This window comes from Hevea brasiliensis, chromosome 18 (genome assembly GCF_030052815.1).
Source record: "Hevea brasiliensis isolate MT/VB/25A 57/8 chromosome 18, ASM3005281v1, whole genome shotgun sequence".
In the NCBI taxonomy this organism is placed as follows: domain Eukaryota; kingdom Viridiplantae; phylum Streptophyta; class Magnoliopsida; order Malpighiales; family Euphorbiaceae; genus Hevea; species Hevea brasiliensis.
In genome coordinates, this window is record NC_079510.1 from 2,685,612 (window position 1) to 2,743,379 (window position 57,768).

The 57,768-nt window shown below is 32.8% G+C and overlaps 1 protein-coding gene across 2 annotated transcripts; it reads right to left on the bottom strand.

Moving 5' to 3' along the window:
• Positions 1–1,817: 1,817 nt before the first annotated feature.
• LOC110667217 (zinc finger protein GIS2) lies at positions 1,818–13,444 on the bottom strand. 2 transcript variants are annotated; one of them, XM_021828000.2, is made up of 5 exons: positions 13,298–13,444; positions 13,134–13,216; positions 6,108–6,327; positions 5,080–5,172; positions 1,818–2,641 (listed from the first exon to the last, which is right to left on the bottom strand). In XM_021828000.2, the coding sequence occupies exons 3-5, from the start codon at positions 6,236–6,238 to the stop codon at positions 2,116–2,118; spliced, it is 750 nt and encodes a 249-aa protein (XP_021683692.1). In that variant the 5' UTR covers positions 6,239–6,327; positions 13,134–13,216; positions 13,298–13,444; the 3' UTR covers positions 1,818–2,115. The 2 variants fall into 2 exon arrangements, with proteins under 2 accessions (XP_021683692.1, XP_021683691.1); XM_021827999.2 differs by having other exon boundaries at positions 6,108–6,629.
• Positions 13,445–57,768: the final 44,324 nt, after the last annotated feature.

Sequence of the window (57,768 nt, forward strand, 5' to 3'; positions counted from 1 at the left end):
AATATCAAAGAAAATGAGAAAAATATGCAAAATTATAACAACGTAATCAAAGTGAGCAAGTGAGTACACTCTATGAATAATAATGTGTGAACAATACTCAGTGAAAATATATAATTCTACTCTTAAACTTAAATAGGAGAGGAGAGAGTATATCTAGATCTCAACTTGCATTTTGAAGCACCAATGAGTTATGACTCAATCTCCTGCCAAAAAGGCTTTCTCTTACTTTCTAAGCTCTAGATTTACTCCTTAAAGGTAAGACAAAACTAATCCATAGAAAAAAAAAAAAAAAAAGAAAACCTAACAAAAACCTCACAAAGGAGAATAAAAAAAGCTCTGATAAAACTTAGATATATGTTAAAAAAAATTGAATGTCTTAAAAGAAAAGGAAGGAGAGGAGATGGTTAATGTCTAAAGACCATCCCCTCAAACTAAGGAAATATTGGAATGAGAAGAAGTTGTAGAGAGGAGAATAAAAAATAAGAAATAGAAAATAGTGTTATGGAGTATTGTCTTTTTTTTTTTTGTCATGTTACAGGATTGCACTTAGTGTTTTGTGTTACAAAATATTGAAATAGAATCCCACATTAGTGTGAGATAGAAAAAAAAAAAAGCTTATAAACTACAGACTCAGTAAGTCAAAATAGCTGAGGCCAATTTGATAACAAGTTAGAGCCCATCATTCAAGCCTATTAAGAGAGTCCCAATCCACACTCTAGCCCATATGGAATCCTAACATGATATCAGAGCTCTCATGGCCTAACAGCTCAAAAAAATCTGGAGAGCCCATAGGGAGGAAATTGCTTGCACTAAAACGCCCAACTTGTATAAAAAAAATAATAAAAAAATAGAAAAAAGGCTAAAATTGAAATGGAGATCCAGTTAAGCTGAAAAGCCTATGGTGCATTGCAAATGACAAGTCCAACCCAATAATACTAATGGATTGGCATTTGAGGAGGAGTATTGGAAATAGAATCCCATAGATAAAAGAAATGAGGCGTTTATAAAATAAAGGGCCAATAAGTCAAAATACCTTAGATCTTTTGACAAGAAGTTGGAATCCGATTATTAAGCACATTAGAATTCAAAACTACACCCTAACCCATATAAAATTCTAACACAGAATCCATCACTTGGATCAAATAGGATTAATGAAATTTTGTCTATGCTTTTGAAGAGCCTTCTTGGGTGCATCCTAGTTTTCTTTTAATGAGTCATTTTCCTAGTGTTTCCATGACACTGATTTTATAGGTAAAATAATTAATTTATAAGATGTAGAATTTACATATAAATCATTGGAACTTCATCACTTTGCGTGTTTTACGTATAGCCTCAATAGTGAATTGTAGCATTATTCATTATTGGATTTAAGATAGGTGTAGTATTGATCAATGATGCAGGAAAATCCAATCAAATATTGAACTATTTTTCTTTTCTAGCCTGAGTTCCTGCATGTCGTTTCATTCTTAAGTAGGCTATCACTGTGTGCAAAAAATTGAAACAACATACTCCGCCATGAATGGAGCTCGACCTTTAGGACTTAATAATGGACTATAATAATATCACTGATGTAAGCTCTATACTTGAATCATCTCAAATAATCTCGAGTCTCAGATCCTAGTCAAATGAAAAATAAATAAATAAATAAGATTGGATGTGACTTAGATTCTTTGTCTTCCAAATTCCAAAAATCCAATCATTAACTCTCCCATAAAGCTTCCAGGACTCATCAATAAAGAAAATCGGCACATATATTTTCCCAAACTTGGCGAAGCTTCTTCAAAAGAATACATAATGCAACTGTGAAAAAGTAAATCTTAAAAAAACACCAAATTTTGCTGAAGAAATCAAGATATAGGCCATGCAAATCTAGCAACATTATAAGCATCCTACTTAATAAGTAGTTTATTCCAAACACAGCCCCTACAAATCCAAATTATTAAGTCCTGTTGCAATATAAATTGCTTCACATCCTTGCCTATCATATAGATCTTACAAAATGACTCCTCAAAAATCTATTAAGTTTCAACATCCAACCAAATCTCAGTAAAACTGAAACACATACTACCACCACATAATTCATCGTACTACCACTACATAACTCATCGTCATATATCAGTAAAACCTCCGAGGATAGCGATCCATCAACCTTCCAGAAGGACACTCAACTGCTCGATGTCCTCGTCCCCCACAGTTGTGACAGATCATTAATGGGCCCATGCAATCCCTGCTCATGTGTCCATATTGGTGGCAGTTCCTGCACACGATGTCTTGGTAACTGCTGCCGCGACGATCTCCAACCACATTGGCTTTTGGGCAGTGTCTAGCCACATGCCCAGATACGTTGCATAGGTTACAAATAGGATCATTTTGACAGTCACGTGCCAAGTGACCTGTCTTCCTACAGTTGTTACATGCCTTGTCATTTGTACAATCAGCTGCAATATGGCCCTGCTTATAGCAGTTGTTGCACAACCTCAAGTCTCCCGGTGGCAGTGGTGGAGCTGTACACTCCCTAGCACGATGTCCGGCCTTGCCACAGGTGTGACAGATGCCCTCATTTGGACAATGGCTGGCCATGTGCCCAGGTTCCCGACAGTTCCAACAGAGTGATTTTGTGGTGCATTCTGAAGCAATATGCCTGCCAGATTTTTTCTGATCCAGTCAGCTTCAATAGAAAGCATAGGCTATGAAAATACCCATGGCACACTTGCATTGCATGACCAGAATATAGTAAATACAAATAAAAGCTGTAAATAAGCCTGTCAACACTAATTTATATAAATTTTCTGACTGCAAGCATACCAGACATCCATGATAGATTAGATATTGGCCAAACTTGATGCTGACTTTCCTGATGTGAAAGTATACTTAGTGATCAAAGCATATGTACTACGTGGCATAAATTTGAATATCACATGCATTTAGCCAATATTAATCATTCTTCCAGGGTCTGCAGACTCAATATTGGCATAAAACAAGCAGACCAATGAGTATGTACCATATGCCCATACTAGTATTGAATGTAATGTTGAAAACAAAACAAATCAAGTGCGGTCCCTAACCTAATTGCCAAAAAGAATGTAGGTGAAGGCCGTGTTTGGAGGCAGAAAAGATGAGATTGGGATGAATTAGATGGTACAATGGCCAAAACTCCTAATATTAACACAAACAGTTGGTTGTGGCATTTGTATACAGTAATGGAGTTGGTTGAGGACAAAGATAATGCAAGATCAGGACAAATGTTTGGGCAAAATCACCTAGGAGATTGCTGAAAATTGTGTTTATGAAAGTGAGCAGGAACTCAACCATAATGATCTCATAAAATGAATATATATTATATACAAGACAAAGAAGAACAGTATGCTTGAATGCTTAGGGCAGAGATTAATGCATCACAAGTCCCGACAACAATGTGAGACGGCAACTGAGCAGTAGAGGAGACAGTAATATCAGTTAGCAATGAATAAATTGCTAGGAATGGCATGATCATGTTGAGAACAGCTGCTGTAACAAGGTTGAATCCAAAAATTTCAGAGGTAAGATTAAAATAGAAGTTCTAAAGACCCTATATTTTAATAACTCCAACTCTTTTGCAATGCACCTTCCCTCATCATTTCATAGCAAAAGAAATAATAGCTTCAACAATCTGTTTTAGAACAACTGTCATTTTAGCTAGCATTAACCATGGCGTATTGGTTAATTACCATTAGTTGAATCATTAATCTTGCAACAAATATAAGATCTAGGAGGCACATCTCAAAAGAACATTAGTTCAAAACAAAACAGTAAGTCAAAAGACTGGAATTTTATGATGAAAGTAAACTACAAGGACAAGCTTCCTCAGGAATTAGGAAGAGTAAATTAATCCTCCACAGCAGCATCTGAGACAGTAAATTCTACAGGCTAACACAAAATTTGTTTAGCTCCAAACATTCTGTACAAGCTTGGTATGAGTTCAGGCTGAGCTATCTAATGAAATGCCAGATTAAATTTAAGCTCATGTTTGGGCTTGAATAATTTAAGTGTGCCTGCAAGGCCCAAACTGAATGCAACATTAATTATCATAATTTATTCTTCATCATATTTTACAGCAAATATGATATATTAGGTAAAAGAGACATATTTAACTTCTACTTCTTAAAATATCATTCTCCTTGGTAGTTATGTTAAGTGGACTCTCAAAAAGGGAAAAGGAAAACAGTAATTTGTAGTGCTTGCAAAATCTTCTAATTATTTTTTAGTAAGTGAACTTGTTTTGTTGAGACACAGATACATCTATTTTGCAGCCACCTATAGCTGCATGGAGTACAAATTCTTGTTGTGGCATAAACAATGTGGTAGTAATATACATAGTGTACATGACAACTCGAATTTATATGGTATTTTATTGATAACTTCAAGGTGGAGTTTATTATTATTGCTCTACAACGTCACATTGTTTACTTAAACTAAGTAGGTGTGTGTATATATATATATATGTGTGTTTTCACTATACTTTCTCCATGTCTATCAATCAGGATGGAGGACATGGAGTTTATTTTTCTGTGACTTGGTTATTGGAGGCTTTTACTGCTAAACTTGGTGGCAATTATTATGCTATTTGTAAATATAAAATAAGAGTGATACTACATTATTTGCGTATTGCTTCTATAGATAGTGGAATAGGAACCATAGTTCAATTTGCCATTTTAATAGCAAAAAATAATGACTAAATAAAAAAATTAATAGGCCTATGAAACTTATAGAAGCAGGTTCTAAGCAGAGAAAAGTGAAGAGGGAAGAAGCCTCATAAATCATGTATCCGAGCTCTTCTCATCATTCTGAAAATCAATTGTGCCAAACTTCCTTTTAGCCTCGTGCATTAACATTCCTAGTGGCATTCAGAGGTTGCCAACATTTTGCTCCACAAATAAGGTACGCAGAGAAAATTTCAAAATCCAACAAGCAAACTACTTAAACTAAGTAGGGTGCCCTAATTTGTTTAGTGAATAACTATAGCAGCATAAAATTTGTAAATGGGGTGATGATAAACATATATGCTTCAAGTTACACCAAATGTAGAAAGAGAATCCATACCCAGGAAGGCCACAATTATGGCATATTGCCACATTAGGGCACTCTCTAGCAAAATGTCCAGGTCGTTTGCAGTTCTTGCACAGATTGCTTTGGCTGGTAAGAAGAGCAAGGCAATCTCAATATTGAGCATAATAATAATAATAATAATAATAATAATAATAATAATAAAAACACACACACACACACACTAGAGCATTGAATTGATAGATCTTTCTGAAAATAAATAATTTTCAAATCAACATTGAACAAGGGGTGGGAAGAAGAATCTATAGATAGATGGTGGAATATTCCCCTCCCCCCCAACCCCGTGCCCCTCTTCCTTCCTTTCTGTCAGCATGTGCATGTGCCTGTGCCTTGTGTGTGTGATAAAGAGAGAGAAAAATAAAATTAAAAAATAGAAAAAAAAAAAATTATTCTTCACATTATAATCCTTCAATTGACATTGCTCAAATCATCCTTCTTCCACACAACAAAAAATTGCACTAAAAAGATATCTTTTTCTTTTGGTGTTGCTGATACCATAGAAAAAAAACCGAAACTGGCTAACCCACTAACCCATATATTAACAAACCAAGAAAATTACTGATTAGAAAACAAAGCAGATCACCTTCCCATTCATAAATAAAAACAAACCTTCATCCACATTCCAAAAGCAGCACAAGGTCTAATTCAGTGTTCCGGAACAGATACTATCAAAATTTTTTTGAAGCAATAACCCCAATGACCCTCCTGATACAACTTACCATCCATGATAAATCTATATGACTAAAATTCAATGATTCTATGGAATTGCCCTGCCTTCATTTAGCACAAGATTGATTATCCAGATTCACATGTCTTAAGAAATTTTAAAAAACAAAAAATTATAATAAAAAAATTAAAAAAAAAAAAAAACTCTGCGAACAAGACAATTATCAATCACAGCAAAAATCCCTAAAAGCAAATTCCAATACTTTTCTTTCATCCTGTAGGCCACTTGTATGGCACAGAGAAAGGAAAATATACTAAGTGATCGAAGATCAAAAAACCTGAAACCTCGACGAGACTCTCGTCTGTAAGGTGCACCACGGTAGGAAAAGCGGTCAGAGCGGATCTTACGATCCATCGGGCTCCTGCTCCTGCTCCTGCTCCTGCTCTGGCTCCTGCTATCAGAACTCATGTTCAAAAATATTCTTACTAATAACTACCTCCACTGATCAGCACAAACACCAAACCACCACCAATCCCAAACCAGCCGCTGCCTCCTGCCTGTCCACATTACAACCACACACTCATAATCATCCATTAGCTCAAACCCAAACCCCTTACCATTCCCTCCAAAACAAAACACCAAATCCCAGTAGTAAACAACATTATAATTTCAGCAATCAGTCCATCCAAGATCAATTACATCAGTGATATAACTTCATAACCCAATTCCTCAACCACATCCTTAGTATGAAAATCAAACATCTCTAAACAATCATTTTCCCCAGCACAACATCAAGCTTGAAGAATTACAAATTACTTGACATAAAATCCATCTCCTCAACCAACATTTCAAATCAGGCCTGCAACAATGAAAAGAGACAAAACAAGGATAATAGGCCATAGGTATGGCAATGGGCAGGGTAACCGTGAGATTCAAACTACCCAAACCCAAATCCATTTAATACTCCTACTGCCTAAACCCATTTATTTATTTTTTACATTTTTTGCTGGAAATTTAATCAACAAATTGTAAACAAGGTTGGGGTAATCCGAAACAATCTTAAAAAAAAAAAAAAAATCTGTTCCAGCCAAGAAAATTCAGAACTCTGTAACATCAAATAAATAAATTATAGCTACAATAAAACAAACACTATTCTCATGGAAGACATTCATACAACCCATCATTTCTAATCAGGGACAGACAAAGAATTAAATATAGAGAAAGCCAAATTTTAAATAGTTAAAAATGTATAAACTACACTTTTATCAAACAATAATTAACATTCATTGTTTTTTTGATAACTCATATATTTTATTAATTTTAAATAACCAGAAAATCCCTAACAAAAGGAGTTCATAATACACCAGGTTGGCAAACTCGCCCCATATGCAAACACAACCAATTCTTCAAGATTTAGCAGGATGATTATCAAAAGTCAAAGGATTAGTGTGTGTATATATATATATATATATATGGAAAAACCATCTACAATTGATGCTTTTTTCATAATGAAAAATGTTGAAAACATCAAATTCTACTGATATATATATATATATGCAAATGCAACCAATTAAAATAAGCAATATGAGTTTCAACAAATATATTTAAGCAATATAAATTTAACATTATTCATATTAATGGACCATCACCAAGCCTTCCAGAGCCACTACTTTGACTCACTGGTGCACATACCTTAAATTAAGAAGATTTTGCAATATAACCATTTCAATATTAGACTAATTATATTTTATCGACCAAGAACCTACTATATATTTCAAAAAAGTACTGTTAATTAATCACTTATAAATTGAAGCATATAAAGTCATAAATTCATTGAGGCATTTCATCAAACCTGTTGAAGATGAAAGTAAGAAGGAAAAATCAGATTTTTTTTAAGAAACTAATTTGGTATTAAAATAATAACAACAATACCTTCTATGAAAGGATCAACAACTAAAATTATGAAATATTTGAATCCCGATTAAAATAATTGAATTATTTTCTAGTTACTCTAAATAGACATTCATACTTTATAATATTTAATTATTAATATTTTGTTCACTTATAGAATTTTTGTTACCATAATAAAATCTCAACTCCATAATTTATTATCATTATTATTATTATTATTATTTTAAAGTTAATGTGTTATAATTATAATATATCCTATTCTTTTAAAAAAAAATTGAGGCCAGGGGTACGCATTAAATTTAGAGTAAAAGTGTGACAGTTATTACGTATCTTACTTTTTAAAAAGAAGAGGGAGAGGGGGCACTTCAATGCTCAGTCTGCCTCTGTTTCTAAATCAAAAGTCTCAAAAGTTCACAAATTAAATCAAGAAAACAAATTTAATGTAAAAATATACACAGCAAATAGAGCAAGGAGTTGCAATAAAAAGAAAAAGAGTAAATCACAGCAAAGAAATTGATTCAACAAAGAAATAGTGGTGCAGCTAAGGCTGCACTGTTGCACTCGCTTGTGCAGGGGCTGCCCCAGTATAGTCAAAAGCGCTTGCTAAAGCACAAAAGCACAACAACAAATAGGAAAGCACTTCTACATATGCAAAGAGAAGCACATTTGAAGCAAGGGCTTTTTTGTACTTAAAGCGCAAAGAGCCTCAACTTCAAGGCCAACATTGGAAGATGTTGAGATTAATTTAGATGAAAAATTTGATGGAAATGGATCTTATTTTGGAAATGGGGATTAAAGTGTTGAGAACTTGGATGGGAAATCTAGTGATAATCTCTAGATTATGACTATGAAATTGGATGCTAAAAACTTTTGGATATTTGATGATTACTTAGGGTTTAAATTTTATATGGAAGATTGTATTTTTGATATGAATAATGTAGAAGGAAGAAATGAGCCCAGACTTCGAAGCTTATGGGTTACATTAGATGGTAGTTTAGAAGAGCAAGAGTGGAGGAAGGCCCAATGGTCACAGAAGTTTCCAGAGAAGAGAGTAGAAGTTTGTAGAAAAAGGAGAGCATAGCTGGCATAGATGGGCTGTTACAAAGTAGCATGTTAGGGGAATCTATATATAGAGAATAAAAGGTAGAAGGAGGGCATGTACAGATCATTTTTGTTGAAAGGTAGCTATGGGCTAGCTTAGCTAGGATGGGAATTGGGTTCATGGGGCTTGCTTGCTAGCCATTTTATCTTTTTCTCTGTTTTGTTTATTTCAATAGTATTATCACCATCAGAGTATTGTTGAGAGAGAGAGTGCGTCATTATAATTGAAATACTTCTTTGTAATCAACAATTCTGCCATTTCTTTTTAATACAAGCTCACATACAACTTAACTCAACTCAACTAAACCTTTATCACAAAAATTTGGGGTAGGCTATATGGATTCGCTTGCTCCACTTTGAACGATTTTGGGTTAAATCCTCATAAATGTGTAATGCTTCTAGGTCATGTTGTACTACTCTCCTCCAAATCAATTTAGGTCTACCCCTTTTTTTCTTTCTATCCTCTAATCTAATGTGCTCTACTTGTCTAACTGGAGCCTCCGTATGTCTACGCTTCAACGACCAAACCACCTCAATCTCCATTCTCTCAACTTATCTTCAATTGGCATCACTCCTACCTTTCTCTAATACTCTCATTACGGACTTTATCTAGTCTAGTATGGCCACTCATCCACCTTAACATTCTCATCTCTGCAACTCTTATCTTAGATGCATACGACTTTTTCAGTGCTCAACACTCACTACCATATAACATAGCCGGTCGTATGGCTGTACGGTAAAATTTTACTTTCAATTTATTGGGAATCTTACGATCACATAAAACTCCCGTGACACGTCTCCACTTCAACCATCCGGCTTTAATCCTATGACTAACATCCTCCTCACATCCCCCATCTACTTGAAAGACTGAGCTTAGATATTTAAAGTGATTACTTTGGGACAGTACCACTCCATTCAAACTAACTCCTTCCCTATCACCAGTTTGGCCTTCACTGAACTTGCAATGCATGTATTCTGTCTTCGTTCTACTTAACTTAAAACCCATTGACTCTAGAGTACTTCTCCAAAGTTCTAGCTTTCTATTGACTCCTTCTCGTGTCTCATCTATCAGAACAATATCATCCGCAAACATCATACACCAAGGAATACTCTCTTGTATATGTTTCGTCAGTTCATCTAAAACTAATGTAAAAAGGTAAGGGCTTATGGCTGATCTTTGGTGTAATCAAATTGAGATCGGAAAATCTCTTGTGTCCCCTCCCACTGTGCACACAATAGTAGTTGCTTCTTTAATACTTGTATGTACCTAATAGATACCCTCTTTTGTTCTAACACAATCCATAAGACCTCTCTTGGAACACTATCATAAGCCTTCTCCAAATCAATAAAAACCATGTGTAGATCTTTATTCACATCTCTATATTTCTCCAGCAAGCTTCTAATGAGAAAGATCGCTTCCATAGTTGAACGACCGGGCATGAAACCAAATTGATTGAGAGAGATAGAAGTATCATGACGTAGTCAATGCTCCACAACTCTCTCCCACAACTTCATAGAATGGCTCATGAGTTTAATTCCCATATAGTTTGAGCAACTCTGTATGCCTCCCTTATTTTTAAAAATAGGTACTAAAATACTCTTCCTCCATTCATCAGGCATTTTCTTTGAGTTTAGAATCTTATTAAATAATTTAGTTAACCATGCCACTCCCATATCTCCTAAATACTTCCACACTTCAATTGGTATTTCATCGGGTCCACAGGCTTTACCCACTTTCATTCTCTTAAGTGCTTCCTTTACTTCTAAAGATCTAATCCTTCTAGTATAATTCACATTCTTTTCTATTGTTCTATAATCTATATTCACGCTATTATCATTTTAACTATTATTAAAGAGATCATTTCCTTTAATACAAGCTCACATATTCTTTCATAATCAATCGCTTTGCATTTACTTTTTTTCCTAAATCTATTAAAATGGAATGGACTGCTGTTTAGAGGCCCAATTAACACAAAACCAGTTTGGATACCTTGGTGAGAGCTAGCCTCAACCCAAATGGAATAATTCTCAGCCCAAGCCCATACACCATCTTCTTCTTCCCCACTGCATACCCAAAGAAGAAATGTAAAATTTCTTGGCTCCCGTTTCTGTATTCACATTGTATTTTTCTTTCCACCTTCCTTGCTGCCGCTTGTTGAAACTTGCAGTCAATCTCTTCGGTTAAATTTTCTGGTTGATATCCCTCTGTATTATTATGCAACCTGACCTGCCCCTTTTATGTCTTCCTGCAATTCCCTAACAGAATAACCCAAACAGTAGGCGTGGGATAGTTCAGGTATCGGTGCTATCTTTTAGTTGAACCCGTCAACATACTCCATTATTGAGCCTAGTGGATGAACATTGACAAGATTTTCACCGGATTTTTAGGCACTGGTTTCACCAAATTGCTTTAATAATTTGGCTCTTAACTAGGACCAAGTTAGTAGTGGATGTCGTCCTCGAAGCTCGCGATACCAGTGGAGAGCAGCACCCTTCAAGCCAATCCAACCGAAAGAAACCTTCATTTCAACATGAGTGCCATAGAATTCGAAATAATGCTCTAAATGAGTAATCCAGTCTTGAGGGATCCCCTCCACAGAAGCTTAGAAACTCAACTTTGTTAACTACCAGATCAAGCTTGTTTAGTACCATCTCCTCGATAAGTTCTTGACTGTTGAAACTTGGGGGCTCAGCCTTGTTTGCTGTGTTTTGTGAATTGTTGATAAATGGGTTGTGGATGTTGGGTGTTGGGATGAGATGGTTACCCCCTCCTTCCCTGTCTGTGAGCTGCCTAACTTTCCCTTCAATCCTCTCTGATTGCTGCAATATCTTGTCTCCCATGGGTGGTTTTTTTTTTCCTCAACCAAGTTCCTCTCTATCCTCACTATGTGATTCTCTCTTCTGACTTTTGGATCCAGCAGATCAGACTAATTTGATAGGGTTAAGAACATAAGAAATGTAAAGCGATTGATTATGAAAGAATATATGAGCTTGTATTAAAAAGAAATGGCAAAATTTTCGATTACAAAGAACTATATCAGTTACAATGACACTCTCTTACTCAACAATTCTCTAATGGTAACAACACTATTAAAATAAACAAAACAACGAAGAAGATAAAATGGTTGGCAAGCAACCCCAAGAACCCAATTCCGTGCGAGCTTAACTTATAGCTTCAATTCAACAAAAAGGATCTCTACATGCCCTTCTTCTACCATTTACCCTCTATATATAGATGCCCCTACACATGCTATTCTGCTATAACCAATCTGTGCCAGCTATGCTTCCTTTTTTCTACAACCTTCTACTCTTTTCTCTAGAAACTCCTGTGACCATTGGGCCTTCCTCTACTCCTGCTCTTATAAATTACCATTTGATGTAACCCTCAAGGTTCCAAGTCCAGACCATTTCTTCCTTTTGCATTATTCATATCAATTGTCTTTGCATATTATATTATTAGTTAATTTTTTAATAATTTTGAGCTTCCTTCAGTGAAGAAAGCTTTTTTTTTTTTTGGTACTTTGCACTTTAAGCAATGGAGTGATGCATCGCTTTGAATGCAGCTTTACACTTTTAACTACCTTGGGCTGCACACTACTGCAACTAGAATTGAAGCAGGGATGCACATGGATGACTAAAAATTTTAAACTCTAAGCAAACTGAAATCCGCATTATAAATAAGGAAACGCAAAAATACTACATATACCAGTTTTTTTATCTGTATTTGTATGAGAAGGGGTGTATATTATTACTTGCAATAAAGATGGATAGTATATGAATTATAAAATCTCCTGCACAGAGGAAATACATAGAAAGAAGAAAGCCAAAACCAAGCACAGAGAGGCTACAATGCAGCATTATGTGGGTGTTAATGTTGGGCTAAACAAAACTTCACCCAACACGACCTAGCTGGCTGAAATCTAGTAAATATATAGAATAACAAGGAACAAGATAAAGGCAAGATATTGCCATCTGACAGCCAGTAATGACCTTATATTTATTTTGTTCTGTTTCCTTAGCAGATAAAGAGAGCCCAACACATAAATATTTATAACATTACTGGAAGAAGCTAATTCATCTCAAATAGGGTGTTCATCTCTGATCAAGATTCCCAATTTCTGTCCTTCACATATATGCAGTTTGCAGACATATGCATTAAGCTGAATAATTGGCTACAATCTAATTCTTTTTTTTAGCTTATTCTTAAAAATCAAATTCACTTGTTCCTTAAACATAAAAAAAAAAAGCCCAAAAGATTGTGGCATCAAATGAGAAATGTGAAAATCTTTCTCCTCCAGGCATAGCTAAGTCATATCAAATCAAAACTCAAGGGACAAATTTTAACACTCACCTCAAGTAAAAGTAAATGGCAAAGCGATTTGGATGAGAGGGAAGGGTATGCAGCTATTTAGGGTTCAGTTCAATTACAGCAGCCTGCATCGATAGTGGTTTCGATCGACAGCGTCAGATACAGTAATGGTAACAACAGCAACGACGAGGTGAGTGAGAACATACCAGGTCGACTGAAATGGCCTCACAGTATAGAAGAAGGAACGCGACGGCGAAGACGAAAAACGGCGGCTTCGGCTTGAGGTGCAGCAACTGAATAGGGTTTGTACGAGGAGATGGGGAAATTGATTTAGGTATTATCTGCTTGATTGAACCATTAGTATATAAAAACGACATAGCATCGGCAAATCGATTCATCTAACTCTCTCCAGCGAAACGACGTAGTATTAATGTTAAACTGTTTGATTGAACCATTAGTCCGTAAAAACGACATAGCATCGGCAAATAGATTCAGCAGACTCTTTCCCGTCCAACGGCGTAGTATTGATGTTAAACAGCCCAGTATTAAGAGCCTATTTGATTTAACTATCCAATACAGTTGATAATTGTTAGTTAATAATTATTAATTAATAGTTGATAACTAATAATAGTTAATTTATATTAAGTGTTTGATAAAATTATATTTAATCGTTACTGTTGATATATACAATGATAAATAAGTGTATGTATTATATAATTTATTTATTTTATTAATAAAAAAATATTTTAAAAAGTTATAATGTGCAAATTAAGATGTTGAAATTATAAATAAAAAAGATAAAAGTATTAATAATATTAATTTTTTAGTTAAATGAAAAGAAATAATATGGTCTAAATAAAAAATAAAATAAAATCAATAATCAACTGATGAGAAACAGCTTTAAAAATAGAGCTGATACAAACTGCAGCTGATAAGTATCATATCAGTTATCCAACAGTTATCAGTTTTAATTCTTGTACTATACTAGAATTAATATTTAAGGCTCTGTTTATTTTATAGAAAATAATTTGTATATAAAAGATATTTTCATAAAAAATATTTTCTAAAATTTTTTTTTTCGTTATTTGGTTGCAATGTTAAATTAATGGTATGTGTTTATGTCATGTATTTTTAATTATTTTTATATTTTAATAAGATTATTAAAGTTTATAAAATGGAAAATGGCTTTCTCTTTTGAAAAAAAAATCATTTTTCTTAAAAAATAACTTAGTTTTCACTTTGACTTATAAAATATTTTTTGGACCTATTTTTCTGAGTGTCTCAAATGTTAGAAAATGAGAAAAACATTTTTCAGGAAAATATTTTTCGTGAAAAAAATGAAAACTAAGTTTTTATATTTTAAAAATAAATAATAATGTCTCTCAATTTTAATTTTGTTATGCACTTTCATCTTTCCATTTATTTTCTTAATTTTTACTATTAATATGGAGTGAAAAATACCTAAATACCCCTCAAGATAAATTATTAATTTATCTTTAAATTTTAGTATCATGCATACTTTCATCCTTAAATTTTTATCATTATTAATGCTTTTGTTCCTTATATTGATTTGATATATGCATTTCATATAGTCATTAGGTTGAATTTCATAGTCATTTTATTTATTTAGTCATTTTTAATTAATTTTATTGGTTATTTAGTTAATTTTTCATAATTGTCTATTTTTAGATTAATTTGTAATTTTATTTTTGTTTTATAGATTAAATAGTATTCTTGAGAGATTACAAGGTAATTGTGTAAGTGAGGAATAAATTTCAGGTCCAAAAGTATAAAAAATAAAACTTGAAAATTTTATGTTTTAAAATCTACCGAAATCTGCACAGCTTGTGCGGTTGGTACACAACCTATGCAGTTTGCGTACATAAATTATAATAAATTTTGAGACTTACCGAAAGTTGCACAGAGTAGTGCACAGCCTCTGCACCTGCCTATGCGAGAACTTGGAAAAATAGCTGAGAATTGCCGAAAGTTGCATAGGATGTTATACAGCCTATGCACCTTCACGGGAGAAAGCCTAAACTTGTTGAAACCTGCACAACCTATACAACTGCCTGTGCAATATCACGAAAAATCTTTGAAGCTTGCCAAAATCTGCATAGGGACATACATGGCTATGCAAAACCGTTCTCACTCATCTTTTTCAGACCTGACTTTGCATAGGCACTGTTCAAGCTGTGTACTTCCTCATTAATTGGCTAGAGGATAAAATATTATCACATGTGTAGTGACCTCATACACACCATTTTTAGATCATTATAGGATTTTTGTCCGAGGGTATTTAAGTATCCTTACATCACTTTTTGCAAAAGAAAAAGAAGAAGGAGAAGGAAGAAAGAATTTAAAGAAAGAAAGAGACAAAAAGAGGAAGAACGCTATTTTTCATGCACCAGCTGGGATTTTGGCTCTTCTTCACTAGTTTCTTTATATCAAATATTGGGTTTTTCAATTTTAAATTTACTTTTCATGTTTTATTTTTTTTTTCTACACAAAATCTCTTGTAATGAGCATAGATTGTGAGTAGTTTTTATTTTATTTTATTTTAGAGTTATGGATATAATATTTAAATTATTTTTGTGGATTTGATCTGGGTTACTCCCAATTTAATGAAATTTATAAGATTTAATCTATTTCTTGTGTGCTTATTTACATGCTTAGTGAAAGACCCCATTAAGTTATGTTCTTAATCATTGATTAAATGACCAAAAGGAGAAGACCAAGTAATAGATAATCAATAAATTTGACTTAATTAGTTTAGATTTAGAAATAGGCTAAATATTAAGATGGCTTAATAGATTGATTAAAGAACCTAATTGGTCTTGGTTAATTTTAAACTATGTGAAAGTAGGATTTAATTAATCAAGGCACTATTTGATTCACTTGAAAGAGATTTCAAAAGATTTTAGAATTAGTCTCCTTTAAACCCATAAATTTCATAGATTGGGCTAGCTAGTAAACTCCCAAATTGATTTGAATATGAATTCTTAACTCCATAATTATTTTTTATCAATTGTTGCTTAAAATTTTACTTTTGAGTGCTTAGTTTAATCTCATTTTATCAATTTTTATTATTAATATTGTCAATTTCTTTATTTAACCAATTATTAAATTAATTATTGTTTGAATTGAGTTTTGCATTTTTGTCCCTTAAACTTCAAATTCTTAATTTTTTTTTTATTTGTTTGATTAAAATACAATTTTAACACAGTTTATTTCACATCAAAAATTTAATTAAAAACATAACTCTTCGTAAGAACAATATATTTTCTATACTACTTAAACGACCCGTACACTTATAGTTGTCCACATTATGATCACATTTTCTTTCTTTGACTAAAGATTAAATTGACAAAAATAGATGAAGGGATGACGGTGTATGAAAAACTTAGAGACATTTTCATCTACCTTTTAAAATGCAGAAATCCAATGGTAATTATAACATAATACACGATTAAAAAACAATAATCTACCTTTTTATAAACTTAGAATATAAAGGAAGTTGTAAGCAATTTTGTTTGTTAGAATAAATATTCTTTTGTCAATAACTATTATTAAATAAGTTTTTAAAATTTAATTTAATGGTGAAATAAATAAATTAAAGACAAAGTAATTAAAAAATAGAGTGACCATTGTAAAAGAAATATCAATTTTAAGTTACTACAAGAAATTTAGGAATTAGAGATTAAATAATTAGTTACGTTTTGAAAAAATGCCTCTAAATATTAATTTTTTAGGATGTTTTTATAAAATCGTCACTTAAAATTAAAAAAAAAAACTTACTCCATTTTTCATCAAAGATTTTGAGATAAAAAAGTATATTAAAAGACAATTTTAAAATGTTTCTAAAAAATTTTAATTAGCTACAATTAAAAAACATCTCTAATTATATATTTCATTTAAGGATATTTTATAAAAGCGTCTCTAAAAGGATCTCCATCCCGCCTTTTTCTCCAATTGGCGCGAAGAAAATATTTAAATCATTTTGAGTCAAAATATTAACGTCGCTAATAGTCTTTAGAAATAAAAAAAAAAAAAAATATCATTTTCTGAACAAAGAAATAACCTAAACTCTTGGTCCACATAACCCTTTCCTCAAATTTTCTCTCATATTAAAGAAGAACAAAGGCAGATGGCCAGTGTAATCGAGTAGCTTCAAGTGCAAGACAAGTCTGCAATTGTTTCCTTTCATTTCCTTTCATCTTATTTCATGTTTTTTCTTTGTCTATTCTTCTAATCAATTTGCTTTAATTCTTTGGATATTAAAGCAGTAGAAATGTCCCACCTCTTTTGTTTTCCCTTTTAAAATATTGAAATCCCTAGGCTTGTTAGCTATGGAGTGGGGATCCAACACTGTAATAGAGCTTTAACTTCTTTATGTATTTAGGGTTTTATAAAATTAATAAAAAAAATTAGAGCCTTATTTACATTGATGAAAGTGGAAATAGGGATTTTGCTATAGCTCAAAGAATGTTCTTGTTCTGTTCACCAATTGAACCAAATATCTGCTTTAAAGGGTTGTTTTTTTTTTTTTTTTTTTAAACAATTGAACCAAATATTTGCTTTACCAATTCCTTCCTTGTTTTTGTGTTTGTCCTTTTTGGATTTGATGAAAAGGAAAAATAGAGCAACATGGAAACTGTAAAAAGAACTTTATTTCTCTCAAATTCAATTTAAATGCTTGCAAAACCTGTTTATAGAGCTCTTAGCTTTTTTTTTTTTTGAATTCATATATTATTTTGGATGCCATTCATGTCTTTGTACATGAAAAGATGCTTGACTTATATGCATATATATGCATTTTTCTGTCTTCAAAATTGCTGCTCTTATTTTGGTGATTTGGCTTTCTATTATCTGATTTTTTTTAGGTTGGTGGGGTTTTTGCAATGCCAATTGAAACTAGCTTGTGTGGTGAAATTGTCATTATCCCCTCTATATATTTGCATTACAGTAATTGAGAGAATCCTCATCTTCATGAAGAAATAGAGAAGGTTAGTTGCTTAGTGCTTGCATATTTTATTATACTATTTAAGGTGCTTAGTGCTTGCATGTAATTATAATATTATTAAGCTATTTGAGATAATGGCATGTAAACAAATAAGTTATTCATAAATAAATTAAAAATAATATGTCTAGTGTTGCATTATAAAATAGATAAATAAGGGATGTAATTTTTTTTTTAATAAAATGATTGAGAGGATGTAATTCATTTGGTATTTAATGGACTTTTACCTTGATTGGCATATGGTTCTTGAACATGTTTTCCAACTAATATAAATTTATTTTAGCCATCACTCATCACAGTGTGTCCTTGGCATAAAATAGAATAGGGTCTATCCAATATGGTGCTACAATATATAGGGGTTGGACTCATCAAAGATTAAAAAAAAAAAAAATCAAGTTCTATTGAAAAGCATAATAATAATAATAATAATAATAATAATAATAATAATAATTGCAATCATGTGGCTGCACACTTGGAGTGACTAGACCCACCAATTTAATTCTAATACACAAATTATGTGCCAATGAATTTTCATACACTGATTTTAGTTTTTTTTTTGTCAATTTAATTATTTCTTCAGAAGTAGAATTTGCTTATTAATTTTAATTTTATTTAATTTCAAACTAAAATAAACTTAATACTCAGCTCCCAAAAATTTAAAATTAAGGCAATGTTTGAATTATTCATAGAATTTAATAAGATCAATTTTAAAAATTTTAAATTTTAATTACATGGATTTATATCATTTTCATTTTTTGATAGAGCTGTTGAAATTTATATATGGATTTGATGAGGGGCATTTTATAATAAAATAATTATTTTAAAAATTCTTCATTCATTAAAATAAGGAGGCATTTGTTAGTCCAAACTCAGAATCTATCGAAGAAAATGATTAAAAAAATTTAAATTCTAGCCATTTGTATAAACATATGATATTTATATAAAATTCAATACATATTTTTATGGGTTTTAATTACCTCTATTTTTTCAAGTAGATATTTCTTATCTCAATGTGTGAAAAGTTACTTTATCATGAAAAGTTAAAGGTTACTTCAGTGTATGAAAAGTCAATTTATCATGAATGTAAAAGGTTACTTATGCCGAATTGATTTTAGCTTCTCAGCTTTTTTGGATAAGACTTGATTGTTTCCTATTCACTTATATAGACATGGATAAGAGTTGGATGAATGCTAAGAAATGGTTAGAGAAATACATAGAAGGAGTCAAGTCATTTGCGAATTTTATAGAAGATCATATGGGCTCCGAATGTGATATTAGATGCCCATGTGTTGATTGTTTGAACATAAGCATCTATAGTCAAGCACTTGTGTATGATCATCTTCTAATTCGAGGCATAAACACATTTTATACTCATTGGATTTATCATGGAGAATGTGGTGAGGATAATTTTTGTCAGGGTATGAATGGTGGTGATGGTGATAATTTGCCTAACTATGATGTGTTAAGTAATAATGAAAATGGAAATGATGGAGTGCATGATATGCTCAATTACTTTTTTGAGTGTTATGATACTACTACTAATAATAATGATGCATCCATTGCCACTCAAGTCACACGAGAGAGCTTTGAGAAGTTATTAAGAGAAGCGCAACATGAGTTATATCCTGGTTGCTCGAAGTTTTCAACATTGTCTTTCACTATAAAGTTGCTTCACTTGAAAGTATATAATAAGTGGAGCAATAGATCTTTTGATATGTTGTTGAAATTATTAAGGGATGCATTACCTGAGGGTCAAACACTTCCTATGTCCCATTGTGAGCAACCATATCGTTAAGGGATTTGGGATTAGGTTACAATTCAATTCATGCATGTAAGTATGATTGTGTGCTTTTCTGGAAAGATTTTGAAAATCATGAGATGTGTCCCATATGTGGTACATCAAGGTGGAAAAATTAATCAGAGAAAAGGGAAGAAAATTCCACATAAGATATTGCGCCATTTCCCTCTTAAACCACAATTACAAAGGTTGTTCATGTCAAGAAAAATTGCTTTGGATATGAGGTGGCATAAGAAGAAGTGCATCGATGAAGAAAATGTAATACGACATCCTACTGACTCAAAGGCTTGGAAACATTTTAACAATGAGTTTCCATGATTTTCAAAGGATTATCGTAATGTTTGCCTTGGTATGGCTACTGATGGATTCAATCCATTTGGTCATATGAGCAATTCCTATAGTATGTGGCCAGTAATCCTTATGCCATATAACCTACCACCATGGAAATGCATGAAAGAGTCATTTTTTATATTGTCTCTACTCATTCCTGGTTGTAACGCACCTAGAAAGGACATTGATTTATACATGCAACCTTTAATAGATGAATTGAAATAACTTTGGGAGTATGGTGTGCAAATTTATGATGCTTCTTGCGGAGAAACTTTTAATATGCATGCAGCCATTTTATGGACCATAAATGACTTTCTAGCCTATGGTAATTTGTCAAGATGGAGTACTAAGCTATACATGGCTTGTCCAATTTGTAATGAAGAGACAAGTTCTTTAAGGTTGAGAAATAAAATATGTTATATGGGACATCGTCAATACTTTCCTTGTGACCATAAATAATGAAAAAGTAAAAAATTTGATGGTCGAATAGATAGTGGACCACCACCAGTAGAGTTATCAGGGATTGATTTGTTAGCACAATTGACACACATCATAGATGATATACTTGGAAAGCATCCAGATAATTGAAAAAAAAAAAGTGTACCCCTTTGGAATTGAATTGGATCAATAGAAGTATTTTGTGGGATTTGCCTTATTGGAAACACTTATTATTGAGGCACAACTTAGATGTCATGCATATTGGAAAAAATATATATGAAAACATCGTGGGAAAGCAGTAAGGGATTTTTTGTCGGCAAGTAGATAGCAGTCCTTACATCAATCCTTAAGGTACGTGAGATGTCATTCATCTCAAGAAAATTGATTTTAGGAAAAAAAACACCAAAACGCTCCTAGAGAGAATTCCTATCTCTGCGAAGATACTTTGAAATTCTAAATCCAAATAATAATGAAATGGTGTGAAGATCAGTTTATTGTTTAAGAAAATGCTGAAAAGTACAAGAAATAGAACACTAAGAAATATGGCTTAACACTAAATATTTCTACTTCTAACATTTTTGGAATAGCAGTAAGGTTGTAATTGCAGCTCTAAAGCTCCTCATATCCTATTTGCTTTATAACCAACATTTCTTCTACATTAAAGAAAATGGAGAAAATAAACATATATATATATATATATATATATATATATATATATATATATATATATAGATATAGATGATAGAATTAAGAAACTACATTCACTAGTGTTGGATATCAATAAATGTTGATAAGTGCCATGGGCACTTAAAATCTACTGTACAGAGGAGAGATGATGGGTCTCATAGTGTACCATTTGCTTGTTACACAATATCCAAGAAAGAGAGACAAGAGTTTTGTGAATTCTTGAAATTGGTGAAGTTTTTAGATGGTTATGCTTCTAACATTTCTCATTGTGTGAATGTTAATGATGGAAAAATTTTCTAGACCAAAGAGTCATGATTGTCATATTCTTTTATAAAGATTACTCCCGATTGGCATTCGTGGGTGTATGCAAAAAGATATAGTTATTGCCATTGCTAAATTAGGAGGTTTGTTCAGAAAGTTATGCTGCAAGACATTAAAGGTGGATGAAATTAGAAAAATGGAAAAAGGACATAATGTTAATATTATGCAAGTTTGAAATGATCTTTCCTCTAGCATTTTTTAATGTGATGGTTCATTTAGAAATTCATTTGCCTAGTGAAGCTAAACTTTGTGGTCTAGTTCAATTTCGTTGGATGTTTCCAATAGAAAGGTAATGTTATATTTTGTTTTTAGACATGCTTAATAATGTTATTTTTGCAATAATGCTAACTAACCTTCACATCTTCCATTAAATCATAGATTCTTAGGCTCGCTTAAACAGTTCATGCAAAATAGAGCATAACCTGAAGGTTCAATTGCTGAGGCATATGTTGCTAAGGAATACTTGACCTTTTGTTTAATGTACCTCAATGGTATTGAGACTCGATTTAATAGAGAAGAGCAAAACTTTGATATAGCCAATGAAGGGGGACTATTAGTTTTTTCGCAAAAGTTTAGATCAATTGGGGCATCAAAATATGTTGAGTTGGCTAAAGAAGAATTTGACACAGCTAATTGGTTTATTTTTAATAATTATGAGGAAGTGGAACCTTTTATGGAGTACGTACCTTGTCTTGTTATTATTTTCTATTTCTATTTTGAATGTCTTTTCTCACTAATAGTTAGTTAAAAGAATAAATCTAATTTTAATGTATTATTCCTTTATAAAGAGCATAAAATTGAGCTCAGAAATGAAAGTGAGCTTGATATTGAGCAAAGGCACAAAGATAAATTTCCTTTGTAGTTTAAACAACGTGTAAGTTAAAAATTTCATTACCTTATTTATTAAACAACTTTTTATACTTACCCTTAATAAATTATAACTACTTTGGATGTTATGATATTTTTGTAGGTGATTCAATTATACAATTGTAAAGCTCCTGGGGCAACTGAGGCATTATATGCTTTAGCATGTGGACCTCATATATGTGTTAAGAAATACACTGGCTGCATTATTAATGGAGCCTGATTTCATACACATTCTTGTGAGAGTCGTCTTAGGAGCCAAAATAGTGTAGTTGTGGAAGGAAATCATAAAAAGGAGTTTATTGATTTTTATAGTGTTCTTAATGATATTATTGCATTGGACTACATTAACGAAAGAAAAGTTTTGCTCTTCAAATGTAAATGGTTTAATGTGGGTGATAAAAAAAGAGGCATTCATAAGGATGGCTTGAACACTAGCATCAATATTAGTACATTTTGGTATGAGAGTGATCCTTTTGTCCTGGCGTGTCAAGCAAAACAAGTATTTTATCTTAATGACACAATATTGGGAAACAATTGGAGGGTTGTCCAATAATTTCAACATAGGCACATTTTTATGTGCAAGAGGCAGAAAGGGAGTTCTTTGACGAAGATGCTCATGAAGCTACAAATGTTGACCAAGTTGTCAAGAAATTGAGCCTCATGCCTCGAGTTCGGCTTTTACTGAAGTTGAGGAGCAAGAAATTACATCTTTATATCAGAATGATGTAGAACCAAATATTGTTGACAATGTTGAGGTGCAACACATGAGGGATTTGGAAGAAGATGATTTTGTGGGAGATGAGGTTAAAGAAGATGACAATTTGGCTGAATATAATACCGATGAGGATAATATAGACTTATGCCGCTAGCAATAAATAAATATACATTTGCAAATCTCTAAATCTTTATGAACCTAATTGGCAATGGTATGTAAAAGTACATATTATTATTATTATTATTATATGTGTTAAGAATTTGTTTCCTATTAATTTTTCTTGTCATGAGTTTCAAATCGCTTAATGTTTACATATTTTTTGATTATCAAGCTTGCTCACAATGGTCCTAGGTCGTAAAGTAGCAAGTGCAAGTTGTCGTTTATCAAACAATGTGCGTATTAATTCATCAAAGCATTTAGCTATGCAATCAAGGAATCAGCGTGCTCCATCATTGATTCGAACAACTCCTTCCATTGGCATTATAAAAGATACTGGTTAGTTTAATAGAAAAAAATATTAATTTTCCCATTACATAACTAGTTTCATTTTATTAAATTCATCTTTTATTCAATATGTATATTGTGATTTGAATGACACTGATTGGAAACATGAAAGTATTGCTTCTAACGTTTGTTTGGAAAACTATGTGATACTTTCTAAATTCATAGGTTCTACCTCCACGGAAAAAGGTAGAGGACCAACTAGGGGAAAAGAGTTCCAAAGGATAAATGATGCAAATAACAAGAGGATGGAAGTATGTATTGATCCTGTTCAAGGTAGACCATTTGATAAGGTGCAATCTGTTAAGTTGTCTAGTGAAATTGGGATTGTGTCCAGAGAGTTCATGACATGTCCTATATCTTGTACAAAACTAACAAATGATGACCATAATAGTGCCTATGATCAAATCAAGGTAACTTATGCCTTTAAAATTGTGATATGGATGATTGTTGTCATTCTTTTATATTCTATGTCCATTGAAATGTAATATTTTTTTTTAAAAAAACTATAAAATGTTAAGTGATATTTTTCTTGATTTATTATTGCATATGAGATTGAATATTCTAGGATTGCAAACTAATGCAAGAGTTACTAAAACTATGAAGGGTCTTCTTGATGCTCGACTAAGAAATCGTAGATATGTTTTACATAAATATTATAAAAGTTTTGAATTCGATGAGCAGGCTTGCCAACATCCACCAGCAAAACTTGTTCAAAGAAATTGGGATACTATTTGTGATTATTAGTCTAATCCAGACACACAAATATGAATAAATTGATTTTAATATGCATTTATTTGACTAGCAATCATGTATTTATTTATGATTTAATGATTAAAGGAGAAGTAGAAGAAAGCTATAGAAAATTGAGCAAAGATGAAGACTCCTTATACTCAAGGAACATGAGCATTTGTTGTTGTGCGACACGAACTTGTAAGTAGTATAGATTTGGTTATGATTTCTATTTCTTTTCTCACTCAAAATTAAGCATTCCACTGTCTTAAATAGAGTAAGAAGGAAAAAAAATGGAGAAGAGTGTGATCGCATTACTTTTTACAAACATACACACACATTCTAAGAAGCAAAGGGTTGGACATCTCCAGAGGCTGAAACAAACTATGTGAGCAATGAAGTTAACTTGCATTTGAAGCTTACAAGGTTATTACATTTTATATTAATTATATGTTTTCCTTTAATTATTTTACTTGCTAGATATCTTAGTTTTTTTGGTTCATATATTGTTTACTGTTTATACAGAAAAAAATGCAAGAACTCTTGGTAAAATCAACTGAAGATGGTGCTCCATTAAGTGCTGCTATGATATGTGATCAAGTGCTTGGAACTTGATCTAATTGCATCAAAGGTTTAGGATATGGTTCAAAACCAGTCCCATCTAAAGGAGTGGAGGCGTGATTATTGGACATTAGAACCTTGAATTTCAAAATTATTTCTAAGGTTACATGCACCATACCAAGTTTCTTATGAACCTAATCAATTTCCAATGCCCAATTGCATACCAAAACATGTTTTAGCATGTATTAAAATTTCATTTGCTATTAAAGATTATGAATTAACATTTAATTCAATCAAACCCTAACTAAAAGAGGGATTTTTAGATACTTACCTGTTGATGCATAATTGATGCAATCTTAGATACACTTAGGACCCCAAATATTGTCCCTCTAGCTTGTCCACCATAAGCATACCAAGAAGCAACTATGGCAGCCCCAAATATTGCCTCTCAAGCTTTGCCAACCACTTGAAGATGGGGTTTAGTGCTTTAGTGAAGGTTAATGGGTATTTAGGACACTAGAAACCTTTTCTAGCAATTTTAATTCAAAGAAATCAAGTGAGAAAAGAAGAGAGGAGATGAACTCTCCAAAAATGCCGTCCACTTTGAAGAGAGGAAGAAGAATATTTTGTTTCTTCTTTCTTTTCTTTTTATACTTAGGTTAAAATCTCATTAACCTTCTTACCACATGTCACTACTAGATTTAATCTTCCTTTTGTTGACTTAATCTCATCAAGCCAAGTGTCAAAGGTAGATTGAATCTTGACTTTTATCATCTTGCATGATTGGAAGACAAATGACAAGCTCATTTGGTGCCATGTGTCACCATCTCATGGTGCTACATGTCACCATGTGAAATGACTAATTTACTCTTACTTTTAATTTGAGTTCTCAACCCAAAATTATAGTTTCTCATCTTTAAATTAATTCATATCAAATATAAATTAATTAATTAATTAATCTCCATTAATTAATTTCTCATAATTAAATTCATATTTAATCAAATTAAATATAAATTTAATTTATACTATATATCCAATAACCCAGATTTAGTTTCAAGTCATGCTAGGGACTTTGCAATTTTATTACAAACCAAACCCCTTTAATTAATTAATTAAACTCTTTAATTAATCAATTAAATCACATTTTAAATGGTGATTAGCTTGTGTAGATATGTGACTTACTAGGCACATTACTTATTGGCAATGAGAAATGATCTTAATTCTTGATATCATTAGAACTTTTTTTTACCGTAAATTATTTCTCTAAATCATTTCAGGCATCTCATAGACTATGGTTGACACCTAACATAGTATGTCATGGCCACCTAATCAATAATAAGGAATACATTAAATGAATCTTTAATCATATGTTACCATGCACTAGAATCTCTTTGTTACAAAATCTCAATTCGAGCTGGAGTCATGGTTAATGTCAAACCCCATTTGCTATGAACATTATGTTCTCTTTTAATTCCAGTTCTTGATTAATTAGATTTTCTTGTCAGAAATTCTTTTCTGACTAAATCTGTCTGTCCTGGCCAGGAACTTAAAACATCAAGAACAATTAAATGAATATAGGATTTTATCCCTATTTACTTAGGGTAACGGATTCCATCTTGATCAACACCTATCTTCATATATAACTAGTAGGAGCCAACACATGCCCATATATCTATACACAGTACAAGTATGAAAGCAGTATCAAACTCAAACCACTTATATACAAGATAACTGTGTTATCTCAGGTCTAAAGATTATATACACTGATATGATATATGACAATGCATTGACAAGAGTAAACTCTATGTGCTTGTCATAAACGTCACTGGTTCGGTCTATTTATCATGTATAAATGCCTATCATGTTTGTTATGTGGCATGAGACTCACCACTCCATCTTATTTATATCTCATATAAATACCTTGGGAACAAACATGATTACAATATTTCTGAATAAGTCATGTCCTTTGTGAAATATTCTCGATTGTGAACCAATTTATGATATTTTGTACTAGAAATACTATCACTCATATTCTTAACAACTTAAGAATAGAATTTCTAACAAAATATCAATGGACCTTTTCTATTACACATAAATATATTATATAAACGAAAAAGTGAAATTGCCTTTTATTAATAAAATATGTACAAGATACAACAAAATGATAGGCTTTAGGGCATACTACTAACAATCTCCCACTAGCACTAGAGCCATTCATTATAATATCTTAGACCCATCTTCTTAAGATGTCGGTCTAACTGAGTTTGTGACATAGGCTTTGTGAATGGATCAGCTGGATTTTCAGCTGATGCTATTTTCTGCATGGCTACATCGCCTCGCCCAACTATCTCTCTGATAATGTGGTAGCGCCTTTCTATGTGTTTGGATTTCTGGTGAGACCGGGGTTCCTTGGTGTGTATGACCGCTCCATTGTTGTCACAGTAGAGAGAAACTGCTGACTCAATGGAAGGAACTATTGCAAGTTTTGTCACAAACTTCTTTATCCAAACAGCCTCTTTTGCAGCATCTGACGCAGCAATATACTTAACCTCTGTAGTAGAATCAATAGTCGTACTCTATTTGGAACTCTTCCAACTGATTGCACCTCCATTACAAATGAACACAAACCCAAAGGTAGACTTTCTATCATTGATATCTGATTGAAAATCAGAATCAGTATAACTGTCCAATTACAAGTCACCACCTCCATAAATCAAGAATAAATTCTTAGTTCTTCTCAAGTACTTAAGGATATTCTTGATAGCTATCCAGTGTTCCAAACCTGGATTGGATTGAAACCTGCTAGTCAAATTAACAGCATATGCGATATCCGGCCTAGTACACATCATTGCATACATTAAACTTCCAATAGCCGAAGCATATGGAATCCTGGCCATTTTATCTCTTTTTTCTGGTGTCTTTGGAGACATCTCTTTAGAAAGGTGGATACCATGTCTCACTGGTAAAAATACTCTCTTGGAATCAAGCATGTTAAACCTCTTTAACACCTTTTTCAAGTATAGACTTTGGAATAAACCAATTATTATTTTCGCTTTATCTCTATAGATGCAAATTCCAAGAATATAGGTTACCTCTCTTAAGTCTTTCATGGAGAATGTATTTGATAATCATACCTTGACAATTGTCAACATACCTATGTCATTACCTATCAACAGAATGTTATCTACATATAAAACAAGGAAAGTGACAGCACTCTCACTAACCTTCTTATATACACATGGCTCGTTATATTTTTGATAAAACCAAATTATTTAATGACTTCATCAAAATGGATGTTCTAACTCCTCGAAGCTTGTTTCAACCCATAAATAGATCGTTTTAGCTTGCATACCTTTGAACCATCTTGGGATTCAAAATCCCTAAGTTGTTCCATAAAAATGTTTTCATCAATATTTCCGTTGAGAAAAGCTGTTTTGATATCCATTTGTCAAATCTCATAATCATAGGATGCAGCTATTGCTAATAGAATCCTAATTGATTTAAGCATGGCAACGGGCAAGAAAGTCTCCTCATAGTCAATTCCTTGCCTTTGGCGAAACCCTTTCGTAACTAGCGTTGCTTTATAGGTCTCTACTTTTCCATCAGAACCAATTTTCTTGTTGAAAACCCATTTATTCCTTATAGGTACAATACCTTCAGGTGGGTCAACAAGGTCCCAAACTTTGTTCTTTTGCATGGAATCAATTTCGGATTTCATAGCTTCAATCCATTTTGAAGAGTCTATATCTGATATAGCTTCTTCATAGGTAAAAAGATCATCTCTATGATCTATTTCTTCATGAGTAAACAACTCTTGTTCATCTTCATGAAGAAAACCATACCTCACTGGTGGGTGAGATATCCTGGTAGATCTGCGAGCAAATACTATAGATGTTTCATCAATAATTGTAAGTTGACTAGATGGATCTATATCCATTTGATCTGTTAGTTGGTCAGAATTCTCCAATTCTAACTCTATTTGCCTTTTTTTTGTCACCTTCTTGAATAAAATGTTGTTCAAGAAATATGGCATCTCTGCTCACCACAACCTTTTGTGATGTAGGCAAATAAAAATAATATCCAAAACTTTCTTTTGGATATCCAACAAATTGACCTTTTTCTCATTTGGTTTCCAATTTATCAGTGTTCAGCTTTTTAATATAAGCTGGATAACCCCAAATCTTAACATGCTTAAGACTCGGTTTTCTTCCATGCTATATCTCATAAGGTGTGGAAGAAACTGATTTTGATGGAATCCTATTCAGAATATGGAAAGTTGATTCTAATGCAAATCCCCAAAAGGAGACTAGCTTATCAGTATAGCTCATCATACTGCGTACCATATCTAATAGGGTACGATTTCTCCTTTCAGATACACCATTTATTAGTGGCATTCCTGGAGGAGTCAATTGGGAAACAATGCCATACTCTTTCAAGTATTCATCAAATTCAGTACTTAAGTATTCACCTCCACAATCTGATCGAAGAGTTTTAATACTTTTTCCTGTTTGATTTTCTACTTCACATTTAAATTCTTTGAATTTTTCAAAGGATTCATATTTGTATTTCATCAAATACAAATACCCAAATCTTGTTTTATCATCAATAAAGGTAATAAAGTAATGAAAACCGCCTCTAGCCATTTCCTTAAATGGACCGCATACATCACTATGTATCAATTTCAAAATATTTTTAGCTCTTAACCCTTGTCCAATAAAAGGTGATCTAGTCATTTTGCCTTGAAGGTAGGATTCACAAGTTGGAGTAGGTTCAGAACCCAATGAGGATAAAATCTCCATTTTCTCTAGCTTTGCAATCCTATCTTCTGCAACATGACCTGATATTAAGTGCCAAATATATTTTGAACTTGAGTTGATTTTCATCATGGCATTATATTCATTTAGATTGCTTGCATTAGATTTGTATTTAACATTATTAACTAAATAATAAAGTCCATCATGCATATAACCCGAGCCAACATATTTATTTCCAAAATAAATATTGTAAACATTATTTGTAAACTGAAATTCATAACCATTTCTAGTCAAACTAGATATAGAAATGATGTTCTTAAAAGCATCAGGTACATGCAAAATATTATTTAAATACAAAACATATCCACATATATATAAAGATTTAGATCCTATGGCTAAAGCTTCAACAGTTGAGCTATTGCCAACCCGGAGTCTAATATCTCGTGACTGCAAGTTGCTACTATTTGCTAGTTCTTGCATATCATAAGTAATGTGAAAACTAGCACCAGTATCTAAAACTCAAGCTGTAGATGAACTATGAGTATCATCAGAATCTAAATAACAAGATACAGACATACCTTCTGAAGATCTATCCTTCTTGTCCTTCAGAGAAGCACGATACTCTGGGCAGTCCTTTTCTAGTGCCCATCCTTCTGGTAGTGGAAACACTTTCCTTTACCTTTGTCAGCTTTTGTCTTGCCCTTCTGTTCGGCTATCTTTTTGGAAGGTCCAGGAATTTGAGGTTTCTTATTCTTATTGCCCTTCTTCTTTTTGGACTTTCCAGCAGACGAAGAAGATACAATCAAAGCCACCTCTTTTCCTTTATTGCCCAACATATTCTTTTGGACAATAACTAGCATGTTAAGCAACCCAGCCAAAGTATACTCTTGCTTTGTCATATGAAAATTTGTCACAAAATTCTCAAATGACTCAGGCAAGGACTGAAGGATCAGATCCATATGTAGTTAGAAATCCATGTGAAAATAAGATGTTCTAGCTGCTCAATAAGCCGAATAATCTTGTGGACATGATCTCCTATATTCTGTCTCTCAGACATCCTCATGCAGAATAGTTGTCTAGATATCTCATACCTAGCATTTCTGCTGTGCTCACCATACAACTCTTGCAGGTGAAGGAGGATCTCACTTGCATTTTACATATTTTCATGCTGCTTCTGTAACTCATTACTCATAGAAGCAAGCATGTAACATTTGGCTCTCATATCATGCTCCTTCCACTTGTCCAAAGTATATAGTTTCTCTTGAATGGCCTCTGGAGGTAAGGGACCAGGAACCTTTGAGTCTAAAATATATCCAATACGTTCCAGGTTCAGAACAAGTTTTAAATTTCTTAGCCAATCAGAAAGATTAGGTCCCATTAACCTATTGTGATCAAGTATGCTCACAAGGATATTGGATGGTGGTGGTTGTTGTGTGCTCATTATTATCAGAAAATTAACTGCAGAAAATAACTAGATTAATTAGTAAATGTATCAAGCAATTAACCAAAATAATTATGGTCTTTTAATCAAATTGGTCCTCCCACTAACTTGGCGAATCTTACACTTTCAAAGTAGGAAATGGAAATCCTAGTTGGATGGATTTCTAGTGGGTGATTGAATTCTTATAGTCTTATTGATCATCCTCAGGCATATCCATTATTGGAATTACAATAAACTATAAGTGAGTAACTCCTTGCCCATCACATCTCATGTGAAGTTCAATCATTTATTTAGCCCCTAATGCTCAAAATCTCAGGCACATCAATTATTAATTTATCTTGCATTAGTTAAGTTGATCCCATTGAGCCAATAAACATGCAAATAATTTCAATGTCCTTAGGCACATCCATTATTGGCCATCAACTATTTACATATTTACAACATCTCATGCTTAACAATTATTCTTAAGAAAATCTCTTAAATTAAATGCATCACATGCAATTATTTAAAATTTCTTAAAATAATTGCCTCAATGGAGGGCCATGATATAATTACTTTAATTATACCATTTTCAACTTAATAATTTGTTTAGAAGATTTAGTGGTTGGCTTAATTACTATTATGGTCTCACTTTGCACATTATCCAATTGGTATGCATATATCATATATTTGCATACATTCCCATACATCTCATGCATACATGGATAAACAAATAATATGGTATGATCATGGACTTTCTAAATGATTCAATTCTGAGCCACCAAGAATTGAATCAGGGCATTCCTATGTGTATTTTATTCATTTATTTTACAAGAGTTGCTGAAGGAGTACATAATCAACACTTGATCTTGATTTCCTCCCACTGGTCCCACCAATGCTCTTGACCTCCTTGATCTTCTTACAATCCAATTACATTGTAATCTTTGGCATACCAAGGCAAATTTACAAGAATATGGACTTTAAAGTCCTCAAATTATTACAACATTTATAATACATGCTACTAAAATAAAATTAATTATTTTACAACTCAAAGAAAAATAAAAGAAATAAATCCAATCATATTAGTCTTTTATTGTGCATGATCATCCATCATGCATATTAAAATTTAACAATTAAATGAAATATACATACTAAAAAATTAAATTGAATATCACATATTCAACCAAAAAATTCAGATTTGAATCTCATTTAAATAAATTTAAATTTAGAAACCCTTTTCAAATTTAATACCTTGAAAATATTTTTCAAAAATTAATTGTGTGATTAAAATTCCTAATTAAACAATTTAATTAGGTATGTGCCTAATTATGAGCCTTAAGATATATAACAGTTGCATAAAGAAGCCCAAAACCAAAACGCACCCTTGGGGTGTGCATCTCAACCATGTCGCCACCTATGAGCACCATTACATTCATGTCGCCACACATGAACACTCAAACAGCTTTAGATCAATCCAAATTTGATCCAATCATACAATTAAACCTCATATTCAATCCTAATGGCAAATATAGTAGCTCTGATACTAATTGAAGGAGTAGAAGCGTGATTATTGGATATTAGAACCTTGAATTTTAAAAATTATTTCTAAGGTTACATGCACCATACCAAGTTTCTTATGAACCTAATCAATTTCCAATGCCCAATTGCATACCAAAATATATTTTAGCATGCATTAAAATTTCATTTGCCATTAAAGATTATGAATTAACACTTAATTCAATTAAACCCTAACTAAAAGAGAGATTATTAGATACTAACCTGTTGATGCACAATTGATGCAATCTCTGGATACACTTAGGACCCCAAATGTTGTCCCTCTAACTTGTCCACCACAAGCACACCAAGAAGCAACTGTGGCAGCCCCAAATATTGCCTTTCAAGCTTTGCCAACCACTTGAAGATGGGGTCTTTAGTGAAGGTTAATGGGTATTTAGGACATTAGAAACCTTTTCTAGCAATTTTAATTCAAAGAAACCAAGGGATTTTTCTTTGAATCAAGAGAGAAAAAAAAAGAGGAGATGGACTCTCCAAAAATGCCGTCCACTTTGAAGAGAGGAAGAAGAATATTTTGTTTCTTCTTTCTTTTCCTTTTATACTTAGGTTAAAATCTCATTAACCCTCTTGCCACATGTCACTACTAGATTTAATCTTACTTTTGTTGACTTAATCTCATCAAGCCAAGTGTCAAAGGTAGATTGAATCTTGACTTTTATCATCTTGCATGATTGGAAGACAAATGGCAAGCTCATTTGGTGCCATGCGTCACCATCTTATGGTGCCATATGTCACAATGTGAAATGACCAATTTACCCTTACTTTTAATTTGAGTTCTCAACCCAAAATTATAGTTTCTCCTCTTCAAATTAATTTATATCAAATATAAATTAATTAATTAATTAATCTCCATTAATTAATTTCTCATAATTAAATTCATATTTAATCAAATTAAATATAAATTTAATTTATACTATATATCCAATAACCTAGATTTGGTTTCAAGTTATGCTAGGGACTTTGCAATCTTATTGCAAACCAAACCTCTTTAATTAATTAATTAAACTCTTTAATCAATCAATTAAATTACATTTTAAATGGTAATTAGCTTGTGTAGATGTGTGACTTACTAGGCTCATTACTTATTGGCAATGAGAAATGATCTTAACTCTTAATATCATTAGAACTCTTTCTTACTGTAAATGATTTCTCTAAATCATTTCAGGCATCTCATAGACCATGGTTGATACCTAGTATAGTATGCCATGGCCACCAAATCAGTAATAAGGAATACCTTAAATGAACCTTTAATCATATGTTACCATGCACTAGAATCTCTCCGTTACAAAATCCCAATTCGAGCTGGAGTCATGGTTAATGTCAAACCCCATTTGCTATGAACATTATGTTCTCTTTTAATTTCAATTCCTGATTAATTAGATTTTCTTGTCAGAAACTCCTTTCTGACTAAATCTATCTGTCCTGGCCAGGAACTTGAAACATCAAGAACAATTAAATGAATATAGGATTTTATCCCTATTTACTTAGGGTAACGGATTCCATCTTGATCAACACCTATCTCCATATATAACTAGTAGGAGCCAACAGATGCCCGTATACCTATACACAGTACAAGTATGAAAGCAGTATCAAACTCAAACTACCTATATACAAGATAACTGTGTTATCTCAGGTCTAATAATTATATGCATTGATATGATATATGGCAATGCATTGACAAGAGTAAACTCTATGTGCTTATCATAAGTGTCACTGGTTCGACCTACTTATCATGTATAAGCGGCTATTATGTTTGTTATGTGGCATGAGACTCACCACTCCATCTTATTTATATCTCATATAAATACCTTGGGAATAAACATGATTACAATCTTTCTGGATAAGTCATCTCCTTTGTGAAGTATCCTCGATTGTGAACCAATTTATGATACTTTGTGCTAGAAATACTGTCACTCATATTCTTAACAACTTAATAATAGAATTTCTAATAAAATATCAATGAACTTTTTCTATTACACATAAATATATTATGTAAACGGAAAAGTGAAATTGCCTTTTATTAATAAAATATAGACAAGATACATACAAAATGATATGCTCTAGGGCATACTACTAACACCATCTTCCATAAGTGCCATCATTCAAGATCTTCAGGAGATGCTTAACCAATCTCAAGCCGAAAATAGCAAATTGGAAGATAGATTAGATGATGTGATAAAAAAGGCAGAGAGGAGGGAGGCAATTATAGCAAAACATGAGCGATTCTTTCATAAGATGTTTGGGTTTGAGTGTGATGATATTGTTAATGATGAGAAGGAAAGGTAATTATTAATGAATTTTAATATTATTGATTACACTATATATGAGCTAATAATATGTTGGTTATGAAATGTAGGGGAATGGATTTTGTAGATGAATGATATAAGCACCAAAGTAACAACAAATATTTTTGATTGGGCGAGTTATAATTTGGCTTATCATAGATTACTTAATTTAAATGATTAAAATTAATTTTCTAGAGTAATGAAAAATTTTTAGTATAATATTTCTAAAAATTATTTGAATTTTAGTTCTAATTTTATCTAAATGTTTGATGATGTGACAGGTTAACAAGTCAAGAAGGATCATGAAGGTGTTAACAATGCTAGTCCAGTTTTTGATGGCTAAGACTTTACTAATTTTTTGTGAATAGCCATTTTAGTACTTATATACTAAGTTAGAGGCATCCTTGGTATATAATGGCCTCTTTTACTGTGAAGTTGTTTAGTTTAAAAAGAATTTATATATTTTGGTGCTCTCACACTCTTTGTTACGGTGACAATGATATTACTTCATATTTTGATGGCTAAACTTTACTTAACTTTAGTGAGTTGCCAGATGTAATGTGTTGCTATGCATAGAGTGCTTTTGCATGAGTTATATATTTATTTTGTATATTTTAACAGGGAAAATATTCTATTTATTGGGGAGATTTTGTCAAAAACAAAAATTTTGAAATTTTTTTGTAATTCTTAATAGAAAATAAAATATGGGACAAATAGGAAAAAACCATAAAAATGAAAAAAAATTAACAATCACATTTTTGGACGAAATTAAGAAAATGCCACTAATTGTTGAATAAATATCTTAGACAAAAATGAAAATACGTCACTGTTTAGGATGAAAAGGAAAAATATCACTAATGAATGAACACAAATCATGGACGAAAATTAAAAATCATCACTAATTGGTCTAAAATAATTAGAAACACTTTACTAAATGTCTCTAAAAAAAAAACATTAGAGATGGTTTTTTTATTCCAAAAATAATTTTTAATAATTAAAGTATGTGTCCATTAAGGACATTTTGTTTCATCGCGAAATGGTCATATTATGAGATGAAATTATAATTAATCCCAAAGAAACTATTTGAGATGTGGATATAGCGATGTTTCATACAATGTTATTTTTTCATCCTTAATAGGTTTTTGGGACATTTTACTTACATTTTAGGACATTTTTGGTACATATCTAATTTTCATTTTTCTTGTAGTGAGTTATTTGATACCTTAATTGGAAAAAAAAAACAAAAGAAAAAAATTAATACAATATGATAAATGAATTTTTATTTCTATTTAAATTTAAATAGCGTAAGAAATGGAGATGCCACAACAAAACTGAAACCGTGAAGTAATGAATTGGTCTTGGAATTTAATTCGTTAATTTTTCTATTTTTAGGTATATAACTTAGTTTTTTTTTATATAAATTTGATAGTTGATTAAGAAGAATAATAAGATGAGCATAGTTTAATATTCTCATAAGAGAAAAAAAATACAAATATAGATAATTAAAATATTCTATTCAAAGATTATCCGAATTGATTAGAAGAACCTTCCGAATAGTAATAGGTCCTTTTTTATTTTGGATAACCATAGAAGTCTTCTGTAATGCTGACCTTTCGGGAGCATGTTATCTCTATGACCAACAGAAGATACTAAACCACCAAATGTCAATGGAGGAATAGACCACACTACCAAGCTCCAATGATGGAAGATCATCACCCATACCTGAGTCTCCGACAAAAAAAAAATCAATGATCCACGTTGTATTCTGAATTGCTAAATAGTCCATTCAAATATTAAAATAAATAAATAAAATCCCACTAAAGGGAGAAAAAACAAAACCTCAATAATGGGAAGAAAATAGGACCCCAATAATAAGAAGAAAATAGGAACCTAATACGGGGGAGAGAACCTCAGATCAGTTTCTAAATAATACAAATTTGAGGAGAGAAACTTATATTTATTTCAAATGGACATAAATATGAGAGTTTATAAAAAAAAAAAACTAACAAAATCAATAAAAGGAAAAGGAAATTGATATAGGGGTAGCTAACAGTGAGAAAACTCACCAATGGCTGCCCAAAAAAAAGATATGAAAGAGAAAAGAAGCAAAAAAGAGGAGAAGTATGTCTATAGGGAGGGATTTTAATTGAATTGAAGGGTATGAATTTTTAATAGTTCTGTTTTTTAATGGGCTTATAGGAGTGCATGTTATGAGACTATGAAAAGCATTTCATTGATGAATTGAGTAATTAATACAAATTGAGATACATGTCAACTAGACTTGGTTACGGTTCGGTTTGATCATAAATCGGATTGGAATTGGTTTGGGTCAAATTTGGGACCGGACCGAGTAGACGATTTTGGTCCTTAACCCAGACTGAGACTGTGGGAGGGGTGAGCCAGTTATGGTTTGCTCTCCTGTGAACTAGAATCGGAACCGGCAAGTTCGAACTGGCGGTTTGGTTTGGTTTCAAATTGATTTAAAATTTTTCAAAGTTTCTTTCTTTTATATTTTTCCTAGGTTATTTTGAACATTTTTAATTCTTGGACCATTCTCAAAAAGGTTACACATTAATTTATATGATTTTTTTATTTAATTTTCTTATTTTAGATTTTTAGGTTTAATTTAAAATTTTTAAAATTTTTTTTAACATTTTTCCTAGATTATGTATATAATTGTGAGCATTTTTAATTCTTAGACTATTCTCAAATAAGTTACACAATAATTTTTAAGAATTGTTTAAGTTAAATAACATATTTAGATTTTTAGGTTCAATTTATAATTTTTAAATTATAAGCATTTTTAATTCTCGGACAATTCTCAAATAAGGTACACAATAATTTCTATGAATTTTTGAAATTAATCAGCATATTTTAGATTTTTAGTTTTTTTAAAGTTTAATGAATTAAAAAATATACTCTTGTGTGCTTAATGTGTAGGGATATCGAAAAAGGATTTTTTTTTAATTGATGAATTATTATTATTATTATTATTATTATTATTATTATTATTATTATTATTATTATTATTATTATTATTTGAGAAAATAATTTATATAAGAATGAGTTTTTTTTCCTTAAAGAAAATAAGTTTATTATTTGTTAAAATTCTATATTGATGCATGCATATTATGTAAGATATGTTGGTGTGAGAATTGAAATTTTTCTAGATTTTTTAAATTATTTACGAGAAATTATTTGTATTTTAAATTAAACAAAATTGGGGATTGAGATGAAAGAATATTAAAATTGAATGAGAGATTTTTTTTTTGGTTTTTGATTTAAAATGGATAGTTTTAGATATTTATTGCAATATAATTAATGTGAATTGAGATATTAAAAAAGATTTGTTAAATTTTTTGTAAATGAAATTATTTTATGGACCATGATTTGGACTAATTAATAGATGGTTAGTTTAATCATTTATTAAAGGTCCAAATATTATATTATTTAATTAAAAATGAATATTGATATTTTATTTGTAATTTTATTGAATTTAATTTTTGAAAAATGTTGATGTAAAATTCATACTAAACCGAAATCGGAATCGAAATCGAAAATGAAGCCGGACCCAAATTATCTTGACCGTAATTGGAATCGTATCCATAAAAAATTTAAATTAGAATCACTTTAAAACCGGACCGAAATCAGCCCATAACCAGTTCAAATCATCTGAATTTGAGCCGGTTCTGATTCAAGCCTTCAAGGATCAAGGAATCCACGCTCCAACCCAGAACTGGCCCTTGGCCAAGTCTAATGTCAACTACAACAACTGGAAGATAAGATACAAAAGTTTAGGAGAATAACATTAGTTGCATGTGTACAATAAAACTCTATCGCCCACCTCAATTTGAGGCAGGAGATGCCCGAATTGCTAGCCTGTCATACAGCAGTGCTGGGGGTTCCATGGTAATGGCTTGGTTAGGATGTCCGCAAGCTGATCCGGGACGAAGTTTAGGGCACATAGAGTTCCCCTTTGGCTACTTTATCCCTCAAAAAATGATAGTCCGCCTTGATGTGCTTAGTACGTGTATGAAATATGTGATTGAACTAAGGTAAGTAGCTCATATGTTATCACACCATAGAATAGGTGCTTCTGTAGTAGCTGTTCCTACAGCGCGGTATTCCGCTTCGGTTGAAGACCTTTGCCACCGTGCGTTGTTTCCTAAAGCATATCTGAGTGTTGATTTGCGATCACAAAGGTTGCTTGCCTAGTCAACGTCCGAGTAGACATGCAGCTAATTAATGTTGGACTTGGTGAGATGAAGGCCATATGTACGAGTGGCCTGTAGGCAGTGGAGTATCCGTTTAACAGCTGTGGGTCATATATTTATATTATATATTTGAAAAATTGATAGTTTGATGGGGCCAAAGGGAAGATTTTTGGGCAGATTCTCTTCCTCTCTACCAAGAAAACTTTCAATTTTTACTCTTCATTTTCTTTCCTCCACTCCCAAGCATGATGCAAGCTTATGGCTGTGTAGTTGACGAAGTGACCAACCAAATGCAGCAGAGGAGAGGCTAGGAGAGGAGAGGAGCATTATATTATTGGCAAGTCAACATTGGAAGCTGACGGGTATATCGAGTTCATTCATCTAATAATTCATATATAGTTTCATACCTCTATCAATAACAAAATTGGTCAATGAGGTATTATTCTTCATATTAATATATACAACTCACTGTTATTATTTCTTTTTCTATAATTTAAAAATGGAAAAAGATCAGATAATATGAAATAAAATAAGTTTAAAATCAAGTTTTAAGCAAAATAAGGATACAACTTTCTAATTAAAGTAAAATAGACCCACTTTTTTGTAAAAAAAAAAGTAAAATATTATTTTATATGATTTTTAATAATAAAATATAAAAAATAAAAATTTTAATCTTAAATTTTTTGTTCATCGTGTTCTTAAATTTTATTTTTTAAAATTTTATTTTAATTAAAATAATAAACAATTTTTAATATTTAAAAATAAAAAATAATATTTTATTAAATAATGACTTATTTGATCTTAATTAGAAAGTAATAAGTTCAATAGGCCCAAAACTTAATTTTGATTTATTTAGCCCTTAATTAAAAGTATAAAAGCTTATTTGGCCTTCTTTGCGTATAAAATTACTTGTAATTATCTCATATTAATATATTATATTTATGCAAATTTAGTGCCTAATAAAATTGAATAAAATAAAATCATGAATATTTTGTTTCTATTAGTTTCTTTATTTTATTTAGATTAAAGAAAAATAAAAAAAAATAGAAATAAAAATCAAGTTATTTTTCTTATTTGCAAAAGGTTGAAAACAAAGAGAAAAGTGATGAATTTATAATTTTATCTTACATATTATAAAAAAATAACTTAAATGAAATGGGTAATTTTCTTCATATATATTTTTTTAAATTTCTCCCAAAATAAGAAAGAAAAATAACATTTTTACTTAATTTTTTTTTATTTTTCTCTCTTTCCCAAATAAGAAAAATTGTCTATCCCTCATTTTCTTCAAATTATTTTCCCTTCCCTTGATTTCCATACATTTAAACAAGGTAAAATTGACAGACTAAAAATTTATATTTTAAAAGAATATTATTTTAAATGCTGTAAAAAAATTAATTATTTTAAAATTTTATAACTGAATATATCAAATTCAATTTTATATTAATTTTTAATATAATTTAACAAACATATTAAAAGTGATTTTTTTTCTCAATAAGTTTTAACTCAGGGTATTGAGGTCTCAAATTCGAGTTATAATCCAAAACAACTACACAAAAATCAAAAAATTAAGGTCTAGCTTATTTTATCTAAACTTTTTAATTTTATATAATTAAACCAAATCATATTTGGAGATTTTAACTTTTATCATTTGAAATGTCGGATAGAATTTGGAGATTTTAGCTCAGTGATACTAGAGTTATCTATATGCTTAGATATCTCGAGTTTTAATCCAAACCAACTAATAATAATAATAATAATAACAATAATAAAACCTAATTCATTTTATCTGAACCTTTTAATTTTAGACAATTAAATCAAATGTTTTAAAATTAAAAAAAAAATCCAACAATCAAATTAGAATTTGAAGATTTTAACTTTTGACATATAGAATGTCGAATAAAATGACATGTAACAATTTTATTTTTTTTTAATCTATCTTATAACTAAGCTAAATCCATGATTAATAAACCAATGGATAAACAATTCAAAACCTTAAAAATTGGAATACATTTTCCCCTTTCAATTTTTGCATACAACCATCTAAGTATATATAAAAAAAAAATAAAAATTAGCATTAACTAGTTAATATAGTAAAAGCAAAGGGTAAAAACTTGATATATTTATCACGGGATGATTATGTTAAAAACTGTGTGCGAGTAGTTACATAAAAATTGCAGAGAATAGAGAAGGACAAGCAACAGAAGCCATTAGATTCATGACAAAGTTTGATGAATAGTCTTGAAAGAGAAAAGAGTATAGCTTTTGTCCTCTGAGGCTTGAATACGACAAAAAGCAGCTGGGGATCACAATTGTTTTTAAGCTTATTGGTTTTGTTCTAATTTTGATATCGTGCGGGGATAGGGATAAGGAAAGGGAAGGTCTACGCGGCACGCATATTAGTATATTATTATTTTTATTAAAAATTAATTTGTTTATATATATTTATGTATTTAAATATTTTAATTTTAAACGATATAGATATATTATTAAAATAGGTTTAAATCTTATATTTGTAATTTATAATTTTTTTAATAAATAATTTTATATTATATAATAATAAATTCAAATGAAAAAATATATATATATATATATAAAACAAAGGTTCACTTGAGGAAACAGCCTTGCTTCTCGGCTGCAAAGTCTTTCGCTTTAACTCCAAACTCCTGTGAGGTAGGGATGAGGGAGCAATCTCCACTACCAACTTGCTCTATTGCTGTTCTTAAAAGCAGTAAGAGAGAGAATTAGAAAGACTGAGTTTTGTTGTGAAAATTATTGCAAGTGACAAGGAGAGTAGATAATGTATTCAACTTTGGCACCTTATATAAGAGAGAGGCATTGAATTATTACGTGTCATCCCACTTAGTATTTTAGGTTACAAAAGTTAAAATATTATCCAAAATTAAAAGGTTTGGATAAAATGAATAACAAATGAAAATATTTAGATTTATTTAGTCAATAATTTTTTTTTAATAACAACTCTAATAATTTTTTATTTTCATAAGCAACAACTCTAATAATTGTTAAGGGATAATATTGTATTCAAATTATAACAAACATTTCTTATCTTTATATGTAACACTATATAACTCATCATAGTCAATGAAAGATAAGCCATTTTTGCATATCAATTATTCTACTAGTTTAATTTCTTTATAACAATAATATCAAATAAGTAAGGAAGCATGCAACCTCAAAAGCATTTTGCACGGTGAAAAGCACTTTCAAACAAGTGCATATGTTCGTTAATAGAGGATGCATATGTAAGCATGCAACCTCAAAAGGCATGTTGCATAGTGACGAGCACTTCCCATAAGTGCTTATCTACGGTTAGTATACATGAAGCCCTTGCCATTTCCCAGGTAATAGGAGGCTCAAAATATGGCTACAAACTTTGTCATAACAATCATAATGCTTACTTTTGAACTTTGCGAGCAAGGTGTTTCAACCGTTCATTATTATTTTTTTATTTAATAATAGAAATTATCTCTTATTTTTAAAAGGCAAAAGAAACATATTTTTCCCTTAATTTTTTTTATTGATTCCTTTAATATTTACTAATTTCTTTTAATGTACAATACATGTGTTTATATTCATTACTTATGATTTAATTATTTTCATGTAATTTTCTCTTAATTTTTTATATATAATATAATATTATTATGATACATTTATTTTCATAACTTATTAAATTTAATAATTTATTATCATAATAACAAATGACCATAGGGGCGGATGCACATATAGTTTGAGGGTGCCCTGCCCCCTCCTTACTGCCATGTATACATATGAGTTGTTATTGTTTGTTGAATCTAGGGTTCTTAATCCATATTTTGATAATAATAAGTAATTAGTATGCTATTAATCTAAATTGAAAGTGTTTGTGTTGAGATTGTACATCCTAAATTCGAAACTATAAAATTACTTCAAATCAAGGTTAAAAGAGAATAAGAAAATGAAGCAAAATATCTTGGGATTCTACAATGTAATAGTTATTTATTTTTATACCATATAAATCTCATTTAATTATTTATGATGACTCAAGTCTAGGCATTTATAAAAATTTCTTAGTGTCTTGTTTTTGCCTATTTCTTGACTAAGGGGGACTTAAATTAATTTTTCACTTTTGAGTGATGCAAAATTGGTTTTTGAAAATGTTTTTGTTCAAAAATCTATTATAGCTTTTCAATGCTTCAAACAAATTAAAAATTCGACTTCGGGGGCAAAAGTTACGCTCTTCTTAAGCCTTTTTGAGTTTTAATCTAGAATGGACTTCGATAGCCGAGGTAGGGAAATTCAACAGCCAAAGTCAAGTTTTCAAATTTGATATTTTAGCAGTCTAACTTTTGACAGCTGAAGTAAGAGATTTCAACAGCCGAACCTAGGCTTTTAAAACTTGAAATAATGAGGTTTAAGTAGTTGAATGGCTATTTTTACATTTAATACACTTCCAACGATCATTTTCTTATCAAAACTATAAATAGAGACCATTTATGACTGAAGAACAGTTACAACAATCTTCTATTTAAGAATTTATTATGTTCTTAAGCTTTTCTTCACTTTCTCTCTCTAGAACTTGAGCTTTTACAATTAATTTCTTGAAAGCTTATTGTTGAGCTGTAATTGTTGTGTTCTGAGAGTAAGATTAAGGTTGTTGAGAGTATTTATTGTATTAAAAGTGTTTTAGGAAATTAAGTTGCTCTTATATGAAAAAGGAATTATAAAAAAGCAATGATTTGCTTTTGTAGTTTTGTAAAGGTTCGATCTTCATCCAAAGAAGATTTTTAGTAAAGTTAATTCTGAAGGGGAGCCTTAAGGAGAGGACGTAGGCTTGGGATGGCTAAACCTCTACAAATCCTTGTGTCCATCATTCTTTTTCCCCCCTCATTTGTGTTTATTTTTCGATTAGCCTTTAAAATTTTTAATTGGTACCCAATTCACCCCCCTCCCCTCTTGGATTGCTGTAAGGTATAATAAGTGGTATTAGAGCTAGTCTCTATCCTACAAAGATTTAACCATCTTTGAGCAAAGTTCAAATGGAAACCCTCAATCACATGAAGGCTAATCAGTGGTAAGACCCCCTTTCTTTGATGGAAATGATTTTCTCTATTAGAAGAATAGGATGTATTATTTCCTCAAATCAAAGGGACTAGACTTGTGGGATGTTGTTGAGAATGTCCATTCACTCCAACCAAAGTTGTAAATGGTGAACATGTGGAGAAACCAAAGGCTGAATGGAGTGAGCAAGAAAAGAGAAAGGTGGCTCTAAATGACAAAGAAATCCATGTTTTTTTTTGTGCTTTTAGTAGAAGTGAGTATAACAAAGTGTGTATGAAGTCTACCACAAAGGAGATTTGGGATGCTTTAGTAATTACTCATAAGGGCACAAGTCAAGTGAAGGAGAACAAGATGGATTCCTTATTCTATCAATATGAGCTATTCAATATGAAATCGAATGAGACGATTAGTCAAATGTATGATAGATTTGTGAAAATCATTGGTGGAATCAAATCCCTTGGGAAGACATTCACTAATAAAGAGCTAGTAAAGAAGATACTAAAGAGTATTCCTAAGGAGTGGCTACTAAAGATGACTTCACTCTAGGATGCCAAGGATTTGAGCAAAATACAACTTGATGAACTATTGGGAAATTTCATTGACTATGAGATGACACTAAAAAGAAACCAAGTGGAGGAACCAAGCAAAGCTAAGAAGAACATTGCTTTTAAGGTATTTTCTAAAAACTCAAGTGATGAAGATAAAGAGTTTGATGAGGAAGAGTTGGCCTTGGTAACTAGAAGAATAAGGAAGATGCTCTTCCAAAACAAGAAATTCATTTCAAAAAGGAACTTCAAGAAGGATAAGGGTAAGAGTAGCAAGAAGGATCTTATCATATGCTACGAATGCAACAAGGCGGGTCACATTAGAACAGAGTGTCCCAAGTTAAAGAAACCTTCCAAGAAGTTTAAGAAAAGGCACTTAAAGCAGCATTGGAAGAACCAAGTGACTTTGAAGATAAGGAGATTGGTGATGAAGTTGCAAATGAGGTAACTTTAAATGATGATTTTGTTGAGTTTTCTTATGATGAATTGGTTAATGCTCTTAAAGTTATAAATGATGAACTAGAGTTGAGTCATAAGAAAGCAAGCTTTTAAAAATTGAACTAGTTAGCTTAAGGAAGGAAAGTGAGACCTCATCTAAGGATTCCATACCTTTAGATGATAATTCGCAAAAATCCTTAAATGAGCTCTCACTTGAAAATCAGAAGTTGAAAAATAAAATGCTTAAACTAAAGACTTATCTTTCCAAATTTGCTAAAGGGAAGGACAAACTTGATGTCATTTTTTACTTTCATAGGTCCCCAAGTATCAAGTATGGCCTAGGCATAGCAAATTTGCTTAAACACCTCCTTTTAAGACCACATTTGTGAAGGCAACTAGTTCTAGTGAGCTTAGTCCTTAAGAGTCTAGCCCAAAGATGTCTAGTTCTAAGAGGCAAGAGCTAAAGACATCTAGTGGCAATGCACCTAGAAAGACTCCACCTCACCTTTATGTCCCTAGGCCAAATGAGGTATTCACACCTAAGAGATTTGAATCTAGACAAAATTCCTATAGGGGATATGCATTAAAGCTCACAACCATCATCACACTCACAATGTCTCATGCTCACATGCTCATCATGAACACATAAGGAATGGTTATATGAGACCATATGTACACTCATGTAACATCCTCACTTTAGCTAATCCATACGTTCTACTGTTCCGGTGACCAATGTCAGTCCGGGCAGCTAGAATATTTAGAATTATAATTAGACTAGAGTGAGGAGTTATAAATAAACAAAATAATGATAAGAAAAATTAAGGAAAATTTTTAGAAATAAAATGCACTAAGGTTAAATGAGCCGTAGTCCCAGTGATGAGTGACCCTAACGGGAAGTGACGGCGAAGACTGTTAGTAATCCTAGACCCGAGGAAAACTCTATGAAATAATTTTTGAGATCTCAGAGAAGGATTATTGAGGTCTCAATGACAATAAAATGCTAAGAAAACACAAGGGAAATTTAATCAATCGGTACACACAATTTTAGCTCGCTAAGCTAAACGGAAGGCATTTTGGTCATTTCGTCTTTAGAGATGATTTTTGGCCAACTTGTCTAATTAAGTATATAAATTATATGATATCAAATATGAATAAACATTGCTAAAAATGAAATTAAAAGTGAGTATTAAAGAGAAGAAAAGAAATAAAAATAATATTGCTTTATTAGGTAAGCATGAGGTAAGCATGAGGTCATTTAAAATTTTTGGGCCAATCAAAATGCAATAAAATCACTTATAATACATTAAAAGAAAGAAAAGAAGTAAAAAAACTTTAGAAAAAGCTAGCAGCCACCTTCTTCCTCTTCATGCCGAAATTGTTTCCTCATCCCTCTCCTCCATTGCTAAGTTTTCCAAAGCTTAGTTCCTTGGTTTTTCTTCAACCAAACCCTATGTTCCCAACACAAAACCTTAATCTTTCATCTTAGTGAAGCTTTTGGGAGCAAAAAGAAGTAAAAAGAAAGAGCTTTTACAAGCTTGGAATTGACTCCATTCAAGGTTAATGCCCAATTTATTCTCTCTCTCACTCAATTCATGTTTAAGGACATGATATAAGTTGAAATTATAAGTTTAATGCATAAATTTAACTTTGAGATCTTGGACACTTGAACAAAAATAGGGTTTGCTCATGTAATGGTATATGAACATTGTAATGGTCAAATAGTGACCACTTGACTATGTGTGAGGAGGAATTGAAGTGATTTAGGACAATGGAATTGAGGTTAGGCATGCTGTTCTTGGTGACTTGCAGGACTGGGTGTGAGTCCAGCAGGTTTGGACAGCTGTAACTTGAAACATGTAGGTGTGATTGGTGCAAGTCCAATTGGACATGAAACTAGACTCATAATGGCACAACTTTGGTGAAGAAACCCTACCCAGAAAACCAAACCAAGTTGATCTAAAAACTACCCTAATCCGGGTGACCAACATGTTGTCCCTGGAAAATGACCAAATGAACAGTATTTGTTCAAAGGGTCATAACTCAGTGTAGAAAAGTTCAATTGACATGAAATTTTACCAGTAGAAAGCTGAGACATAGCCCTACAACTTTTATGAAGAAAATAAGCTCAAATTTTGACCATAACATGTTTAAAAACTGACTTGCAGTTAGTGTACAAAAAAACTGCAAAATTGATTCTGCCCAGAAATTCTGGAAAACTTGTAATTTGGCTAGTTATGATGTTTAGGCCATAACTTGAGCTAAAAAACTCCAAATTGAGTGATTAAAAAAACAAAGAAATATAACTAGACACAATAAGGAACAATTTTGATAAAGAGCATTTGGATAAATTCTCACTGTAGAATGGCCTAATGGAACAGTGAACTCTAGCACTCAAAACTGAAATTTCTGAAATTATTCTCCATTGCTTTTAAGTATTATTTGGCAACTAATGCCAACACTTTTGTAAACCAAATTATGGTATCTTGGTAAACTTAGGTTCAACAAATCTATTATAAATTAAAAAGTGAACCTTTGAGTGAAATTAGCCAAGTGAATAGTGACCTCTACATTATAAAGATAAATAATTAAATCATTAATTGTGTCTAGAATGATTGGTTTGGATAGGTTGGATGCCAATAGGGTTTAGTTAGTAGTACTGCATATGGCAATATCCCTTTCTGGGATTTTATGGCTCTTAGCCATTCTGATATCAGTGTGATTCTTGGCCTTGTGCCCAATGTTTACTACAGCTTATTAGCTGTTCTATTGCACACCGAGAGACACAATGTGACCGATGGTGTGATGGCCCGAGGTACTTGGTACCCAATGCTAGTTTATCTATTTATCCACTCCAGTCGACTAGTATAAGTTACTTGGACAATCAAAATAAATCTTACTAAATTTCAATCAAATAATACTATAATAATTGCCAGGAACTTAGTCTACATAAAATGTCAGTATACATTCTGCATATCTATTTTATTTTAATTATTTTATTTTATATTGGCACCACTAAGCAGAATTGCTTAGCGCGTTGCTTTTGCCACGCGCAGGTACTGGAGACATAGCTGGGGAGTCCAGCAGACCTCAGATCGGGTGATTTGTCAGATTTGCACAGAGTCCAGAGTCACCTCATATTTGTAGTGCACTTGGTAGGATATTAGGATTTTGGGTTGTATTTTGTACTTTGCATTTTGTATAAATATATGAAATTTCATGTTATTATAATTATCAGTATATTTAGTTAAAAAATAAAATGTTGAGGAGTTATTCATGAAATTAATTCAAATTGTGATGCGAACAAAAATTTTGAAATTTGTGATGAGAATTGGAGATTGAGTTGATATGTATGTATATTGGAGTTCTGAATTTGAAAACCATATTGGAAGTGTTTTTAACAGATTCAGAAGAACTATTTTTTAAATTTATAGTCAGCACTCTGTCGGATTTTCTATAGAAATTTATAGAAAATTCAGATAAATCATAGTTGTAAATAAATGATATAATTGGTAAAATTTAGCACTTGGTGAATAATAAATAAATTAAGAAGGATAACTTGTTATGAAATAAGATATGGTGTTCTGGCACACTGTGTGGCATATCTTGCTCGGCTACACTGTAGACGGGTAAGGGGTGTCACATTTAGTGGTATCAGAGCATCGGTTTAGGCATTTTTGGGCCTAGATAGAGTTCATACCATTGCATTGCATTTATAAGTGTTGAAGTGACACTGATGCAGATCTGTTTGTTTTCTTATTTTGATTAGGATATGGATCCTGCTTTTCAAAGAGTAGTTGATGAAGAGGTGGAGAGTCGTGCTCCACCAAAGGCTGAATTGGGAGGTAGGGGAGAACCTACTCCACCAGTAGCTGAGGCATCTGCCCAACCTCAGTTTGCATTATTTCAGCAAATGACTGAATTTTACCTGCAAATGATGGGGGCAATTTCACCACCACAACCACAGCCACAACCTCCGCCAGCACCACAGAAGTCCCATCTAGAAAAACTACGAAAATATGGGGCTGTAGATTTATTTGGGAAGAAGGAGGATGACCCCATGACAGCTGAAAATTAGCTGGATAGAACTGGAAGAGTGTTGAAACAGCTTCATTGCACCCCCGAGCAGAACCTAGAGGGTGTTGTGTCTCTACTTCAAGATGATGCATACCAGTGGTGGGACACAGTATCCAGTGAGGTGCAACCAGATCAGATCACTTGAGATTTCTTCCTCACAGAGTTTAGGAAGAAATATGTCAGTAAAGTGTATCTAGAAGAGAGAAGAAGAGAATTTATCAGTCTAAGACAGAGGCAGCTATCAATGGTAGAATATGAGCGTGAATTTATCAGACTGAGCCAGTATGGGAGGGAGATAGTCCCTACAGAGGTTGAGAGGTGCAGAAGGTTTGAAGAAGGGTTAAATGATAATATCAAGGTCATGATAACGGCATTGGAGATTATGGATTTTGCCAAATTAGTTGATGCTGCATTAAAAGTAGAAAGAGTCAGAATAAATGAGCAAAACAGAAGGGAAAGACAGCAGAAGAGGGGTCCAGTCCAGTTCATTTTTTGCTCCCAGTAAGAAGTTTAAGGGTCCTCCTGCTCAGAGTTCGGGTCAACCACAAGGTCAGGGTCAGTCCCAGGGGCCCAGACCACAGTTCACACCTTGGAGAGGCTAGTCCACACCATTAATGGTCAGCTCTCCAGGGACAGTGTTCAGGTGACCAGCCCCAGCATCTTCTGCCTGTCTATACTGCCAGAAGTGGCATAAGGGGGACTGTTAGCGAGTTACTGGTGCTTGCTTACGTTGTGGGTCTACAGAACATCAGATTAAAATTTACCCGAAGAAGACTGCTACAGTTGCCCAAACACAAGCAGATAGGCCTGCCCCTGTACCTCAAAGGGGTAGGAAGTCTGGTAAATCTGAGGTAGCCGGTCCATCACTGAGGCCTGCATCTGAGTTAACCGAGAGGCCAGAGGCCAGAGTACCAGCCAGAGCTTATCCTATTAGAGCCCAGGAGGAGCAAGTGCCCCAGATGTTACCAGGGGTACGTTCTTCCTCTACACTTTACCTGTGCATGCATTGGTGGATCCAGGATCTACCCATTCATATATCTGCATCAAACTACCCGTAGAGAAAGGAGTTTCAGTAGAGGAGAGTGACTAAGACATTCTAGTCACAAATCCGCTAGGCCATAGTGTGGTAGTGAATAAGGTGTATAAAGGTTGCCCGTTGAGAATTCAGGGGTATAAATTCTCAGCAGAGCTAATTGAATTACCCTTCCATGAGTTTGACGTGATTTTGGGAATGGACTGGTTATCACGTCATCAGGCAATAGTTGATTGTAAACTGAAGAGGATTTCTCTGAAAACTCCTGAAGGTAATGAGATTTCATTTGTGGGTGAAAGGACAGATTTTCTGTCCAATGTCATCTCAGCCACAGTTGCAAGAAGATTGATGAGAAAAGGCTATGAAGCCTACCTAGCACATGTTGTTGATACTAGGCAGGCTAAGCCAAACCTGTGCGATATACCCATAGTAAGAGACTTCCTAAATGTGTTTCCTGAAGAATTGCCTGGTTTACCACCAGAAAGGGAAGTTGAATTTGCTATTGAGGTAATGTTGGGTACAGCACCAATTTTTATTGCTCCTTATAGGATAGCACCCACTAAATTGAAGGAGTTGAAAATTCAGTTGCAGGAGTTACTAGATAAGGGGTTCATACACCCCAGTGTGTCACTATGGGGAGCTCCGGTGCTGTTTGTAAAGAAGAAGGATGGAACCTTAAGATTGTGCATTGATTATCGGCAGTTGAATAAAGTAACTGTGAAGAATAAATATCCATTGCCCAGAATTGACAATCTGTTTGATCAGTTGAAGGGAGCCGGTGTATTTTTAAAAATTGATCTCAGATCAAGGTATCATTAGTTGAGGGTAAAGGATGCAGATGTGTCAAAAACTACATTCAGAACCCGATCTGGGCATTATGAATTCCTAGTGATGCCGTTTGGGTTAACAAATGCACCAGCAGCATTCATAGACTTTATGAACCGTATCTTCCATTCATATTTAGATCAGTTTGTAGTGGTCTTTATTGATGATATTCTGGTGTATTCCAAGACCAGGGAAGAACACGATGAACATTTAAGGATTGTTCTGCAAACCCTGTGAGAAAAGAAGCTATATGCTAAGTTGTCTAAGTGTGACTTCTGGATGAGTGAGATCTCCTTCCTTAGACACATAGTATCAGCTGAGGGGATTAGAGTGGATCCCAAGAAGATAGAAGCAGTGATGGAATGGAAGCCTCCCAGAAATACAACTGAGGTCAGAAGTTTCTTGAGGCTAGCTGGGTATTACAGAAGATTTGTGAAGGGGTTCTCTCTTATAGCTACTCCAATGACCAAGTTGTTACACAAGAATGTGAAATTTGGCTGGAACGACAAGTGCCAAGCTAGTTTTGAGAGGCTGAAGTCTATATTGACAGAGGCACCAGTGTTAACACAGCCAGTAATGGGAAAGGACTTTGTGGTCTACAGTGATGCCTCGCATAATGGGTTAGGGTGTGTATTGATGCAAGAGGGGAAAGTGGTCGCCTATGCTTCCAAGCAGTTAAGGCCACATGAATAGAACTACCCTACTCATGATCTGGAGCTAGCAGCAATTATCTTCGCACTGAAAATATGGAGGCATTATTTGTACGGTGAAAAGTGTTACATCTATACAGACCACAAAAGTCTAAAATACTTGCCAACCCAGAAGGAGCTCAATCTTAGATAGAGGCGATGGATTGAGTTCCTAAAGGACTCTAATTGTGTGATAGACTACCATCCTGGGAAGGCAAATGTAGTTGCTGATGCCTTGAGCAGAAAGTCCATCACAGATTTAAGATCACTAAATGCCCGTCTGTTTTTAGCTCAAGATGGAGCTATTTTGGCCGAGTTACAAGTGAGGCCAAACCTACTACAGCAGATACAAGATGGGCAGAAGGAAGATGAAAAATTAATGGCTATTATGGAAAAATCTCAGAGAGGAAGGAAACTGATTATGAGGTGAAAGCAGATGGGTGTCTGTACTATAAAGGGAGAGTGTGTGTACCAGATGATGGGGAATTGAATACTAGTATTCTGAAAGAAGCACACACCAGTGTTTATGCTATGCACTCGGGAAGCACAAAAATATATAATAATTTGAAGCTTCATTATTGGTGGTCTGGTATGAAGAAAGATATAGCTAACTATGTTACTAAGTGCTTGACATGTTAGCAAGTTAAAGCAGAACATCAAGTTCCATGAGAATTGCTACAGCCTATAAGCATACCTGAATGGAAATGGGACCCGGTCACTATTGATTTTGTTAGTGGTCTACCTTTTACCCAGAAGAAGCATGATGCAGTGTGGGTGATAGTGGATAGATTGACGAAGTCAGCACATTTTCTGCCAGTTAGGACTGACTACTCATTGGAGAAGCTAGCAGAATTGTATATCAGTGAGATAGTTAGACTGTATGGAATCCCACTTTCCATCATATCTGACCGAGACCCAAGGTTTACATAGAGATTTTGAAAGAAGTTGCAAGAAACCTTGGCCACACAACTCCACTTTAGCACGACTTTTCATCCTCAGACGGATGGACAGTCGGAACGAGTAATTCAGGTAAACTTAAAAACCAATTGAATTCTTACAAATAATAAATTGAAATGATAGTAACAATGTGAATTATGTGATAGATCCTTGAGGATATGCTGAGGAGTTGTGTCATTGAGCTTGAGGGGAGTTGGGATAGATATCTCCCACTGGCAGAATTCGCATATAACAATAGCTACCAAGCTAGCTTTCAAATGGCCCCGTATGAAGCACTGTATGGGAGGGAGTGTAAAACCCCAGTATGTTGGACTAAATTGGGTGAAGATAAGCTGCTAGAACCAGACCTGGTGAAACAGACTGAGGAAAAAGTAAAGTTAATCAAAACTAATTTGAAGGTTGCCTCAGATAGACAAAATCTTATGCTGACTTGAAGAGAAAAGAGATAGAGTATGCAGTTGGTGACAAAGTGTTTCTCAAAGTCTCACCGTGGAAGAAGGTACTAAGGTTTGGAAGAAAGGGTAAGTTAAGCCCTAGGTTCATTGGCCCATATGAAGTCATTGAACGTATAGGACCAATGGCCTATCGGCTAGCTTTACTACCAGAACTGGATAAGATCCATAATGTATTCCATATTTCTATGCTAAGAAGATACCGCTTAGACCCTTCACATGTCATTTCCATGAAAGAGATTGAAATCCAACCGGATTTGACATATGCAGAAGAACCCCTACGGAGTCTGGCTCGGGAAGTGAATGACTTGAGAAATAAACAAATTCCACTGGTGAAAGTACTTTGGAGGCACCATAATACTGAGGAGGCAACTTGGGAAAAAGAAGAGACGATGAGGTAACAGTTCCCTCAACTGTTTGTATCAAGTAAATTTCGAGGACGAAATTTTTATTAGAGGGGAAGAGCTGTAACATCCTCACTTTAGCTAATCCGTACATTCTACTGTGCTGGTGACCAATATCAGTCCAGGCAGCTAGAATATTTGGAATTATAATTAGACTAGAGTGAGGAGTTATAAATAAACAAAATAACGATAAGAAAAATTAAGGAAAATTTTTAGAAATGAAATGCACTAAGGTTAAATGAGCCATAGCCCTAGTGATGAGTGACCCTAACGGGAAGTGATGGCAAAGGCTGTTAGTAATCCTAAACCCGGAGAAAACTCCACGAAATAGTTTTTGAGATCTCAGGGAAGGATTATTGGGGTCTCAATGACAATAAAATGCTAAGAAAACACAAGGAAATTTTAATCAATCGGTACACACAATTTTAGCTCGTTGAGCTAAACGGAAGGCATTTTGGTCATTTCATCTTCAGAGATGATTTTTGGCCAACTTATCCAATTAAGTATATAAATTATATGATATCAAATATGAATAACAATGCTAAAAATGAAATTAAAAGTGAGTAGTAAAGAGAAGAAAAGAAATAAAAATAATATTGCTTTATTCGGTAAGCATGAGGTCATTTAAAATTTTTAGGCCAATCAAAATGCAATAAAATCACTTATAATACATTAAAGAAAGAAAAGAAGTCAAAAAACTCTAGAAAAAGCCAGTAGCCACCTTCTTCCTCTTCATGCTGAAATTGTTTCCTCATCCCTCTCCTCCATTGCCAAGTTTTTCAAAGCTTAGTTCCTTGGTTTTTCTTCAACCAAACCCTATGTTCCCAACACAAAACCTTAATCTTTCATCTTAGTGAAGCTTTTAGGAGTAAAAAGGAAGAGTTTTTACAAGCTTGGAATTGACTCCATTCAAGGTTAGTGCCCAATTTATTCTCTCTCTCAATCAATTCATGTTTAAGGACATGATATAAGTTGAAATTGTAAGTTTAATGCATAAATTGAACTTTGAGAACTTAGACACTTGAACAAAAATAGGGTTTCCTCATGTAATAGTATATGAACATTGTAATAGTCAAATAGTGACCACTTGACTTTGTGTGAGGAGGAATTGGATTGATTTAGGATAATGGAATTGAGGTTAGGCATGTTGCCCTTGGTGACTTGCAGGGCTGGGTGTGAGTTCAGCAGGTTTGGGCAGCTGTAACTTAAAAGGTGTAGGTGCAATTGGTGCAAGGCTAATTGGACATGAAACTAGACCCATAATGGCACAACTTTGGTGAAGAAACCCTGCCTAGACAACCAAACCAAGTTAACCTAAAAACTACCCTAATCCGGGTGACCAACATGCTGTCCCTGGAAAATAACTAAATGAACAGTGTTTGTTCAAAGGGTCATAACTTAGTGTAGAAAACTTCAATTGACTTAAAATTTTACCAGTAGAAAGCTAAGACATAGCCCTACAACTTTCATGAAGAAAACAAACCCAAGTTTTATTCATAACATGTTCAAAAACTGACCTGCATTCAGTGTACAAAAAAACTGCAGAATTGATTCTACCCAGAAATTCTGGAAAACTTGCAATCCGGCCAGTTATGGTGTTTAGGCCATAACTTGAGCTAAAAAACTCAAAATGGAGTGATTCAAAAAAAAAAAGAAATACAACTAGACACAATAAGAAACAATTTTGATGAAGAGCATTTGGACAAATTCTCACTATAGAATGGCCTAATGGAACAGTGAACTCTAGCACTCAAAACTGAAATTTCTGAAATTATTCTCAATTGGTTTTAAGTATTATTTGGCAACTAATGCCAACACTTTTGTAAACCAAAATGTGATATCTTGGTGAACTTAGGTTCAACAAATCTATTATAAATTAAAAAGTCAACCTTTGAGTGAAATTAGTCAAGTGAATAGTGACCTCTACATTATAAAGATAAATAATTGATTCATTAACTGTGTAAAATATCCTAGTATGTCTAGAATGATTAGTTTGGATAGGTTGGCATGTCAATAGGGTTCAGTTAGCAGTACTGCACATGGCAATACGCTATTCTGGAATTTTATGGCTCTTAGCCATTCTGATATTAATGTGATACTTGGCCTTGTGCCCAATGTTTACTACAGCTTATTAGCTATTCTGTTGCACACCGGAAGATACAATGTGACCGATGGTGTGATGGCCCGAGGTACTTGGTACCCAATGCTAGTTTATCCGTTTATCCAGTCCAGTCGACTAGTATAGGTTACTCGGGCAATCAAAATAAATCTTACTAAATTTTAATCAAATAATACTATAATAATTGCCAGGAACTTAGTCTACATAAAATGTCAGTATATATTCTGCATATCTATTTTATTTTAGTTATTTTATTTTATATTGGCACCACTAAGCAGAATTGCTTAGCGCGTCGCTTTTGCCACGCGCAGGTACTGGAGCATAGCTGGGGAGTCCAGCAGACCTCAGACCGGGTGATTTATCAGATCTGCACAGAGTCCAAAGTCACCTCATATTTGTAGTGCACTTGGTAGGATATTAGGATTTTGGGTTGTATTTTGTACTTTGCATTTTGTACTAGTTTTTTGTTGTAATTACAAACTCATGAAATCATATGATAATGTAAATATATGAAATTTCATGTTATTGTAATTATCAGTATATGTTGTTGAAAAATAAAATATTGAGGAGTTATTCATGAAATTAATTCAAATTGTGATGTGAACAAAAATTTTGAAATTTGTGATGAGAATTGGAGATTGAGTTGATATGTATGTATATTGGAGTTTTGGATTTGAAAACCATATTGGAAGTGTTTTTAACAGGTTCAGAAGAACTGTTTTTCCAATTTACAGTCGGCACTCTACCGGATTTTCTATCAAATTTTATGGAAAATTCAGATAAATCAAAGTTGTAAATAAATGATATAATTGGTAAAATTTAGCACTTGGTGAATAATAAATAAATTAAGAAGGATAACTTGTTATGAAATAAAATATGGTGTTCCGGCACACTGTGTGGCATATCTTGCTCGGCTACACTGTAGACGGGTAAGGGGTGTCACAACTCATATGCATATAGACCAAGAACAAGAAGGTTTAATGGTTATTGTCACTATTGTGGAAAGTTTGGTCACACCAACTATAGGTGTGCCATTAGAAAAGTTCATCTTGGGTATGGTAAAATGTTTGATTTTGATGATGTTGGAACTACTAACCCCAAGGACCCAAGAACATTTGGGTACCTAAAGTTAGTTGAACTAATTTGTGTAGGTGTCCTTGAAATCCTCAAAGCTTGAATGTAAATGGTACTTGGATAGTGGATGTTTAAGGCACATGATCGGAAATACCAGCCTTTTCATTTCTCTTGAAAAGAAGAATGGAGTTGGGCAAATAACCTTTGGTGACAATGGCAAAGGTAAAATTATGAGGATAGGTAAAATTGGTAAGGAAAATTCTCCTATCCTTGATAAAGCTCTTTTTGTTGATGGATTGAAACATAATTCACTTAGTGTTAATAAATTATGTGATAAAGGTTGTAGAGTTATTTTTAAAGCTAAATCATGTTTTTATTTCTAGAATGTCTGATAATAAAATGTTATTCGTTGGTGAAAGAGTTGAAAATATTTATGTCATTGATTTACATGCTATGTCTAATAAAGGTATCAAGTGTTTTGTGTCTATTAGTGATGACTCTTAGACTTAGCATAGAAAGCTTACACATGCTAGCATAAAGCTTCTTGCGAACTTGAACAAGGATGAGCTTGTGGAAGAGTTTCCAAAATTCAAGTTCCAAAAGGACAAAGTGTATGATGCATGTCAAATGGGTAAGCAAGTCAAGAGTTCATTTAAGTCAATTCATAAGGTATCTACTTCTAGACCTCTTTAATTGTTGCATATGGATTTGTTTGGTCCAACTAGGGTAGTTAGCTTAGGTGGCACACATTATGCATTTGTCATAATTGATGACTACTCTAGGTGTACTTA

Bases quoted from the DNA above. Each gene is read 5' to 3' on its own strand.
- LOC110667217 (XM_021828000.2), bottom strand. From the start codon at position 6,238: ATGAGTTCTGATAGCAGGAGCCAGAGCAGGAGCAGGAGCAGGAGCAGG. The intron at 5,173-6,107 runs GTTTTTTGATCT...TCTTCTTACCAG, and splicing joins GAGTCTCGTCGAGGTTTCAG to CCAAAGCAATCTGTGCAAGA. The intron at 2,642-5,079 runs GTATGGATTCTC...AAAATCTGGCAG, and splicing joins CATAATTGTGGCCTTCCTGG to GCATATTGCTTCAGAATGCA.